Source organism: Podarcis bocagei (assembly GCF_964188305.1).
Source record: "Podarcis bocagei genome assembly, chromosome: 14".
Classification (NCBI taxonomy): domain Eukaryota; kingdom Metazoa; phylum Chordata; class Lepidosauria; order Squamata; family Lacertidae; genus Podarcis; species Podarcis bocagei.
The window spans coordinates 38,010,541-38,081,402 of record NC_138139.1 but is presented as its reverse complement, the minus strand read 5'-3'; the positions used below and the strand labels follow the sequence as shown (position 1 = coordinate 38,081,402).

The 70,862-nt window shown below is 46.0% G+C and overlaps 3 protein-coding genes across 5 annotated transcripts; all 3 read right to left on the bottom strand.

Annotated features, from left to right (window-relative positions):
• Nucleotides 1-10,678: 10,678 nt before the first annotated feature.
• On the bottom strand, nt 10,679-45,766 carry PIGQ (phosphatidylinositol glycan anchor biosynthesis class Q). 2 transcript variants are annotated; one of them, XM_081169881.1, is made up of 11 exons: nt 45,667-45,766; nt 38,495-39,195; nt 33,434-33,565; nt 30,561-30,681; nt 25,267-25,393; nt 24,119-24,272; nt 20,140-20,251; nt 17,317-17,397; nt 16,517-16,631; nt 15,023-15,084; nt 10,679-14,327 (listed from the first exon to the last, which is right to left on the bottom strand). In XM_081169881.1, the coding sequence occupies exons 2-11, from the start codon at nt 39,166-39,168 to the stop codon at nt 14,175-14,177; spliced, it is 1,731 nt and encodes a 576-aa protein (XP_081026007.1). In that variant the 5' UTR covers nt 39,169-39,195; nt 45,667-45,766; the 3' UTR covers nt 10,679-14,174. The 2 variants fall into 2 exon arrangements, with proteins under 2 accessions (XP_081026007.1, XP_081026006.1); XM_081169880.1 differs by lacking the exon at nt 45,667-45,766 and adding an exon at nt 45,016-45,110.
• Nucleotides 45,767-46,704: 938 nt separating this feature from the next.
• NHLRC4 (NHL repeat containing 4) lies at nt 46,705-51,595 on the bottom strand. Of its 2 annotated transcripts, none has more exons than XM_081169921.1 (2): nt 49,948-51,595; nt 46,705-48,783 (listed from the first exon to the last, which is right to left on the bottom strand). In XM_081169921.1, the coding sequence occupies exon 2, from the start codon at nt 48,772-48,774 to the stop codon at nt 47,674-47,676; it is 1,101 nt and encodes a 366-aa protein (XP_081026047.1). In that variant the 5' UTR covers nt 48,775-48,783; nt 49,948-51,595; the 3' UTR covers nt 46,705-47,673. The 2 variants fall into 2 exon arrangements, with proteins under 2 accessions (XP_081026047.1, XP_081026046.1); XM_081169920.1 differs by having other exon boundaries at nt 49,952-51,593.
• A 12,046-nt stretch (nt 51,596-63,641) lies between these two features.
• PRR35 (proline rich 35) lies at nt 63,642-69,915 on the bottom strand. The gene is made up of 2 exons (XM_081169862.1): nt 67,997-69,915; nt 63,642-66,056 (listed from the first exon to the last, which is right to left on the bottom strand). Exons 1-2 carry the CDS (start codon nt 69,631-69,633, stop codon nt 65,123-65,125), a joined length of 2,571 nt encoding a protein of 856 aa, XP_081025988.1. The 5' UTR covers nt 69,634-69,915; the 3' UTR covers nt 63,642-65,122.
• Between the last annotated feature and the right edge of the window lie 947 nt (nt 69,916-70,862).

Sequence of the window (70,862 nt, the reverse complement as noted above, 5' to 3'; positions counted from 1 at the left end):
CAAGTGAGGTCACACCACAGATTTGTATGATTATCAAGTTGTCATAGTGGCATCATGGGACTTTTGGGTTTAGAGAAAAGGTAAGAGTTGACATGCTAGAAGTTTATAAAATTAGGCATGGCATGGAGAAAATGTATAAAGAATTTTTTTTATCATAACACTAGAACTTGTGGACATCCATGTATGCAACAACAGCAGCAAGAATACTCATCGCAAGGTACTGGAAGACCCAAGATTTACCCACACTGGCAGAATGGCACACGTAACTGATAGACTATATGGAGTTGGCTGAAATGACTGGCAGAATTCGGGACCAGGGACAAGAGACGGTGGAAGAGGACTGGAAAAGATTCAAGGACTATTTACAAAAACATTATAAACTGTATGAATGCTAAGAGAGTGCACTATTGAAAGTAATAAGGCAGCAGTAAATCACGTTGTAAGATATGTGTGACTATGTGATGTTTAAGGAAATGATGAAATTCGAAGTAATATTATATTATGTTCAAGTGGAGTAGTCCAATTTATGAATAAGGTATTCTAAAAAAAAACACACAAAACTTTGAGACATAATACATGAGACCTATAAATTAAGATTTAAAACAGGGTAATAATTTGTTGTTTGTAATAGTGACCGAGAACGCAGGGAAGGGTGATGTGAGGAAGTCCAAAGTTTATGAAAATATGATTTACGAACAATGGATTTTATTTTATTTGTATTTATGTTTGTTTCTTTCTTTTTTCCTTAATCTTGTCTTTTTTATTATTTTCTTTCTGTATGTGGTTTGGTGATGGTATATTATATGTTTGGTATTTTGTTTGTTGTTTAAAAAATGCAATAAATATCTTTATAAAAAAAAAAAGAACTTGTGGACATCCAAAAGGAATGACTTTTTAATGCAATGCATAGTTAAAACTATGGAACTCACTCCCACAGGCCACAGTGATGGCCACCAACCTGGATGGCTTTAAAAGAGGATCAGACAAATTCATGGGTGTGCGGGCTATTGAGGGCTACTAGCCATGATGACTATGCTCTGTGCCCACAGTTGGAGGTGACCATGCTTTTGAATACCAGTTGCTGGAAACCGCCAGAGTAGAGAGTGCTCTTGTGCTGGAATCCTGCTTCCCACAGGATGCTGGACTAGGTGGGCCATTGGCCTGATCCAGCAGGCTCTTCTGATGTTCTCAGGTTCTTGTGATATCGGTGTTTTTATTTTCAACCCATTCCATAACCATTTCTAACACAGAATTCACCATTTTTACAGCTTCCACTCTCTTCATTTTGGAAGACAACCTTGGTTTCTCTCTCACACAGGAATGGGGAACCTGTGGTCCCCCAGATGTTGTTGGACTCCCATCTCCCATGAGTCCCAGCCAGCATGGCCAAGGGCCAAGAATGATGGGAGCTATAGTCGAGCAACATCTGGAGGGTCACTGCTTCCTCACCCCTGCTCTAATGGTCCTGAGAGAGGTCTCAACTACATGTGATCAGAGGGAGACAGAGAAACTGCAGAAACTGACTTTTTGGATGCTGCCTTCACTCATTTTTTTTGCAGTGCCTTGGAGGAGGAGGAGGAGGATGGCAGCAGAGCAAAGGTCAGGAGAGGTCCTTTCTCTATTAACCAAAGGACATAAGTTTTCCCCACTTCCCAGCCTCTAAGAGGAGCTGTTGGCACGTGCACTCTCTCCCACGGCCTTTTCTATTCTGAGAAGTGTTTTCCCCACCCCTCTCTCAGAACAAACAAAATATCCCCTAGAGAAACAGCGCCTACCATTTCTAGATGTGAAAAGGCCCAAGATGTTGTATAACTGGAAAGGACCAGTGTTGACTTCAAACTCACTTCTTTGTTGAGATGCATCCTTGTGCTCTCCTAGAGATCCAGGGCAGATTAATAAGTACCAGCACCAGGACCGCTTCACATAGGATGTGGGTGGGGAACGGCCATAGCTCAGTGGCAGAGCATCTGCCTTGCATACAGAAGGTCCCAGGTTCAATCCCTGGCATCTCCAGGTAAACCTGGGAAAATCCACCTACTTGAAAGCTTGGAGAGCAGCTGTTGGTCAGTACTGCAGACAGTACTGAGCTAAATTAACCACCGACCAGTTTGGGGCATCTTATTCCATCCTGCAGTATTGCTCTGGGCAGAAGGGTCTGTTCCACTGTTCTCCCTGACCATTTTATTTTCCTGTCTTTTCATGTACTTGGTAGGTAACACTGGATAGCCAGTGCGGTGTAAGTGTTGGGCCATGACCAGGGTTTGAATCCCCACTCAGCCATGAAGCTCCCTGGGTAACCTTGTGCACTGTATCACTGTATCTCAGCCTAACCTACCTCACAGGGTTGTTTTGTAAGGGCAGGTGAAGGAGTTATTTGGAGGAAAGGTGGGATATAAACTAATATATAAAATAAATAAGTCTGTAGCCACATCATTGTCCTACACAGACTTGTATTGGGATGCTAGTTCTTAGCCCAACTAATGCTTCTCTGGATAAGGTCCAAAATATCTTATTTAAAACAGCATCGGCTCATCACAGTATTGACAAAAGAAAAACGAAGCAGCAGCAGCTGCCTAGTTGGGATCCTCTGGCGCTTCTGCTGCTCCCTCTCTTTCACATTACCCCTCCTGCCAATTGCCTTCTCAAGGGATTGGAGGGATTGTAGATTAAAAGACCACAACAGATAATACTCTCTCTGATATTAGAGGGGTGCAGGGAAAGCAAGATAGAGAAAGGAAATTACAGGCACCGGGGGGGGGGGCAGTCTGGGAAATAAGAGTGGGGGGGGGGAGGCCAGGGGGGAAAAAAAGAGAGAATGTGTAGCTTTAATCCACCCAGCTTTGATAAAGCTGGTGAGCTTTCCAGGGATTTCTTTACATGCACTTGCTTATAGTAATCCCCTCTCTTTAGGGAAAGCAAAGCATTCTAGGTGAAAACCACCATTCACTGAAGCTATCAGGGTATTTGGACAGGATGCTTCCATCCTGGATGACCAATGGCTGAATCCGAGAAACTTCCTATGCCACCAGCCCATTTACCCTGATCTTCACGGTCTCCAGAAGAGACAAGTGTCTTGCCTTAGCAACCGAGATCCTTTAGGGATGGAAATTAGGGATGGATGGATCTTGCCAATTTGGTTTCTTGTGGTAGAATTGCTCTGGCAGACTCTGATCACATGGTCTCACAGCCAAACTAAATGGCATATGAAACATGCAATTGTAAGAAATAGTAGGCAATGCAATCAGGATTGGGATGTGCAAAGATCTTTTCCAGGTTGCACTTTTTTCTCTTGAAGGCGATGTTGATCTTAACCCTCTTTAGCCTTGTTTATGCAATGAGAGTTTTGCAGAGCGTCCAGCTAGGAACGGACAGGCATGGTCCACCCCCCACCCCCCGCAGCTGCTGTTATGATAACATGTTAGGACAATGAACCCTAGCCTGTTCTGCCTGCTAGGCTGGAGCTGTTCAGCAAACTGTTTAAAAGCCGGGCAGATTTTTTAAAGCGACGCCAGGCCAGGAAGGAAGTCTCGGCTACAAGTAGAGAAAGAGTGGTGCTTTAAAACAAACACTCAATTTGTTCGCATGTGAAACTTTCCCCTATACTTGGCAGCTCAGCATCCAGCAAGGCAATCAGATGTAAAATTGACTGACACTTAAAAAACAACCACCCTGCCCTATTGGAGAGATCCTTTGATACATCATAGCACTCTAGAACAGTGTTTCCCAAACTTTTTTGGGCAACGGCACACCTGTTTACTGAAAAAAAATCTCGCGGCACACCACCATTAAAGCCCCGCCCCGTGACGTCAGCGCGCAGCGTCACGCCGGGAGGGACGCACGAAAGTGAAAGTTTTTTCCCTCCCCCCTCAGTCCCTCGCTCGGAATTCAGCTCGTTTGGGGCATCGCTCCGGCTGCTCCCTCTCCCGCCGCGCAGGAGCGATGCCTCTCTCTGGCTCTCCCTCCGCACAGGCTGAGGGAGGGAGGGAGGTGCGCGTGTGACCCGTCTCTGCTGGGAGACCAAACCCAGCGAGGCAGAGTCGCGCGGAGGCGCCCAGGCAGCGCTGCCGGCTGCGAGGAGGAGCGCCAGGCAGCAGCAGGAGGCGCGGCCTCTCCTCGCCGCCGCCACCCCGCCTCTCGCCGCCCGACTCGCCCGCCTCCCTCCAGGCATCTCGCGGCACACCAGCCGATGTCTCACGGCACACTCGTGTGCCGCGGAACACCGGTTGGGAAACACTGCTCTAGAAGAACATAACGTAAGAGCATAAGAAGAGAATTCAGTTATCAGGCCAATGGCTCATCTAGTCCAGTATGCTGCTCTCACTGTGGCAGATGCTTCTGGGACACCTTCAAGCAGGACCAAACACAAGAACACTCTGCCCTCTCCCTCATCATTTCCCAACAACTGGCAGTCAGATGCCTCTGCCACGGCTAGTAGCTGCTGACAGCCTTCTCCTCCATGAATTTGTCCATCACTGTCTCCTGTGGAAGGAAGCTCCATAGTTTAACTATGTGCTGCATGAAGAAGTGCTTTCTTTCATCTGTCCTGAATTTCCCAACTTTCATTGGATATTCATGAGTTCTAGCATTATGAGAGAGAGTGACTGGCCAAAGCTCACCCAATGAGTTTCATGGCTGAGTGGGGAATTGAACCATGGTCTCCCAAGTCCTAGTGCAACACTCTAACCACTACACAAGCTTTCAAAAGGGAGAATAATCAAATATAGGAACATAGGAAGCTGCCTTATACTAAGTCAGACCACTGGTCTGTTTACCTCACTGTTTGGAAGCCGATCTCCTGGATTTCAGGCAAGGGACATAGCTCAGTCAGTAGAGCATGAGACTCTTAATCTCAAGGTTGTGGGTTCCTGCATTGCAGGGGGTTGTACTAGATGATCTTTGTGGTCCCTTCCAACTCTACAACTTTACGATTCTATGATTCCCAGCCCTACTTGGAGATGCTGGGGATTGAACAAGGGACCTTTGCACGCAAGGCAGATTAGGTGCTCTACCACTGAGCTACATTCATTCCCCTTCGCAGGAAGCAATTCATTCCTAAATGAAATAAAATCATCACCACCTTGGAAGCTGTCTGCCAAGCAACCACCTGGATGGGAAGCCCCCTGGGAAACCTCTGCATACTGCCCTGAGTTCCATGATGGAAGAAAGTTGGGATACAGCTGATCAATAGAAGAAACAAACGTCTACCACTGTCCCCTTCATTATGGGGGCTGACCTCTCACTTGGGGACACTGACCCTTGAGGCAGGGATGGTGTTATGATGCAACCCTGACATCCAAGTAGGGCTCAGGCTGCACTATAGGAAAACAAAACTGTAATGCTGCTTCAGCATCAGATAGCCTTTGGCTGAGCCTTATATAGGAGCAGAAGAACTATCTCAACGGTAATCTCCACCTTTCCTGAAAGGTGACTAATAAGGAACAGTCCACTCTGGCATATATATTTTTTTACTCCAGTTGAGCAGAATTGTCCTAGGGCTTCTGTGAAGGAGGCTTCTGAGTCAGGGAATGGCAATTTCACATTTTTAGGTAGGAGGGGAACAGGAACTACAAGCTCTTCTTGTGTACTTGCTTGTATGGCTAGACTGGGATGCTGTTTGCCTTTAGATCCAGTCCTTTAGTTCAGGGGTGGCCAACTTCCAAGAGACTGCAATCTACTCATGGAGTTAAAGACTGGCAGTGATCTACCCCCTTTTGGGGGCTGCTTTGGGGGAAACCAATGATCTACCACAAATGTCCAGTGATCTACCGATAGATCACGATCTACCTGTTGGACATGCCTGCTCTAGTTAATTGCCCAAAGAAGGGGAATCTGATCCCAGGATCAAGACTGATAGGAAGCCTGTGCCCTGCCAGCTGTTGCTGAAATTACAGTGGTGCCTCGCAAGACGAAATTAATTCGTTCCGCAAGTTTTTTCTTCTTGCGAGTTTTTCGTCTTGCGAAGCACGGTTTCCCATAGGAATGCATTGAAAATCAATTAATGCGTTCCTATGGAAACCGCTTGCCAGGCTGGCGGTGCGGAGAAGGGCTTTTCTCCCCACCGCAAGCCTTCAGGACAGGTACTGGAACAGAGGGGAAGGGGTGCAGCGCTTCTCCTCTGTTCCCGGGGCTTGCGGTGGGAGGAGGGTTTTTCCTCCCCACCGCCAATATTCAGAACAGCATTCTGAATGTTGGCGGTGGGAAGGAAAACCCTTCTCCCACCGCAAGTCTTCAGGACAGCCATCCGAAGGCTGGCGTGAGGAGAAGGGCTTTCCGCCCCACCACCAGCCTTCGGAGCAGCCTTCCGAAGGCTGGCGCGGGGAGAAGGGCTTTTCTCCCCACCGCCAGCCTTCAGAGGAGCCTTCCGAAGGCTGGCGCGGGGAGAAGGGCTTTCCGCCCCACCGCCAGCCTTCGGAGGAGCCTTCCGAAGGCTGGTGCGGGGAGAAGGGCTTTCCACCCCACTGCCAGCCTTCGGAGGAGCCTTCCGAAGGCTGGCGCGGGGAGAAGGGCTTTCCGCCCCACCGCCAGCCTTCGGAGGAGGTCCGAGGACAGTGGGGAAGAAGCGCTGCGCTTCCCCGCTGTCCCGGAGATTTCCCTATGGGCTTTCGTCTTGTGAAGGAAGCCCATAGGGAAATTCGTTTTGCGAAGCGCCTCCAAAACGGAAAACCCTTTCGTCTAGTGGGTTTTCCGTCTTGCGAGGCGTTCGTCTTGCGGGGCACCACTGTACAACTCTTGTTATCCCCAGCTATTGGAAATGCTGGCTTGGGCTGAGGGAATACAACAGCATCTGGAGCGCCATAGCTTCCCCACTCCCCACTCCCAGGAGAACCACTGTAATAGTCCATAACAGTATGTGCCAATTCATCCATGCATTTTTAGTAAGTAGAAGTCTATCTCCCAATTGAGGACTTAACCCTGATGAACTTAAAATCCCTTCCTGGCAAATCAAGGCAAGCATATCAAAATCAAGGCGACTATGTTTGGAGTGGAAGCCAGAAAAATCGGAGGGGATTTTGTGAATCAGAATACAGCTGGTTGGTATGGAGACTCTTTGATCTAATATTCTACATAGGGTGGCCCTCCCCATCCTGGTGCCCTCCACTCCCTTTATGGCTAGGGCTGATGGGAGTTGGAATCCAAAGCATCCGGTTGCCACATGCTGTGACAAATCTGCATGGTTGGTTGGCTTTTCAGTTGTGTACTTTGAAGTTGCATTGGCCATCTATGTTTAGTCTTGTTCACTGAGTATCGCTTTATGACCTCAGCTTTAAAACAAATAAAGACTCAAATGCCTTTCTAGCCCTTTGTATATATGAATCACAATGAGAGTTTCCATTCAGGCCAATAGACTAGAGAAGTACTTTTGTAGAGTAATCCAACATTTGTAACCATAATCACCAGTTAAACATTTCTTTGGTTACTGGCATGGACATCTGCAACACTTCATAGTTTATTACTGAAAATGTGGAGCACTAGGGTTAGTTAGCTAGGGAACAGGTCACCTAAGATCTTCAGAATGTTCTCCATACATTCGAGAGGAACTCCATTGGCTCCTGAGCATCCACACTGAGTCTCAAGGCATCCTCAGAAACACCAACATGGCAGCAAATGTTTCAGATGTTGTGATCAGAACCTGGAATCCCCTTTTTGAAATTTATGACCAGATATGCCCACCTCCCTCTCTCTTTGTTTTCTCCTGTCATCACACTTCCTCCTCCATTCTACTTCTCTCTCTCCTGCCTCTCATTCGTATATATAAAAAATGAAAGGAAAATGGTGATGATGCTATTAGTGTCACCCATTTGTCCAGGCAATACCAACTTGTTGGCCTGATCCACCCAGTTGAAGACTATTGCTCAACATAAGGCTAAGGCCTCTTCTGCATGACTCATTTTTAAGTAGAAGCTCCTGCATTTCAGGCAGTTTTCCCCAGCCCTGCCTGGAGATGTTGGGGACCTCTTGCATGTGAAGCCCTGGCACTGAGCTATTGCCCTCCTGTAGTATTATATGGCAAGAGCAGTTATCTTGAGGATGGCCTGGGTGACATGTTACATTCTCCTTTGTAAATGGATCAGGGTGTTTTCTGCTAAGAAGGTTTTCCATGTCAGACTCAGTTTGGTAAAGGCCTACAAAAGCTGCTCTTGAGACCCAGCAGAAATAAATGTTGGAAATCTTCATCTACACTCCCCCCAATGCACATGCCAGCTGGCACACATACGCAAGACAAACAGAAAGCTCATGAGATCAGATGGTTCACAACCCTGACTCACCAGATGGTTTAAGCGGTTTGAATCCAATCCAGACTGAAAGCAGCAGAAGCAGCATGGGGAAGGGGAGGAATGAGAGGCAGGTATAAATTCAGAGTCCTTTCTCATTCAGTGGACCGTACTGCATGATCTAATCCCTCTGTATTTCCAGTGACGAGGAAGATTAAATCATTTTGATGCTGCAGTGGATTTTCAAGATAAACAAAGCATGACACTGGCCCAGCACCAATAGAAAGCAGTTTGCTATCAGAACGAGGAATTTCAAACTACTGCAGACCACTAAACTTGCTTAATAATAATAATTTTATCATTTTCAGAAAAAAGTCTCAAAGAAACAATGTAAAGCCAAATATAAAAACAAGGATAGATGCTCATAGCAAGCTGCCTTATACTGAGTCAGACCCTTGGTCCATTTAGCTCAGAGTTTACACCAGAGGTTTTCAACCTTTTTGAGTCCATGGCTCTCTTGACCAACAACATTCTTTCTGCAGCATCCCTGTGGGGCTCAGGAGCCCAGTTATGTCACCCGTTGCCTGCAGAGCTGCCAGCCTCTCACCCTTTTTCAAACTTCCTCCCTTGTGGAGTGGTCCCTCAGTCTCCTCTCCCCTCTCCTTGGAAGTCCTCTGGACAGCTGCAGCCGATGCCCCTGGTCTCTGAGCTTCCCCCCTGCCCCCCAAAGAGGTGCCTCCTCACACTGCCCCACAGGGGCCTGGGAAGCTCCCCCTGGCCAGCCCCAGAGCTGCTGCAACAAACAGTCGCACAAGCCTTTGGGAGGCAGAGATGCAAGAGGGCATCAGAGGCGGGAGGGATGGAAAGAGGGACAGAGGCCAGTGTTACCTGTGGTACCCCTGACAATCATTCATGGCACACTGGTTGAAAACCACTGAATTATACTAACTGGCAGCAGAGATGCACAGGATTGAGGCTGGAGCCTTCTGCATACAAAACAGATGCTCTACCACTTTACCTTTACCTTTTTACCACTATCACTTTGGAACTACAGTCTTAGAGAACAAGGCCATCCGTTGGGAATCCAGAGCGGCACCAATTGGGGCAGCAAAGGATGGTGGTCGGGGGCCCCTGTTTATGCTAGCAGTCTTGTGCCAGAATAGAAGTGAGCACACATGGGTGACACTATATCAAGGCTCATGCCTTTGGTTGGAGGACTGAGTCAAACAGTTGGACTGCATTAGAAGGCAAACCCCAGAAACCACAAGCAGAGTCTTTCTATGTAACTTAAGGAGGGAGATATTTCCTGCTGACAACATCACATGGCGCTTGAGAAAGAGTAGTAGTAGTGGTGTATTTCTACTTACGGTAGGGATTCTAGACCATAATCATTGCTTAAGATGCAGTTTTCATAGAATCATAGAGTTGGAAGAGACCACAAGGGCCATCGAGTCCAACCCCCTGCCAAGCAGGAAACACCATCAGAGCACTCCTGACATATGGTTGTCAAGCCTCTGCTTAAAGACCTCCAAAGTAGGAGACTCCACCACACTCCTTGGCAGCAAATTCCACTGTCGAACAGCTCTTACTGTCAGGAAGTTCTTCCTAATGTTTAGGTGGAATCTTCTTTCTTGTAGTTTGGATCCATTGCTCCGTGTCCGCTTCTCTGGAGCAGCAGAAAACAACCTTTCTCCCTCCTCTATGTGACATCCTTTTATATATTTGAACATGGCTATCATATCACCCCTTAACCTCCTCTTCTCCAGGCTAAACATGCCCAGCTCCCTTAGCCGTTCCTCATAAGGCATCGTTTCCAGGCCTTTGACCATTTTGGTTGCCCTCCTCTGGACACGTTCCAGTTTGTCAGTGTCCTTCTTGAATTGTGGTGCCCAGAACTGGACACAGTACTCCAGGTGTGGTCTGACCAGAGCAGAATACAGTGGCACTATTACTTCCCTTGATCTAGATGCTATACTCCTATTGATGCAGCCCAGAATTGCATTGGCTTTTTTAGCTGCCGCGTCACACTGTTGGCTCATGTCAAGTTTGTGGTCAACCAAGACTCCTAGATCCTTTTCACATGTACTGCTCTCAAGCCAGGTGTCACCCATCTTGTATTTGTGCCTCTCATTTTTTTTGCCCAAGTGCAATACTTTACATTTCTCCCTGTTAAAATTCATTTTGTTTGTTTTTGCCCAGTTCTCTAATCTGTCAAGGTCGTTTTGAAGTGTGATCCTGTCCTCTGGGGTGTTAGCCACCCCTCCCAGTTTGGTGTCATCTGCAAATTTGATCAGGATGCCCTTGAGTCCATCATCCAAGTTGTTGATAAAGATGTTAAATAAGACCGGTCCCAAGACAGAACCCTGTGGCACCCCACTAGTCACTCTTCTCCAGGATGAAGAGGAACCATTGATTTTTTTTTGTTGCTTTTAAGTGAAGCACTAACATAGTTTTGCAAGAAAGGCTCAGATAAATCATTTTTATTGGCAGCAGTAGCCTAACAGAGAAGTAAAGTCCTGTTTTGGCAATGCCAGGGCAGGGCAAGAGTTCCCAGGCGTTCTCCAATGCTTGGCAGAAGACAACACAGGCACTGACACTGTGCAGACAGAGAAGATCAGGCTGCACGTCTTCTCCCCTTAAGAGTTCTAGAGTGCTGGCATCAGCAAGCTGAGTGCAGCAAGCTGAGTGCTTGCTCCATTCTGCCTGTGACCGGAGTGGGATTGGCAAGCTGCCCCCCTCAGGCCAACAACAATGCTCACACCAGAGCAAGACCCAGGGAAAAGCAGACAGAAGAAAGAGGACATTCATGCAAACTCTCAGCAAATTAAGTAAAAGTGAGAGAGAAATTAGAACGATTTATGATCTCCATCCTGCAATGAGCATGGTGAGACGCACATACGAAGAGATTTCATTTCCATCGGGATGGTTCTTCTGTGCAGTATTGGAGTCTTGTTCAGAAACATGGAGTGTGTGACTTTACGAGTGTGTTTCCAAGGCCCACTGTGCATACACAAGACCACATGCATACAGAACAGGGCTCTATGACTAGGCACAAGTGTCACGGCTAAAGGTTGTCTCTGTTATGGCTTAAGAATATACACAGTGGCTATGTGGCAACATCAAATTCAATGCACGTCTGTCAACGTAAAGCAGGGAAATACAAATAATGGCCTCTCTCCGATGGGAGTCCATATGGTGAAAGAGAGACATGGAGGTGCTGCAAGGTGCACCCATGCTACTAAATGGGCCTCAATCATGTCACATCAAATCGCAAGGAAGGGCAACACTGTGTATTTGGCTGTTGCTACACGAGGCTGGCAGCACACCAAATGAGTCCAGATCCACAGCTAAGCAAGGGCCAGCCAGCTCCATGTTTGAAGGGGTCCCCTAGTGCCCCATCCTTGGCAGTGTCTCGAGGCCAGGGCCTGCTTGCCAAAACCACCTTGATTCCCCACTCCAGGGCATGGCTGTTTGCCTGAGGATGAAGTATGGAAGCACTGGCATAAATCGTGCCCGGGGTATGTCATCACTGTCTGTCCTGAGTAGAGAGTAATGTTAATGCTAAAGTGTGTGTGTGTGTGTGTCACACAGCTGAAGGCTAGTGGTTGTGCTATTAAGATTGGCAGGTACCACCTGCTATGAGGCATGGCGGAAACAGAAACACCAATGGGTAGGAGGAAGACATGTTGGAAATCAAGGACTGGTGGTGAAATGAACATTAAAGCTTTGACTTAAAAAAGGTTAAAAAAACCAGGAATGTTCTTGGCCATCATAGAGCCTTGAGAGGTACACCGATTATTGCTTTGTACTGTGGCACTTAGTAATGGCTCTTCAGTTGAAACTTAATGGCAAGGCAGTGAGTACTTTGGGCCTTCATCTTACATAAACACACTGACCTAAAACTATTCAGAAAGAATCTGCCCCAAGGACTTTCAATGGAGCTGACTTGAAAAGCGAAGTATGCTTCCAGTTTCTTGTCTAGGAATCATTTCTCTCACGTCAAGTTGCCTGAAATACAATAAAGTCCTGCTCCCAAATTAAGCAACAGATAAGACGCTATCCTGCCTGCACTTCCACCAGCTTCTATTAGGGTGCTCAAAGCAGATTTGCCTCCAATACAGAATTCAACATCCAATAAATTGGCTTAAAACATTTTTAAAAATCACCAGGTACATGGATCCATCATCTGCTTACTACTTGTTCTAGGCCTCACTAGGGCCAAATTATGTAATAGGGAGCTCAGAATGATCAAATACTAGATAATAAAGATCTTCTGTGGTTTCTGGTCTATGTTGTAAAAAAGAACGGCAAGTGTGTATTCTCTACTAAATATTTATATATCAAAGTTTTGGGGCAGTCTACATTTGTCCTAGAATTGTCCTACAGGCGGTGTAATACACGCGGTGACCATTTTAGACATGTCCAACTGATGCACGATCGGCTATGCACAGGTCCTTGGACCCAGAAGAAGGCAGAACGGGGCAGGGTGGAACAGGGTGGGACGGGCATTCTGCCGACATGCGCGGGGGCAGGGAACGTAATCCTTGCACAAAATGGTCACTGCCTGTAATGATTCCCCGCTCCACTTTTTAATGGACATATCACAATACCTTGTAGAAGTGCTGTGACAAGCTGAGTGGGGCTACTTTTGAAAACAACAACCATGTCATATAATCTATAAAAGAAAGCAAAAGTCTGGGATGAGTAAAACTAAATGTCGTGACCTGGGAGCATATTTACATAATTTCCAATGCATTTTTTCCCCAATTTTGCATAATCTGCTATGGGTTTCTAGTCACTTGCCAGGAGAAGGGGAGGCAAGGAACTCTGTAATTAACTATGGACCAGACTAGTCACAATGTTTGTCAAGTAGCATGACATTGTATAGCTGATTCCTTTTCAACAAAGAGCTGGTGTGGGTGGGAAATGGATCAGGAGTATGCCAGGGAGAGCATGTAACCCCTTGCTCACAGAATTCCCTCCACCTGCTATCTTCAATGGGAATAAAGTCCTATTAGCACCCATGAGAACTTTCTTCCTGTTGCAAATAGCAGATGTACATGGGCTCCATTCTAATCAGGATGGCAGAGGGTTAAAGATGCCATGGTCCTGATTCAGCTTGTCCATCTCTCACATCCCACCATGGCAGGTACTTGTCAAAGAGAAATCAATCACATAAGCTACATGATACATTTCAGAGCTAGCTTGCCCATTAATTCATAATACCTTAAGAACAAAGTCCTCCTGGATGAGGACATGGTTCCAACCAGACCAGCATCCTCCTGTCTCTGACAGTGGCTGGCCAAATACTTTTGGGAACCCTGCAAGCAGGGTATAAAAACATTGGCTCTCCCCAGGTGCTTGTCTCCCAACAGGAATTGATTGGAGCTGGGCAGACTCTTCAGACCACTGGATCTTATTGGCCAACCCTTTGGCTCCCAAGCTTGTGACAGGTGTTGCCCATACATCTTTACCTACATCATCACAATCACCTGGGCTAGACACTTGTATGTCAGGAGTGGGGGGAAGTGAAGCTGAAATTATCAAGAAGTGGAATTGTGTGTCAGATACCACACACTGGGCTCCTGCAGAAATGGCAGCTTACCCTAAGAAAACAAACAAACGAAAACAGATTTCCTCTCGGCTGTCGCGCTAATTTGGCCACCTGATACTTCCAGGCTGGTAATTTCTAACTCAGGATTAGATAATGTTTCGTTGAGTGGTGGTGGGGAGAAGGAATTCCCTCAATCTAGTGGAAAAGGGGATCCCATTCCTGAAATCAATCCCTCCCTCCCTCCTTGGAAACTGACCACCCAACACATTCCTGGCAAAATGAAGCATCCATCGGGTACCACTTGGCAGCTGCTGTTTCCAAGGTGTCTTTCGCCAGGAGTAACAGTACTGCCTCTCCAATGTTCCTTTCAGGCTCAAGCATTTGCAGTCCACCTCAGTTGCTGTGAATCAGTCCTGCTTCTCTCCTTTATGCTTCCAAGGGTAGATCAGCTCCCCAACAAGCAGCTTCTTGCACAAAGAGACCCAGGAGTCCTTGGGGTAGCAGCTGTATGTTGGGAGCTTGTACAGCTGCACCACGCGGCCGTAGGTCAGAGGGTTTATCTGCCGGGAGAGAAGGAGCGAGAGGGACAGTTGCAGTGGCTGTACCTGGACAAGGCTGAGTCATGCGCACAGGGTGAGCGGTGTGCCTGTGTGGATGTGTGCGTGCAACTCCTTTCCTGCATAAAGAGTTGCTCCTCTCAAATTAAAGCTTCACGCCTGACCGTTTGGTGATCTATTTCACACTCTTGGAAACAGGAGCGCAGAAGCTCAGCATAATGTGAGATCACAACTGACATGAGAATACCAAAGAAATGGCACTCTAAGTGTTTTTTCTGACATGGCTGTTGTTGGAAGACAGAATTAGGAGTGTGGAGTTCTTAACAATCTCTAAGCCACCGGAAATGGCTAGAGGATTCATAATTTGAGTTGACAGCACAAGGCTATTCTATATTCACTGCAAGTCTCACACTACATGTTATAGTAAGGGCTCTGGCCCTGATCCAGGAAGCCACTTAAACACAAGCTTAGCTCAGCATTTTAGGGGACTGAAGCCTATTCAGATTGGACAGGATCCAGAGTGCTACAACCGACACCTTCCTTGCTGGGCTAAATGTTTTACAGAAAACTGAAGAGGAGTCCTGTGCACTCTCACAGAAGGGAAATTTGGGGAGCAGATCAATATGGAAGAGCAAAATGTTGTTCTAAAAAGCAGGAAAAGTCCTAAGCACAGGCCATCAAACAATGAAATGATTTACCTGCATTAGAAGTCGAAGAGGTTTCCCAGCTTCCTGCTCCAGGACTCTGAACTTCACACCAGCTGAAAATACACAAGATACAGTGGAAAGATACAGTCTGTATTGGCCGATTGGTTTAGTAGTCAACATGGTGCCCTCCTGATCTTGTTGGGACTTCAGTGCCCATCACCCCCGACTATAGGCCAAGTTGGTGGGGCTGATGGGAATTGGAGTCTAAGAACATCAAGAGGGCATTATTTATTTATGGCTTGCATTTATACTCCACCTTTTCTCTAAGGAGCTCCAGGTGGCGCACAGGGTTCTCCTCCTCATTTAATCCCCACAATTACCCTGTAAAGTAGGCTAAGCTGAGAGGTAGTGACTGGCCCAAGGTCACCAACTGAACTTTATGGATAAGTGGGGATTTGAACCCTGGTCTCTGAGGTCTCCATTCACTTTGTTCAGGGTTCAAACAAGCTGGTGTTTGTTTAAATGCCCTTAGCATTTCTGAACTTCTTGCATGTACAGCATGATGGCACCATAGCTCAATGGCAGAGCGCCAACTTTGCATATGGAAGGTCCCTAGTTCAATCCACTCTTGGCATCCCCAGCTAACAGCATCAGGAAGCAGGTGATGTGAAAGGCGCCCCTCTCCATCTGAGACTCTGGAAAGCTGCTGCTAGTCTAAGCAGACAATGCTGAGTTAGATGGGCAAAGAGTCTGACCTGGTAGAAGGCAGATTCCCAAGAAACAGTCCACGGGGTTTTGGTGATCTCCCTTCTGACCTGTTTGTCAGTGTGACCCTACTGATGTATGTGGCAGGATCACCAGAAAACCACTGAATGCCCATAAGGTTTCTTAGCTGTTGGAGGTGATAGCATCTTGTTCATGAAGCATAATGACAGGTGATAATTTGCCTGAACTCCCCACCAGCAACCAATTAAACACATAGCCTTCCCAGTACCATGCAGGTAAAGGGGACCCCTGACCATTAGGTCCAGTCGTGACCGACTCTGGGGTTGCGGTGCTCATCTCACTTTATTGGCCAAGGGAGCCGGCATACAGCTTCCGGGTCATGTGGCCAGCATGACTAAGCCGCTTCTGCTGAACCAGAACAGCGCACGGAAACACCGTTTACCTTCCCGCTGGAGCAGTACCTATTTATCTACCTGCACTTTGACGTGCTTTTGAACTGCTAGGTTGGCAGGAGCAGGGACCGAGCAACAGGAGCTCACCCCGTCATGTGGATTCGAACTGCCAACCTTCTGAACGGCAAGTCCTAGGGTCTGTGGTTTAACCCACAGTGCCACCCGTGTCCCAGTACCATGCAAGCCTTATGCAAACCATTGTTATTGCAGAAGTGGTGAGTGTTTCTATGAAATTGAACCCTGCTTTAAAGTACACATGGCCAGTCTTCAGATGCCTGTCACTTGCTTCTAAGCAAAAATTTCCAACCTCTGTCCCCGCTAATATGCAACTTCTGAAGTCTTGCCTTGACTACAGTATGGAGCTTACATGCAAGTCTGTAGGATCGGCAGAGCCGGAGAATGACTGAATAAAAGGGCAGCGAGTTGATGAGGTCCACTAGCAGATGGATCAAGCCTTGTACAATCACCACCAGTAGACGGAGCTAGGAGGAAAAATGATTTTTTTTTAGTTCAATCTACAGCAGTACCACCACTGGACAAATTTGCCAAACATAGGTTTGGCAAATACTCTAATTGTTCTTTCTGAAAGAAGAAGCTGCAAGCAGAGGCCATTTGTACTCATTGGGACTTCTGGGGCAGAAGGCAGGGAGACAAACAGCAGGCGGAGCCAAAGCCAAGGACAATTAATGGTATATTTGTCCCCCTCCTGCTCCTCCCTGCAAAGTTCTCACAAGGGCAACACTGAGACTAAGGAGGACAAGGAGGAACTGCTAGTTCCTAGACTGGCAGCAAGCAGACATCTAAGAAGGCAGGCAGGTGGAAGCTGGCTGAAGACAGCAACCACCGATTGCAACAATTGACACAACTGTTTTAATCGAGTGCTACTCAGACACATTTTGAGGCGGACCAGCATATCAACTGACCAATCATCCCAGACTCTTTTCTGGTTCCCAGGAGAAGGGGAAGGAAAGTCCTCTTTCCCCTCCCAGTCTTGCATCCTGTCATCCAGCCAAGTGCTGTTTGGGCCATAGAAACCCAACTCCATTCCACTTCGGCCAGGAACTGTTCAGCCGCCCTTCATAACTTTTGTATATCCCTTTGAGTGCATTCCTATAGAAAAGCAACCAATGCATTTATAAGTAGCAACGAAATCAGCAGCAAACTTACCAAGGTAAAGACCAAATAGTACAGTGCAGTTGTGGGCAGAAGAAACAGCAAGATGGTAAACAGCAAAGTGCCGATGAATAGCTGGAGGAGGAAAAGGACACAAATCAATCCTATAGTAGCTGAAGCCAGCTATAAAAAGAAATCTAAGTTATGAGTCAGTAGCAATACAAGGCTAAAATACTCTGAGAGCAAAGAAGTCTTATCCTTCCTGTTTTCAGATACATTTCATTCTGGGCAACCTTCTGGGGCCACATGCCAGTGGAGGGCAGGGCCATAGGCAAAAGCAGGCAGAGTGGGGAAAGTAAATTATACCTTTGTACTGCAAGCTATCTTCTATACACATTCATACACCATCCAGGGAAGTGAGAGGCATTATCAAAACTCAAAGACACATTTCAGCCAGTGAAAATGTTTACAGGTTTGGCGTATGATGTCAGCAATATCTGCAGGTGAGGCAGTAGATGTGCTGGACTGTTGTCTTACCTTGGTAATGGACTGGATGAAAGCCAATAAACTGAAGCTCAATCCAGATAAGTCTGAGGCACTGTTAGTGGGTGGTTCCCTAGACCAGATGGCTAGGAGGTTGCCTGCTCTTGACAGGGTTACACTTCTTCTGAAGGTATGCAGTTTGGGAATACTTCTAGATTCTTTGCTGTTGCTTGAGGCTCAGGTGGCCTTGGTGGCATGGAGTGCCTTCCATCAGTTTTGGCTGGTGGCTCACCTGTGCCCCTATCTGGGCAGGCATAACCTAACAACAGTGGTACCTCGGGTTAAGAACTTAATTCGTTCTGGAGGTCCGTTCTTAACCTGAAACTGTTCTTAACCTGAGGTACCACTTTAACTAATGGGGCCCCCTGCTGCTGCCACAATGCCACCACATGATTTCTGTTCTCATCCTGAAGCAAAGTTCTTAACCCGAGGTACTATTTCTGGGTTAGCGGTGTCTGTAACCTGAAGCATCTGTAACCCAAGGTACCACTGTACTGTTGCCCATGCTTTAGTAACCTCTAGGTTAGATTACTGCAATGCATTATATGTAGGGCTGCCTCTGAAGATGCTTCAGAAACTTCAGCTAGTGCAGAATTTGGCAGCCAGGTTGCTCACTGGGGCAAGATGGTTACATGAATCCTGGCCCAAATGCACTGGCTGTCAATTAGTTTCCAGGCCCAATTCAAACTGCTGGTTTTAACCTTTAAAGCCTTAAATACCTCAGGACTGCAATACATCCATATGAACCTATCTGGAGCCTGCAATCATAATCTGAAGCACTTCTTCATGTGCCTCCTCTACAAGAGGTTCGAAGGGTGGCAGCATGGGCATGGGTCTTTTCTGCAGTGGCTCCCCATTTGTGTTATGCTCTCCCCAGGGAGGTTCAGCTGGCACCTTCATTATACACCTTTAGTTGCCAGGCAAAAACATTCCTCTTCAACCAGGCCTTGGGCTGATTGACATCCAATGCCCTTTTAAATGTGTTGTGGGAGGGGGAAATAGTGGTTTGTTTTTGGTCTTACTTTTATTATATATTTTGTGTTTTTTATATTGTAATCTTATGTTGTGAACCGTCCTGAGATCTTTGGATGAAGGGTGGTAGACAAATTTAATAAATAATGATAATGTTAATGATAACGATAACAAACACTTGGAGGGTGTGAAGCAGGGCCAGTAGGGCCTGGGGCTGGGCAGGGAATGTGTGATCCTGGGGCCAGACAGAGAGGCTTGGAAGGGCACATTCAGCCCCTGAACCTGAGGTTCCTGAACTCTGATATAAAAGATCGTCAGTTGACGAGAACAAGAAACAACTTGGTTTAAAGCACTTCTCTTGCCACCCTCCCACCCCCCAGGAAGGACTGAACAGCAGTGGCCTCCTTGGCCAACTCTAGACTGAGAAGAACCTGACAGCCCTCAGACAAAATTCAGCAGCACGCTCTGCTTAAGCAGATCTCCAAAGCTCAGAGAGACAGCAGCAGAAGCTGGAAGGAATATTTGCATCTTGCAACCCCCACCCCCAGCAATCTCTTGTCTCCTGGCAGACAAAGGAGTAAAACAGTGGTAAGGAAGTTCAGCCCTAGCTTCCTCACTTTCCCTGCTTTGTTTGAAAGCAGGGTTGGGGATTGCGGGGACCCAGCCTCCACACTGGTCATGCTGTTACCTTGACATTTTGTAAAAGGTAAGAAGCAGATAGAGCCACCCCCCACCCCACTTCAAAACATTATCCACATCCTGATGGGAATGTGTGGGCCCAACTCCATCTGATGTGAATTAAATGGAGCCTTTTAATAGAAACACAAAGCAGCAGGTAACTATGGCAACACTGTGGGGTATGGTTGTAATTATTTGGTGTCTTTTACTCAAATTGCTTCCCCCCCTCCCCACCCGCCCTTATCACTCCAGCGCTCTGACTTGTATGGCACCAGGCATCTGCCAAAGGAGTCTCTCAGGGATTAGGCCCCCTTCGGCTATAATTGCCTGAGAGCCAGGCAGAAAATTGGCCAGCGGAGAACAGTGAGATTCAGGGTTGAGTGATACACAGGGAGGCCGTGCCTGGCCATTGTATGGGCAAAGAGGAAGGTTGGGACTGAATGTTCCTGATATGCACCAGCATCCACGGTGTTCAGAAACAGGCACAAAAGGTTGAATTGCAGCTCTTTCTGCCAATACACCTACAGATGCACAGCCGGTGACAATCAGCAAACCATTGGAAATAATGCCAAATTAAGCCCTTTGCATATGCACCACGGGGAAGGGGAGGGGGTGAGTGTGCACATGCAAATCCACATGGAAACACAGAACTATCTCCCTCCCAGACACCCTGAAAACCCTCACCTGGTCCAAGTCGTAGGAGCAGGAGTCCACGCGTTGCCTCAAGACGTTCCACTTCTTCCCACGGAACAAGCGCCACAGTGACGACAAGCCATAGATTTTGAGGCAGTAGAGCCTGGGTCCAGAGAGGGGGAAAGCACAAAATCGTGACTGAGAGAAAATACCTCTGTCCACCCCCAAAAGTACCTTTAGGGGCTCTTGCTTCAATAGGGATCTCCTCAGCCAGCTGTCTAACCATGAGGTTCATTCCTTCTTGTGAACCACCCTGAGGTCTTTGGATGAAGGGCAGTATATAAATTAAATAAATAAATAAATAAATAAATACATAAAATTCCAATGGCAGCTTTCTTTGTTCCTGGCTGGGCACTCCACTGCACATCTGGCAAGGCAGGAGGTTTACTGTAGAAAGCCAGGTCTCTTTCTCCACCAGCTCATGTAAGGTGACAGTGAGGCCCAAAGGCAGAGAGGTTGAGGCAGGGGAACAAATGCAGCCTTTCAGGCCTCGCTATCCAGCCCTCACCAACCATGTTCTATGCCTTCCTTGAATGCTTCTACCTGGCTGGAATGAGTGTGAAAATGCTTTTTGCTCGCCCAGAGGGAGAGCTGAGCATGTGTGCAAATCCCTGACTTTGGTGTGGCTGGAAACACTGCCCACTGCATGAAATGCCCTGTTCACCTTATGACATGCAGCCCCTGGAAGGTTGCCTACAAGTGAATTCTGGAAAAGGATCTTGGCTCTTGCGGTAAACAAGTATTCTGCGTCTACCAAACTTGTACCCTAGAACCTATCTTGGAATGCTCAGGAGTTGAGGGGGTGTTTCAATAGGCCAGTAGTCCCTGTGGAAAAGGTTTTCTAAAGACTGAAGTTTGAAAACTTAGTAGGCTTCAGAACAGGAACACGGAAAGCTGCTTCACACTGCGTCAAAGTACTGATCCATCCAGGTCACTGTCTATAATGACTGCCAGCATCTCCCGGGGTTTTCAAAACAGAAGCTTTTCCCAGCCCTGCGGGAAAGTGCTGCCAGGGACAGAACCTGGAACTTTCTTGCAGGCGAAGTACCGTAAATTTCGCTCCAAAACACGCACTTTTTTGCTCCGAGAAAGTAAGGGAAAATGCCTATGCGTGTTAAGGAGCGAATGCACGGATCAGAGCCATGGCTGCTGTTAGTCAGGCAAAGCGGGAGCCACTTACACGCTCTACGAGGCTCTCACTTTGCTTTCTTTAAAGCGACCTGGAGCCAGGAAGGAGGGAGGGAAGGAGAGCCATAGCAGCAAAGCCGGCAGCAGCCGCTTACACGGGAGGAGGGAGAGACACTAGCAAAGGTCTGCGCGCTCTCTAAACAGAGCAATGAGGCTGCAGAGAGACGGCAGGAAAGATAAAATTTAAGCAACCAACAGCAAAATAAAACCAACCTCGAGCTCTGAGCCAGCGCAGTGAAAACCAGGAAGTAAAAAAAAGGCTGGGGAGGGCATGAGGGAGAGGGGAAAACTTCGCAAATCCCCCGCGTCTCAGCTGATCGGCTGGGATGGAGCAGCTTGTTTTCAGGCAGGATAGATTTGAGCATTGTCTGGGTCCTAGTGCCCCTACCGCTTTTTTGTGCTCCATTCTATTGCTGCTGGTGGCTGCTTATCATTCAGGCTGCAAGGAGGAGCAGTTTTACACAGCTAATGGCGAATCCCCTGCAATCCAAGTCCTCCTCACTTGCTCAAATCTATTCCGCCTCAAAACAAGGAGCGGAAGGAAAAGGCTGCAAACTGTTAAATGGAAAAAAAACCCAGGCACAGGGCAAATACCTTAAGTATACCTTTAAAGCAACAGTGCTCTTTCCCTCCCTCCTCCCCGCGGAAAAGCTCCTTGTCCCTTGAGTTATTTTCCTTCCCTCCCCACTTAAAACGTGGTTACAAAGCACGGATCCACATGGATCCTCAGGATTTTTGCATTGGGCTACCCCAAACTCACTGTCAGATCACATGTCTGTGGCCACAGCACGAACCATAAAAATCATACATCCACTGTTTCATTTAGAATATTTTTTCCTCGTTTTCCTCCTCTAAAAACCACGTGCGTGTTATGGTCAGATGCGTGTTATAGAGCGAAAAATACGGTAGATGCTCTACCACTGATTTATAGTCCTACCCCCTTTCAGAACCAAAATCACTTTCTGAAATTAATGAACAGATATATCCATCTTTCTCATTTTTCCTTTTCTTTCCTCATCTTTCTTTGTCCTACAATTTACTTCTCTCTCTCCTGCCTCTGATTTTCTAATAAAGAAGAAAAGAAGAAAAGAAGGAAGAAAGGAAGGAAGGAAGGAAGGAAGGAAGGAAGGAAGGAAAGAAAGATGGTGATGATGCTACTGGTACCACCCATTTTAAGCCAGGACATGAGCAACTTATAGGCCCAGCTCACCCAATTGAAGACTTTTGCTGTATACCAGGCCCAGGCCTCCTGTGCATAACTGTTTTTAAAGCAGCCACTTCCCACTCCTTATAACCCTAACCCTTATAAGTCATCAGGATGGATCTCTGGCATCCAAGTTCACCTGGAGAGTTGCTAATTGGGTTCTGGGAATGAACCACCTAAAAGCTTCCTCCTTGGTGGAATCAGTTTTGCAAGTAAAACTTCTGGCCACCCAGCCCAATGCTCCTCCTGCACCAAATGCTCTCTGCAGCTCTGACAACCTTATACTCCCAGTCTCCCGCAGCCCAAGAAAACGCTGCCCTTTTATTCCCCAGCATGGTATCCTTATGAGAACTTGCTTTGTTTCCCTGGGCTTCTTTTCTCCAATTGTCCTCCTTGTCTTTGGATACAAAAGATGCAGCAGAGAACATTTTGTTTGGAAAGGCTATGGTGAAAGTAACCCTGACGTATTGGGTATGAAATGTGATATGCGCTGTGCATACACATTCTCCCCGTTTTTTCCTGTTTGCGACAGTAAAGAGTGCAGCACCCTCTGGTGGGCCAGACAAGTGCAGAAGGCTAGGAAAAAAATATATTTTACCTGGGACCCTGGAAAGATGCTATCAGTCAGAGGAGACACTGCTTGCCTAGATGGACTCTGAAAAAGTTCGCTTCGTATGTTCTCTTCCAGCCCCCCACTGTGAAAGGTGACACAGCATGCTGACTATCCCACAGATATTCTTTGGTGCATAGTTCTTAACCAGTGGGTTACCAGTGCTCCCCCCCGCAGATGCTGTTAGACTCCAGCTCCCATCAGCCCCAGCCAGGATGATGGAAACTAGTTCAACAACCTCTGGAGAAGCACAGAGTCCCCCAACCCTGCTTTATAATAACTAAATTACTTGGGTATCATTGAGACTTCATAGCTCACACTCTTCAGAGTTCACATTACACCAACACCTGATATATTGTACAAGGTGTTTTACAATCTTTGGCCTAGTTCAGAGACACAACAATCCTGATTGAATGAGCCATGATTTGTGGGACTAGGAACAAGCCTTGTGCCCACACACTCTCTTGCGTGCCTTCATCCAACATTACTCAGTTTTCTAAAAACACACTTTTCTGTGACCTTTGTATTAGGAAACTGTGGCTTGAGTGATCCTTACAAACTAGGATACCAAACTATGGTCTGATAATCTGGTTTTCAGGAACCTCATTTTCCTGGCTTGCATGTACATGTAAACTGTGATTTAACAACCCAGCAAGTACTGAATTAAGATTAGCAATAGAAGGGAGGAAATGCATGGGCACATGCTCATTCCTGATCTGACAAACCATGTTTTGTTGGATGGGGCCATTATGTCTGAATCAGGTCAATATCTGGCTCATATTTTTCACAGTTCAGAGTGATCAGTCTCCACATTGTAAAGTTGGAGAAGATACCTGCCCAAAGGCCTCTCAGTGATCTCTTGAATGGTGAGATATAATCTCAGGCCTTACATGCTGGTGAGTAATGAGTTCACAGTGGTTCTTAGCACATGGGCATATGCCTAGCTGCAGCAGATAAACCACACCCACCTGGCTCCATAGACATAAAAACAGTAGATGTGAAAGGTCATGAGTGCAATGATATCAGAGACGATGGAAAGGGCCACTGTCAGGCCTAGACAGGCTGATAAGCCAACATGCCAGAGGATCATCTCAATGAAAGGAGACATCAGATGGATATAACCTGAAAGAAAGAAAAAGAAAGACCAACACTGAAAAGAATATCACTTCTGTTCATTGAGAGGCTTCTGAAACACAGAAGGAAACCAATGTAGCATCAAAATATCCACCCCCCACCATCTTCCTCAAAAGGCTAAGGACAAAACCCAAACGTCTCATGTACTCTCTTCTCCAAGGGGTGACCCCCTAAGGCAATCTTCCCCAACCAGGTGCTCTCCAGATGTTTGTGGGCTACAACTCCTGTCAATCTTGATCAATAGCCATGATGGCTGGGCTATTGGTCCAAAACATCTGGAGGACACTGGGTTGTGAAAGATTGCCATATAGGTTTGCATGGCTCTTAATATGTTCATTCAGAGCACAAATCCCAGTAAGCACACATTACCCTTTTGCCTGACTCGCATGGCAGGTGCATTTCAGCCTGTCAACATAAAGGAAGTAGAGTGGTGCATAGTTGATGAACAGCATCCCTGCAACTGATTTAGTTAAGCACAGGACAAGGATGGAACAGATTTGGCTTAATTCTTGAGTGGCTCACTTCCAAATTCACTCTGTCCACGGAGTATAAGCACATTTGGCCACAAAAGCTGGCCTCCTCGTGGATGGACAGGCTCTATATTAGTCTTTGCCATTCCAGTGCCCTCCTGAAACACTGGACTACAACTTCTGCATGATTTGCCTTGTATCTTGGGTCCTTTCAAATGCTACCAGAACGTGGCAATTTTGCTGGCTTCGCTAGTTAATTTGGGGAAATCTACTTCTCCAAAAGATCCGTCTTTCTGCAATAAGGAAAGTGATGAGGAAATGCAATGAAAACGGCCTGACAGCACTTGCTCTGATGCAAAGTCATTTGCAAACAAATCAGGAAGAATGCTAAAAAAGCAGGTCACCTGGATATGACCTTACTTTAAAAGTGAAAGTAAAATCCTTTGCATTTGGAAAAGTTCACAAAATTCTTTCTCTCGTTTTAAATCACAGGTAAACGCAGGTGCACTTACTAATCCAAAGGTGAATGTGATAAAGGAAGAACCGCCCCAACACTTGGTCCAGAGCTCTGTTCATTTTCAAACCAGCTGGCACACCCATCAGCCACTGCAGAAGGTCCTGGAGCTGCTGGGCCACATGCTACCATAAAGGATAAAACAGCTGGGGTTAGCAGAAAGCTGTTCTGTTGTGTGTGCAACGTGCTCCCCGCAAAAAGATGAGATCATCTGAAAGATTCTGTTACTCTTTCCTTTGTGGAAGGAAAAATAATGTTTTCATGGTTGTACTGGAAACATTCAGCTTGTTTGGAGTACACAGTGAGATTGGTTGGTGGGAATGGATTTAATTTTTCCATGTTGTGGAGGGGAAAAGTTGTTTGATAGTATAAAATGAAGACCACATTTCCAGAAACTGGATCACCAGTTGGCGAGTCAGCAAAACATTCAGCAGCAGAGGACAGCATCTGGTCTTCAGAAAAAGAACATTGCACAGTAAAGAACATCTTAGAAAGAGCTATGTGTGCAAATTAAGGCAAACAGAATGGATACTTGGGTAAAGTCCATCAACATCAGTGGGCTTAAGAACACACCATTCAGTAGACTTGCAAAAGACAGGGAAACAGGAAAGTTACCGCCATGGGAATGAACGCCAGAGGGGACAGGAAAGGGGCATTAGAAATAATTTATCAGGGCCTGACACGTTTCAAATGGTAGGAGTCTTACAAGAGAACACAAGAAGAGGAGCCCTGCTACATTAGACCAAAGGCCAACCTAGGCCAACATTCTGTTCTCACAGTGAAACCATATGCCTATGGGAAGCCCATAAGCAGGACACACATCCAATAGATCTCTCCTGCTTGTGATCCTAAGCAACTGGCATTCAGAAGCATATGGCCTCCCATAATGGAGTTAATATAGCCATAATGACTAGGAGTCATTGAGAGCCTTCTCTTTAGTGAATTTGTTGAATCCTCTTTTAAAGCTTTCCATGTTGGTGGCCATCACTACATCCTCACATAGCAAATTTCATAATTTAACTATGCATGGGGTGAAGAAGTATTTCTTTTTGTTTTAGCTGACTTCTGAATGAAATTCAAGAAGAGAACAGACAATCCTGCATGCTATCTGACCTTTGAGGTATCATATTTCTTTCATCCTCAGTCTTGCAAATAGCCACATGCCTGGTTGCTTATGGTTGGTTAAAATGACCTCCAAACCGGGCAGGATTCCCCCCCCCCCCCAAGTATTTGGTTTTCTATTTTCTTTCCCATAATGACTAACACGAGGAAGTGTAGTAACATGTATGGGGAATAAATACTTATTGTGCACTTATTTCCAAGGCTGATAAATAAAATAATATATTGAACATGTCATATATATATATATATAAAATAGTTGCCTTTTCTCAAGTGTACCTGATAATTCAGAGTCTCTTAAGATTCTTTGAAAATGCATGGAAGACTCTACTGGGAATCCCAGAGACCAACCTTTAGAAATCTGCTACCCTTCAGAGACAAGCACATTGTTTTACTTACAGCAAGTGTTCTATTTACAGTAAAGTACAGCTCATGCCTAAAGACATACTCCCAAGATAAGTAGTTCTGCTCTACTTATCAGCTGACCTAGAGACATTTATGAAGGGTATTCTGCAATTAATCTGGAGCCTCAATAGTGGCAGATAAGGATTCTTTCCTTCGTTAAATATTTCATTGTCTTTAAACCTTCATCTGAAGCATCAGTGATGGATACAGCTAAGCTGGATTTTTGTTTAAGTAGCAAGAACAATTATCCTGGGATGGGCTTAGCAGCCAACTTTTATGTCTACACTGAAGGCCACTTGCTACATTACCCTTTGTGTTTCCAGAAGTGGCTATCATGTCGTTGCCATCAGCCCTTCGACTGCTCAGCACCTCTGGGTTTTGATGCTGCTTGAGTGGAGCTAGCTGGCAATACTTTATCGGAGTGGACCATCACATCTGAGGTGCCTGGGATGGAGTTGGGTGTACAGCACCCATGTCTTCTTTACAACTTATGACCTTCACACAGCACAAAGTTAAATTGTGGCATTCACTATTACAAGAAGTAGTGATGGCCAGTTGCTAGGAATTTCAGGTGGAGAGAGTGCCTCTTGTGAGCTTCCCATAGTGGATTTCTGGTTGGCCACCATGAGAACAGGATGCTAAACTAGATGGCTGCTGGCCTGATCCAGCCTCATAATGCTTCCTGGGGAAAGAAAATCACATCTGTGCCTCCTGCTAGCCCCACATTGCACTACCACGTTGAAGTGACAATGGATCTGCTATGCAGATTCTACACCCCACTCCTCAAACATGCAGCCTTGGTAGCACACTATCCTTCCAAACACCGTCTACAATATTCTAGTGCCACCCTGCTATTACCTACTGTAAAATTCAACAAGGGAAGAATCTGTGTGCTTCTGGCCACGAGACGGAAATGGCAGGAAGAGAATTGCAAAATGGCATGGAAAACTCATGTATACTGAAAGAAAAGAAGAGACAAGCACAGGAAATCCTTTCAAGGTATGTAGTACTCAGGAGCACTCCTGTGCTGATGCTGTCAAGTGGCACAGCTGTTGTGAAGGCAGCAGAAGGCTGATGGCGCTGGTGGAGGAGAGCCTGGTATAGGGTCTAGTGACAGGAGAGACTGAATGCTGCCAGTGGGAATGACTGAAGGCCAAGGAGCCTGGGAGGGCTGGATTTCGCGTTCTGATTCAAAATAAATGAACCGAGCATTTGGCTTCAGATCTCTAGTTTCTATGATTTATGAACTTGAGGTTATCTCCATGTTTGCCACACAGCATTTGGCATTCAAGATTCAGCCACGGGCTAGAGCAGTTTTCATTAATAACCAAACTGACTGTGCCATCTCCCTTGGTTTCGCTCCCATCTGAGGCCTGGCTGGCTAGGATCCAGGGCTGATCTGTGCCACCGCTGACTTCCACTGACTTGCTGTTCCAAAGGGAAGCGCAAGACACTTTAGAAACAGATCTCATATAATATTTAGAGCATCCACCGGAATTAAAGATTTAAACATCCAAGATAGAGGAAAGCTATTTTGTGGCATGGCACGTGTTTGAATCTCTTGGTGCCTGCAGCTTTGCATGTCTGTCCACAGGATTGAAGATCCATAAAACTGTGGTTTTCAACTTAGCCTAGTATGAAACCCACAGTGCTTAACCATTTTGGAAAGGATCAGAGGTGGGGAACCCACAGCCTGAAATAGACTATGTCTTTAGCTGCAGTCATTCATATTAAGCATGCCTGACAATGAAAGGATTCAGGGCTGGTCTGAAAAATGCTGGGGCCTGGGTTGGAATATCTCAAAAGTATCTTCTTACCCAGTGGCTAACAAGGGGCACAACTCCCACCAGACCCAGCAAGTATGGTCAATGGTGAGGAATGATGGGGATTGTAGTTCAGCAACATCTGACGGGCCAAAGGTCCCACATACCTGCACTAGAAGGTCTGTCTGCACAAGCACCATTGAGTGTACATGGGGGCTGTACTTCTTTTGGAAGCAGGTAATGCAAATCATATTCAGTCAACCCAAAGTCTAATCTGATGGAGACTTGCCTTTGCAATTTGCCAGCTTTTAGACAGCTCTTCAGAAAAGAGATGTAGGAGAAGCCTCGTTAAATGTCTGACCCTCAGCCCCCATGTGGTCCTTGGCCTACTTTCATGCTGGTATTGAGAAAAACATTGGCTGGGGGGGGGGGAGAGAGAGGCAGAGAAAGAAGTGGAGGGATGGGACCTGCTCATCTTCAGTTCTGGCACAACCCGTTTTGGGCTCTGCTCCTGCCCATTTTACACTCCGGCTCCACCCACCTCTAGTAGGCAGCCTTGAGAAATCACCACCAAGAGACTGCATCTCTCAATGACCAAAAAGAAAAAGAAGATTTCCCACCCTTGCTTTTGCCGCACAAAAACGGGCCATTGCCTAGTACAGTGGTGCCTCGCAAGACGAAAAGAATCCGTTCTGTGATTCTCTTCGTCTAGCGGTTTTTTCGTCTTGCGAAGCAAGCCCATTGACGGATTAGCGGATTAGCGCTATTAGCGGCTTTTAGCGGCTTAGAAAAAGGGGGGAGGGAAAAAAACCAGCAGGAAGTCGCAAGACATTGTCGTCTTGCGAAGCAAGCCCATAGGAAATTTGTTTTGCGAAGCACCTCCAAAACGGAAAACTCTTTCGTCTAGCGAGTTTTCTGTCTTGCGAGGCATTCGTCTTGCGGGGCACCACTGTAATTTCTTTGTAAAGCAGCTATACTGCCAGATTCTGTAGGACTCTATTCCAGTCTGGGCTGAACGGTTCATTAAGAGAAAATGAGGGAAGACAGAAAAGCAAGAGAGCGCTAGTCATTTCTTTCACTGAATTTCAGGAAAAGGAACACTTAAATTAGGTCCTTGTTGTCACATGAACCTTATTTCCTAGGCAACTTTGCTCCATTCAGTGGCTGAAAGCAAACTTGCACCATAAAGAGAGAGTGAGAGAGCAGGAGTTCCCAATGCGCCACCAAATGCTCAGGACTCATTCCAGAACTGCTTCTGCTGGAGGAAACTGATGCCAGGAAAAGCACATCTTGATTTTCAGATGCCAGGTTGAACCTGCAGTGCAGGCAGTTGATTGCCTCCATGTGTGGCATCATTGGAAAAGGAGGAGAGAGGCAGAAGGGTCTCTCAGCAAGGTGATTAATATGTAGGGTTGCTATAAAATAGACACGGACAACTGTCTTCTCTAGAAACTGTAGAAGGTAGAATAAATATTTATTTATTTAAACCAGGGGTGGGGAACCTGAGGCCCAAGTGCCAAATGCGGCCCTCCAAACCTCTGTATCTGGGCCCTGGAACTCTCCCCAAACTGCACCGCTGTGATTCTTGCATTGCAGAGAACAGGACTAAATGACTCTTTGGGTTCCTTCGAGCTCTACAGTTCTATGATTCTGCACATCCTCACTGCACTGCTAGTGTTTATGATTTATGGATTTATTACCCAGTCTTCACCCTAAGGTCAGGTCAATACAATTTAAAATACAACACTAAAAACAGTTAAAAACAAATTACAACCACAGGAAGAGTGGGGGTTGGGGTAGGGTGTCCTAAAAATACAGGTCCCAGATGTCAAAGACCAGGGTAAAGAGATGAAGAGGTGTGTCTTCAGTATACAATGAAAACCGTATAATGAAAGTGCCAGACACACCTTGGCAAGTGACCCATCACCATATTGGAGCTGATGTCATTTTTAGTTAATCCTTACAGTGCTGGCCTCAGGGGTATGAGGCTCAGCCAAAAACTTACATCAGCCATTGGAACAAGGGCATTGGCAAGATGACCAATTCGATTCTTCTGGTACAGCCAGGACATCAGTAGTATCCCAAGAGTCATGTCAATCAGAAGAGAAAGAAATATGTTGGCTTTTCTGAAACCAGGGTAGAAATAAATATATTCAGGTTCAAGGCAAGAGAGGAATGGCTAGATTTTTGGCAATCCATATTTCTTCTCTTAATATTGTTATTGTACTTAATGCTGTTATTGTAAACCATATTGTAATTACAGTGGTGCCCCGCAAGACGAACGCCTCGCGAGACGAAAAACTCGCAAGACAAAAGGTTTTTTCGTTTTCGAGTTGCTTCGCAAGACGAATTTCCCTATGGGCTTGCTTCGCAAAACGAAGCTTGCCCCCGCACCCTGGACCTCTTTTGAAGCAAGGGGTGGCGGGGAGAAGATTGCTTCTCCCCGTTGCCAGCCCCGCAATCTCCGGGGACAGAGGGGAAGGCGCGCGCGCCTTCCCCTCTGTCCCCGGACCCCTTTTGAACCAAGGGGCGGCAACGGGGAGAAGCGATCTTCTCCCCTCCGCCCCTTGCTTCAAAAGAGGGGACAGAGGGGAAAGCGCGCGCACGCCTTCCCCTCTCTCCCCGGACCCCTTTTGAACCAAGGGGTGGCAACGGGGAGAAGCGATCTTCTCCCCTCCGCCCCTTGCTTCAAAAGAGGGGACAGAGGGGAAAGCGCGCGCACACCTTCCCCTCTCTCCCCGGACCCCTTTTGAACCAAGGGGCGGCAATGGGGAGAAGCGATTCTCCCCGCTGTCCCTTCCCTTGCTTTAAAACAGGTCCGGGGACAGAGGGGAAGGCCCGCGGCGCTTCCCCTCTGTCCCCGGACGGTCTCCATAGGAACGCATTGATTGATTTTCAATGCATTCCTATGGGAAACCGTGGTTCGCAAGAAGAAAAAACTTGCGGAACGAATTAATTTCGTCTTGCGAGGCACCACTGTAGTTCTTACTGAAAGGCTGTATATAAATGCTTTTAATTAATTAATTGCCTATAGAAAACAAACTATAGTTTAAAATTTCCAAACAGGCAGGTAAAACCATGGCTTAGAGTTGCTTCTTTACTTACACCTCCAGGAGCTTCTGGAGGTTAAACAACAAAAGCAACGATGCTTGTCAATTCAGACATTACACCAAGCCACAGCACTAACCATGGTTTGAAGTGGGTTTGCAAACCATGCTTTCTGGTTCTTGGGACTGTCAGCTGATCCAAATGATGGTTTCCCAGTTCAGACTTTACACTAACTCAGCCTCCACCAACCTGGCGATTTCATGATGTTTTGGAGTACAATGCCCATCAGCTTCCTATGGCTGTGCCGGCTGGGGCTGATGGGAACCGTAGTCTAAAATGTATAGAGGGCACCAGGTTGGCAAAGGCTGTATTGACTCAAGCTCTGACAGCCCAGCATCACTCAGCACTGAGGCAGGCACAGGGGTCAATTCTGATAAACCTATTTGCACACCACCATTATGAGGAAAGACTGCAGCTCACTGGTAGAGTATTCACCTTGCATGCGGAAGGACCCTGGAGAGCTGCTGTCAGTCAGTGTACATAATACTAAGCTACATGGACATAATGGGTTTGACTCAATACAAGGTATCAGATGTTCCAACAGCTGCATTATGCCAGCAGATCCTGTATGCATCTGGTAGAGTGGTCCACGGGACTGGATCGGTTCATTCAGTAAAGGTAAAAATATACTTTTTGGATTGGTTTTTCGGAGCTAAGAAGATTCAAAACTCAAAAAACCCAAAGTGATTCAACCAACAACAACAACAGTCAAATAAAAATATAAGGCATACAATGTAGTCGTTGGGTCATGAAATGCTGGATGTTCTCAAGGGGGTATCTGAGGTCACTGCAGCTGGGGAAGGAGCAGAAGGTAGGCGCTGGTACAAATATTCCCAACAGCTGCGTCAGTGCTTGCCAGGCTTGTTTCCTGGGCAACCTCTTTTTTTGCTAGACAGAAATGGAAGTTGTGTGGGTGGGAATATGGGGACACACATAAAAATATGTTCTAATCTAAAACTCTCAGGTACAGCTGTATGGACAATAAGTATCATGGAACAGAAAGGCATTTCCGGAAAAAGAGCAAAGCAAACAGACAGCAATTATATTTTGGGCAACGGGATAGTAGTCTTCCACCTCACTCATAACCCCCCCCCCACAAAGTCAGCCCTAAGCATTTCTGTGCTATAGTTAATCAACATATCTAAGTTGAGCAAGGCCATGAAAAAGAGTGGTGGCTGGTCCATCAGGGTACATGGTACACACTCACTCTGTCTTTAGCCAGCCTCTACCTGCCTGCCTTTACTTTGAACAGGCCCAGAGGGTGGCACTGCCTCTTCCTTCTTAACCTCAGCACTGCCATTGTAGAACTCTGCAGGGGGGAGGATGGGGACAAAACTAGAATTAGCTGGTTTTGTCTGCCATTGGCTCTGCCTCTGCCTCCTGTTGGCCACCCAACCTTCCATCCTACCAGTCCCAATGGCCACCAGATGACACAGTGCTCCTGGCTTTTAAGATTTCAGTAGTTATTGCTTACAAATGTCCACATCTTTCTTGAATGCTGTAAGGGCTGGAAACAGGCTGGGTTTGTGAAGTTGGGTTTGCCTACCAGCTTGTCACAGATCAGCATATACAAGAAGGAAAGAGAGAAAGAATATCCCGCTGGGCTGTGCCAGGGTGCTTGGGCATGTTTGGAGTAGTTATTTGGTTCCTGGGCAATACTACTAATAGGAACTGTGAGAGGTTTTTTTATGAATCGCATAGATTGTTTTGATGTATTTGGACACAGACCTGTTCACATCTACCAGGAGAATTCCCACCTCCAGGCCTTACCTCATTAGCTGAGTCTGATTTGGAGCCTTCCGCCTGCTACTGATAATTTGGAGGTGCTGCAGCCGGTGCCCCAGCTGCTCACAAGTTGACAGCTTGCTCCAGATGAAAGACAAGGGCCAAAACGTCAACACTCTAGATTTGAAAACAAAAAAAGGCAAAAATGTCAGTCAATGAAAATGATTGTGCAAGATTCCTAGGACTACCCATGCTTCTTCAGATGAAAACACCTGAAAATTTTGAAATGCTGCAGTGATCACATTATAATGCTTTTACATCCAGAACCCGTGTCTTCTCCACACCCGTCAACCAGCCATTTGGGCCTCCATGGAAGGAGATCTCTCATGAATGAACAAGTTCACATGCCACCAGATTGGATTTGCACTGTTACACATTCCCATTGTTACCTGGTTGGTTGTCACACAAGTGTATCGGCTCAAAGGCATCAGGAATAACCATTAAGCTGGTAAAAGCCCAGCAGAATTCATGGTGGGCAGCCCTTGAGGCCTTTTCAGCTACCCTTCACAAAAGGTTTGTCAGGTTCAAAGCCTCAGAGCTCATCTCTGTCTGCCCCACCCTGGACAGTTGAGGAGCATTCCCAGTAAATGCAGCGCAGTGCAATTCCCCACTCACACTCCCCGAATTATTCTCCACTTTGCTGCAGCCCACCACCTTGGAGCGAAATGAACGCACATCCGTTCAATTGGCCTGCCTGGTAACAACATCTGAAGTGACAGAGGAAAGAAAGTGTCGCTTGTTGATTGCTCTAAAAGACCCAATGGGTGGCGGCAGCCTAGGGCTAACTGCTCTTCTTGGCGACATAAATAGGGAGACACATAAAGTCATGTAGGAAAACATAATTTCCTTTTAATATTTCCTTTTATTTCAAAATCACAGTCTGCAGGACCTTATTTTACCACAAGGGAATTCCAAAGCACAAAATAGAAACAGAAGTATGGAAAATGTTGTGCGTGGGGTTTTTTTGTTTGTATTGTTTTACATTTTTAAATCTAATATCTAGGGTTGCAACCTTCAATCAGTTTAATTAACTATATAGGAAACTGTTAAACTTAATGATGAATAATCTGGAATTAGCAACCATTTGAATATGACACCAGATTATTCAGGATGGTATAATCCTAAACAGACTACGAGGAGCTCTAAAGTGCTTTTCAGATAATGGTTTTGCTAGTGGCATGCTGCACTGTAGAAAAAACGTAAGTGTCTCTTTTTTTTGGGGGGGGGAGAAACTAACCCATTTCCACCTGAGAACACAACTAGGCCTTCTGAATTATTTAATCCAGGATTAAGATTTCTGTTCAATATTTTAAATGCAGAGCAGAAAGACCAGCAGGATTTACCTAGAAACTCTTCAACCCATGTTGCTTTTCATGGAGAATGTGATTACATTTGTAAAAAACGTATCTCCTTATTAAACAGCTTCCCATTTAAGGCTTGTGATATTATATATCTTCTGTTTTATTCCTTATCGGCATTAGTTTCTGCAACATTTATATAAAACTATTTCACATCCTGCAACACATTAAATAAATATGATAGCTCATGGAATTCTCCTTTATGTTTCAGTGACCAAAAAAGGCTTATTTGGCCTGGATATTATTCCAGAAAATTCATACAATTTTCTGGTAATACAAAAAGTAAAAAAAAAAAAAAAGGAGTTAATTCTGTGTAACAGCAATAGTGGTACCTCGGGTTACAGACTCTGCTAACCTAGAAATATTACCTCGGGTTAAGAACTTTTCTTCAGGATAAGAACAGAAATCATGCTCCGGTGGCCCGGTGGCAGCAGGAGGCCCCGTTAGCTAAAGTGGTGCTTCAGGTTAAGAACAGTTTCAGGTTAAGAACAGACCTCCAGAACGAATTAAGTTCTTAACCCGAGGTACCACTGTATGTTTATTTAGCCAGCCAACGTATCACAAAATAGTGTGCAAGCATTTCAGTTCTCCCGAACTCTTATCTATCTATCTTCATTATAACTAGCCTGAAGGAGGGTTCTGGAATTTTTTTTTTTTTAAGTATACTATTTTGTTATATTTTATTGACTTAATAAAGGTATTGCCCCAACATAGATTTTGCAATTTGGTGGGAAATTGATAGAGAACCACATTTGCAGTTTAGGGGTGGAAGGCTACTCCCTCGTCCTTCTCTCTGACACTATAAAATAATGAATGCCCATCAATCTGTTCTTTGAATTTTATCCAATGTCAGTCATACCCAGAGTATGCCACAAGGTGGTGCTAAAGAGCAGGATATAGTTCAATGTAGTATGGGGGGGGGGGCTCCTGTGAGATAGATTTCTATACTTATATTGGCATCCATTTATAGTGTGGTTTCATTTAATTTTCCAAGCAAAAGCTGAAATCTTCTGCTTCAATTGAAAAGCTGCATTACAAGCATCATATAGGAATGGTGTCTATACTATTTATGGGACACCCTGTTTCAGTGTCTATACTGTCTTAAACGGTTTTTAATTTTTAATTGTTGTGATCCACCCTGGGACATGCTAATGAAGGGCAGGTCATGAAATAAATAAATAATAGGCCAGCAAAGTTGTGTGTGCAGTCCAATATCCTCTCGTGTGACTTGCAGCCTGCTCTCCAACTTCTTGCATAGGGAAGGGTCTTCCCATTCACCCAAATAAGGTAGACAGGAGGGCCCCCAGAGAGTAAGCAGGGATCCAAGGGGTCCCAGCCAGTGGCGTAGCATGGGTTGTCAGCACCCGGGGCAAGGCAAGTAATTTGCGCCCCCTAACCTGTGGATTTTAGCTGCGAGTGCGAGCGCGCCCCCCCAGATGTTGCGGCCGGCCCCCCCTGCACCCCCCACGCTACGCCACTGGTCCCAGCCAATTACAGACCACTTGATTCCCTGCAGCTCCATGATCTGACCTTCAACTAATGCTCCACTGAGCTGCTAGAAACTGGTCACATCCAGAACTGCTGTAACTGCTTTAGCTCTACCCAGTGCTTTTTTTCTTTTTTTAAAAAAAATGTTTAGGTGTACTCTCATTTTGACTCAAGAAAATCACCATTTTATTGTTCAAATCGGGGGAAATAAATACAGTAAATGGACAAAAGTAAAAAGATTCACAAAATGTTTAGGGGTATGCATATTCCTGCGTAGCCCCAGAAAAAAAGCACTGGCTCTACCTATTACCTCTGGTAGCAGAGATTCATCTGCATGCACAAGAGTTTGACACAAAACCTCCATTCCTGCCCCAGTGTTCCCCCCAGGCATTTGAAGACATGCTGAAAGCTACAAGTTTTACACATCAGGCAGAAAGTATGAAAAAGCTGGCTGTAATATTTCATGACAGTATTAGTCGGTTGGAAACCTGTTGAGGAGTTCTACTCTCTGTAGCCCGAGGCAACACTTGCTGCAATGGTTTGCTCATGAATGCTTTAGGTAACTAGTATCCAAATGGAATTAATCAAAGCTGCCCTTTGCCAGCTTGGAAACAATACTTCAATCCCCCGGTTTTGGCAGCACAACCTGATCTCACTTGAAGGCCTGCTGAGCTTTACAGGGGAGAGCTTTTAAACTTCACATCCATTCAGAATTACACTTGGCCATCCTCCAGAGGCCTTCCCATTGAAAACAGGGGAAGAATCCAACATCAATGGCATTTCAACAGGGCTGGGGATTGGGGCAGCCATCTTCTGGCCATCTTCCCCCTCTTTAGCCTCTGTGTTGCCCCTTGTTGAACTCAGCAAGAGACAAATGTAGAACTAGTTAGCTCTGCCTATCACTGACTGTGGCTTCATCTCCTGTTGGCCTCCCTGCCTTCCGATCTTCCAGTTCTAACAGGCACCAGCTGCCACCGGAGTCTACATTTTACACAACAACCACTTTCACAGCAGGGACATCTACAGAAAACATGTCAAATGTGATCCATGTTCAGAAGCCAGGGAGCTCCAGCCCAATCAAGACTATCTGGGGCATGTACACTGGTGTTAAGGACACACTTCTTTCATTGACAGCTCTGACATGTGGCATGAAACGCAGGTGTTGTTGCCAGCGAATCAGTTAACACGAAACAGTGTTTCACAGCAGTTTCACAGTGCTACTGGATCCAGCTCTGTCATTGCAGGCTCAGGTAGCCTCAGTGGCTAGAAATGCCATTTACCAGCCGCGACTGGTTTGACAGCTATGGCCATCCCTGGACCAGGGGAGCCTGGCCACAGTTGTTCATGTACTAGTTACTTCAAGATTACTGCAATGTGCTCCATGTGTGGTTTCCCTTGCACTTGATCCAGAATGCTGCAGCACGATTGCTGATGGGAGTGAGGCCTTGTCAGCATATGACACCTGTGCTCAGAGGTCTGCTCTGCTTGGTGATCTGCTACCGGGACGAGTTCAAGGTGTTACTATTAGTATATATAGCCCTTAACAACTTGGCACCAGTTTACCTACGAGATTGCCTTACCCCATATGTGCCCACTTGACTGCTTCAAGTGGCAGAATTGGCACTTTGCGCTGAAATAAATGTATTGTTGAAATAAATAACTAAACGTTGTAGATTAGTTTTGGTTTTTAACCCATTGTAAAGCAATTTCACCACTATACATTCCTAAACCCTAAACAACTTTACTGCTATACATTTGTAATTCCTAAACAACTTGGGCCCAAAGTACCTTAAGGATAGCCTGTTTCCCTATGCTCCACCTTGATCACTGAGGCCTTCCGATGGGACACTTTTTGTGGTCCCACATGTCCCTGGGCTTTGGATGGTACTTACCAGGGGCAGAGCCTTTAGTGTGAGTGGCATGTATTGATCTGTACATGTAAATTAAGATGGATGAATTGATGTTTATTGTATTGTTAATGTATTGTTAATGTGAATTGATGCCCCCCATTTTTTTCCTTAATAAATTTGTGCGCATATGACTTTTCTGACAATATTAAGTCTGCACTAGGAAACTGACCAGAAAAACATAATTTTGCATATCAAAATATTACACAGACATTTTTAAAAACCCAACATTCTGATTTAAGCTATGCATAAACTGTGTTTGATTTTGTTCCTATTCATCCCACATGACATACCTGCTTTTGCAGACTCCACACACAAGTGAAAGTAGGAAAGTTATCAGCATACATGCAGGAACAGAGGCCTGTTTCAGCAGCTCCACAATAATACTGGCTTCTACTCCTTCTGACTGCCAGTGGGTGAGCTTGACAGGCCCCTCGTCATACCTGTCCTTCATGAATAGTAACTTGCTCTTTGCAACCGTGTCAAACACGGCAACTAATTTGGAAGCTTCCACTGTCTTCTGATCAGAAGAAACAACCTGGTCCTGTGCGGGGTGAAGCTGCGACAGCATCACTTTACGCTGGTCATAATAAACCAAGATATTTTCATCTTCCTCATTGCCATTAGAGTCTTTCCAAGAGGCGGAACAGCTCCAAAACTTGCTTCCTTTCTCCTTGCTGAGTTGGATCCAGGGGTCATGTGAAAAAATGGTGCCAAGGTCTTCAAGGAACCTGTCCAAATTCTCTTCCTTTGCTTGCTTGGTTTTAGTCCATGAGCCCAGAACAGACAGCTTGACTTGCGTTGCATGTTGCATTTCGGAGAGATACTGCTTTACCTGACCAGGAATGAAAGGGAAGTGGATCACAGCCAGGATAACAGCGGAGTTCTGTTCTGGGATCCATCTTCCAACCAGAAGGCCACTTTCAGCTGCCGAGCAGCAAATGGGGAAGAATATCTTAAGCACCATGATCTGGAAGCTTGGAAATCAGAAAGCCTGGAAATAAAAGCACACATGCAAATAATGCTTAATACTTATGGATCGAAGCACAAGGGGCAAACCAAGAGAGTGGTAATGTTAACTAAAGTTAAGAAACAGTGCTAGTGTCATTTGAAGATGGCAGAAGAATGGCAGGTATCTGGCCAGGTTTTGTAAAAACCAAAAGGTTTAAAAACAACTCTAAAAATGTAGTCAAAGCAACCAAATGAAACTCTATAGCCAGCATAGGAATTTTCCCCCAGACATTTATGCTAACCATCCTAAGAACTGCCACAGTGTATCAGATTAATCATCCAAATTTGAAATCCAGTTGTGAGTTATACTTCAAAATAAGAAGTGTGTTTTACATATAGGAAAACATTTCATTTGATATGTACAGTGGTACCTCGGGTTACAAACACCTCGGGTTACAAACACTTCGGGTTACAGACTCCGCTAACCCTGAAGTAGTCCCTCGGGTTAAGAACTTTGCCCCAGGATAAGAAAAGAAATCGTGCGGCAGCAGCGGGAGGCCCCATTAGCTATAGTGGTACCTCAAGTTAAGAACAGTTTCAGGTTAAGAACGGACCTCCGGAACAAAGTTTGTAACCAGAGGTACCACTGTATTTATATTCTCATGTACCGGTACATCCTCAGATTGAGAACAATGAGGATCTACTCTAAGCCCCATTCCTGATGCACTGTGCTCATCATAACACAGTGCTAGAGCATCTACCTTGCACGCAGAAGGTCCCAGATTCAATCCTTGGTGTCTCCAAGTAGGGCTGGGAACGCCCATGCTGTAACTCCAGAGAGCTGCTGCTGGTCAGAGTAAACAACACTCAGCTTGGTCGCCCAATGATCTGGCTTGGTGTAAGGCACTTTCCTATGCATCAATGCTCATGTCATTAAACTTTATTAGGTCAGTACTGGCAAACCTATTGACAACTTGTGGCTAAGGTTGTCAGCATTTTCTTGGGCAGGGTTGCTATGCCTTTAGCAGCTGCGCAACACAAAAACTTAGCCAGTAAAGCTGTTTTCACCGCTTACATCCATGCCAGGAAAATGTTTCACCTGCTAACTTTCTGCATTATAAGGCACAGCTATTAATTGTGCCTTGTATATAGGTTTTGCCACTCACCCTTCGCCTGTGCTTTGAACAGCAGCTTGATGCATACGCATTTAAAATGTGAAGGTTTTCCAACCACTTAGTTTCATGCTGCTAATTGGTTCAATTCGACCTTAAAGGCACAAGAACCAGGCCAGCAACAAAGGGAATGAGTCCACATATATCCTGTGTGAGACTCTATATAAAGTAGTGCAGACTCCTCAGATGAAAGCCACTAAGGCAGGAATATATTGCATTATTTAGTTTTTTTAAATCACTCTGAAATCTAAGGTGACATCAACGTCTCAGTTTTTATACACAGAAATGAAAAAATGACCCTGGAACTAACTGACACTGTCGCTTTAAATAACTCAGCAGTATCAAACAGAAACACCATTAGCAGCAAAGGCGGGGGCAAGCCCAGAGTTAACAACATCCGGAAAACATTGTCCTTCTCTGTCCTTCAGCAAAGCAAAAAACTCCAACCACCCCTCGGGCAGTATGCTCTGTGATGGGTCCAGTGATTGGAAAGGAAACCTTATTGTCTGTTTATGGAATATATACTGAAAGGGAGAGATACAGAAAATAGATGTCCCTGCTAAAACTTTCCAATTGATCTACGGTAATATCTGTGATTCTGACATTTTGCTCTGGAAAAGAAATGCAATTTGTTTGCATTCCGAATGCTTCTATTCACCCTGGCTGATCTACTCAGAGGCACCACCACCGCTACCAGCCTGTCAAGTGATGATGCAGGAGGCAATGTCTGTTCATGGATGAATTCCCAACCCCTTGAGGCAGAAAAGGGATGTCTGCTTGGTACATGTCCCGTTACTTGTAATGTGGAGAGGACCACTGTTACTGGTACTAAGGGCCAATTCCTCTCCAGTCCTTTCACTTATATAAGGGTTGAGGAACCACTAAAGGATGTGTGCAGCCAGGAAGATCTTAGGTGCACAGCTGCAGGCAGAGAGTGCACCTTGTAACAAGAATAAACAACAAAATGCATAGTGTTGCAATTCCCCTCCAGTGGACTGTAAAAGAAGCATTCAATGGCCTCTGAAATACTTGTGTGCGCGTGTTCACGCACATACTTTGGCTGGAGGGACAAGCTGGAGCTTCCAAGAAAGCAGGATCTTTGCGGGGGGGGTGGTGGTTACACATAATATTGGCAAACAAAAGTTTGGTAGATCACAGGGGCAGAGACGGTATTTGTAGAAAATAAAAGGCAGGCAGAAAGGCAGGCTTAATCTTTTCCATACCACTAGGTCTTCACTATAAAAGCCCTTTCTCTGCCCATATTTTTCCATCAGAAAAGGATCCAGAAATTGGGGGGAGGGGGCTTAGGCTTAAAAGCTGTTGGTCTTGGAGAATTTGTGTGTGGGGAGGAGGAAATCAGTGGGTGAGGGAATGGTAAGGATTTGTCACCTGTCCTACAAATGTTCCAACTTGGGACACTTCAAAACTCTTCCTTCTCAGGCAGCCTGGCCTTCAACAGTGAATATGTGGATAGAGCTAGCTGTCAACTGGCCCAATCCATACTTTGAAAGCTCTCCACAAGCAGGAGAGGTGCTTTTTACATGTGTGTTGACCCTGATTGTCCCCCTCGCCGCCATTGATCAGTGCCCCACAATACAAAAAAGAACCCCATGAGTAAAAGGGCAAGTTTTGTTGGGCCTTTATCAGGACAGGTAAAGGTCTGCCCCTGACCATTAGGTCCAGTCGTGACCGACTCTGGGGTTGCGGCGCTCATCTCGCTTTATTGGCCAAGGGAGCCGGCGTACAGCTTCTGGGTCATGTGGCCAGCATGACTAATCCGCTTCTGGTGAACCAGAGCAGCGCACAGAAACGCCGTTTACCTTCCTGCCAGAGTGGTACCTATTTATCTACTTGCACTTTGACGTGCTTTTGAACTGCTAGGTTGGCAGGAGCAGGGACTGAGCAACGGGAGCTCTCCCCGTCGCGGGGATTCAAACTGCCGACCTTCTGATCAGCAAGTCCTAGGCTCTGTGGTTTAACCCACAGTGCCACCCGTGCTCATCAGGATAGAATTTCATAATTCTGAGGAAGCCCAGCCAGATGGGCAGGGTATAAATAAATCATCATCATCATCATCATCATCATCATCATCATCATCATCACCCTACAGGCAAAGTGATTCTAATCATTAGGGGAAGGGCTCAGGGGTAGAACACTTGCTTTACAGGCAGAAGATCCTGGTTCAACCCTTGGCAGGTAGGGTTGAGAATATCCCCGAGAGAGCAAAATGGTCCACTGGAACTAACTGACACTGTCACTTTAAATAACTCAGCAGTATCAAACAGAAACAGAGGCCATCCAAATGCAGCATTACCCCATCATGAACACTTTAGAGTGTTCAAGGCACTTCATATACATTATCTTGTAATTATTACAGCAACCCTGTAATGTAAGTCAATATCCCTATATCCTTTTGCCAATGGGTTGCTTGGACTGAAAGAGAGAATGGTTCACATAAGGCTTTTTGGTGAGTTTGTGGCAGAGATTTGTAGCTCACATAAGCACTGATACAAAATTCAAATAAGAGAGGGTTACAGTTCACAAGTTTTGCAAAGGTACGCAGCTGTCTGAGATGATGTGGAGGACTGTCACATTTCACTGTACAGTGGTACCTCAGGTTAAGTACTTAATTTGTTCCAGAGGTCTGTACTTAACCTGAAACTGTTCTTAACCTGAAGCACCACTTAAGCTAATGGGGCCTCCTGCTGCTGCCGTGCTGCCAGAGCACAATTTCTGTTCTCATCCTGAAGCAAAGTACTTAACCTGAGGTAATATTTCTGGGTTAGCGGAGTCTGTAACCTGTAGCGTATGTAACCTGAAGCGTATGTAAACTGAGGTACCACTGTAATATGACATTGGGCCCAAGTGCTTTTCTGTCACATGAAACCCAGACTACATAAAAAACTCCCTGACATTGATATACACTGACTTAAAGGCAGAAAACAGGTATCTTCCTTTCTCTTACTCTAGCAGTCTAAACATAGCAGGGTCAGGTAATGCCACAATCACGTTGGTAAAATCAGAATCTGGCACTCATAGGTTCAAGCTGCTGGAGTATAAGGGAAGATAAAATCAGAAGCATGATGCAGAGCAGGAAAAACCCCTGTTGTGTTTCTCTAGAAAAGAACACCAGATCTTAATGAACTGCCAGTACCTAGAAAGAAGGAAGGGATCCCAAAGTTGCAAAAAGGTTTAAGGGAGGTAAATGTGTTTCCAAGGCTCTGTTTTACATTTGAGTTTTGTTCAGTGTTATTTGGTTGTATGTGTACTTGTTTCAGAAAACAATAAAAGAGCCTGATGGATCAGGCCAAAAGCCCATCTAGCCCAGCATCCTGTTCTCACAGTGGCCAACCAGATGCTTATACGAAGCCCAAAAGCAGGACGTGAAGGCAACAGCACTCTTCCCATTTGTGATTGCCAGAAACTGGCTTTCATGGGCATATTGCTTCTGACAGAGGAGGTATAACATTATCAGCAAGGCTAGTTGCCATTGATATAGCCCTCTCCTCCATGAATTTGTCTAACCTTCTTTTAAAGCATCTCAAGTTGGTGGTCATAACTAATTATTGTCAGAGCAAATTCTGTAGTTTATGCACTGTGATGTGAAGTTCTTTCTTTTTTCTGTCCTGAATGTTATGAGAGAGAGCACAATATTCATTCCATCAATTTTCTCTACACCATGCAGAATTTTATACATCTCTATCATGTCTCCCCTTACTTACCTTTTCTCTACACTAAAAAACCCAAAATATAATTTTAGAAATAAAAAAGGCTGAAGTAGTCCCAATATAGATGATAGCATATGCACCTTGATTCGCAATTAAGTAGGAATTTTCAGCATACAGAGTTTGCATGGTGTAATCTTGCCTTTCTCCCAAGAGATAACCTAAGGTGGCATGTACAGGGTTTTCAGGCAGTATCCCGCTCAGACACCAATCAATACCAGCATTACATAGCCTCAGAAAGGCTAAGCATTTTATGCCTCAAACCAGATGCTAGAGCCATTATGGATGGGATATAGGGAACTATGAGTATTATTAAACAGAGAGACTCAGGTTCCAATACTCTCTCAGCCACAAAGCTCACTGGGTGACCTTGAGCCAGTCACTCACTCTCTCCACCTGGCCTGCCTCACAAGACTGTCATGAGGATAAGGGGAAGAAAGGGAATGATACCACTCTCAACCTTGTGGGAGAAGCACACAATAAACGTGTAATTAATTAATAAATAAGCCTATGTGCCTTTCTCCAGCCTGGAGGATTACCGCCCACCTTCCACTACTACTCCACTATACAGAAGCCCCAATTCTCAGTCACCTCGGGTTTGGGAAACGCAGCAATATGCACAAGTATAACTCAGCTAGCCTCGCACAATCCACACAAGACTTAGTAGCCCAATTACGGTGACCAACTAGCCAGGAGGGGGAAACCTGCCTGCCCCGGCTCTTATGCCTTTAACAGCGGCTTATTCTGCAGGAATGAGCAGGTGAAATTTTGAGGGAGGCATGGCGATAACATACTAGCACCCGCTAATGGCCGCAGAGCAACCCAGTCACTGGGTCAGTTCAACAGCTGGCAACCGTGGTCCCAATTCCATCCCACCATGCCGCGCCGCGGTTCCCCCTCCCCCTTTTTGCATCCTTTTCTCTCCCAAGCCGTCAGAACTCCCCGCCGCTCGCCGACGACACTTACTTCCTCCCGCCACTCCTTCTAGCAGGCATAAAATAAAAGAAAGAGCCCGCTCCTCTTGACATTCAAGCCACTTCCGGGTGCTACAGGCCGGTTGCTAGGAAACGCAGTCCGTTCCTAAGAGCGCTCCGTAAAGTCCTTGCCTAATTGCATTCCGGACGGACCCCCCGGTCTCCTGAAGTGGCGTTCTGTTTGATTGAGTTCATTGTTTTTAAAAGGGCAGCAGATTCCTGAGGTTTCCGGTACGAAATTCTACCAACTCATTTTAAAACAATTTCTTTCGTCCCATTTAGCGGCCTGGGTTTTTTTTTGCCAACTCTTTTTTTTTTTCTACGAACATTTTCAGTATCCCCAGCTGTTGAGGAGGGAAATATTTTCTAAGGCTCTCTAAGACTGACAGTTTTTTAAAAGAAATACGAGATGTACCTTTGATTTATTTATATTTACTAATTAATCTGAAGAATTTACAAGCCACACGCTTTCAGAGCTGCTTACAATAAAATAGCAGAACAATTAAAGAAATCTACTTAAAAGATATCAGGTGATGCCAAAATGCAAGCAGATTCTGTACTAAGGCAGTACACCTCAAGCTAGCAGAGCAAAAACAAGGTATTTTATATCTGACATGTATTTGGCCTGTGATGTCATACTGACCTGATCAAGCCTAAAGAATCCCAGAAGGTAGAACAGGTTTCTAAACAGCAGAATACTCTTTGCCGCTCCCAAGAGGAGTAGTTGTTGTTTAGTCGTTTAGTCGTGTCCGACTCTTCGTGACCCCATGGACCAGAGCATGCCAGGCTCCCAAGAGTAACTATCAGTAATTTCCTCTACAAAACTGGGGGAGGCATGCAAAATTCAGCCGTTGTATACCACACCCCTGGGTGGAACCCATTCTTTCCCTCCAATTCAATGTCTGCATCTCCCTTCTTTTTGATAAGCTTCGTCTCTTCTATTAATTCTGAGAACTGTAGCTTGTGCCTTCACACTTCTGTTGGAAGCTGATAGCACTAGAAATTTGTTCTGTGCCTTCCTGTATGTCTTATTTGCAACCATCCATAATAAGCAACTTCACCCATGTGAGTGAGGGATGTGGGTGTTTATCACATTCATTGTATTGTTTTTGTTACCTGTTTTTGAAAACAAATTCCAACCAGGTCATTAGTCCAAAGGCTGAGCCTTTCCTGTCCAGTGGCCAACCATATGCCTGTGGAAAGCTCATAAGCAGGACTCAAGGGCCATGTAGCTCTTCTGCTGGGTTCTCCCAGCAACTGGCAGTCAGCAACTGGATACACTAAATTAAGGAGAAAAGTCTGGATTTTAGGTTAGTGCATTAGGAATAATAGGGTGGTCATGTGTGCAACTTTAGAGCCCTCTATTTGCAGGCATTCTCTATTGAAATAAAGGAAGATGTTAATAAGCAAAATGCTGACAAAGCAACACATGCATGGATCATTTAAATATTTTCTGCCCTTATATCCCTATTGCTTCATTGTAATTGCATTTATCAACGTGTCCCTTTACAATCCTCGCAAATGAAGTTAGTCACAATTTAAAATATGAAATGTAGACAGCATATATATTTGCTCTGAAAGTAAACCCCAAATTGCCTCCCAGTTAATATGGTGCAATATGTGGCATCCATTTCTAAACGTTATGAATAAAAACAAAATAAATAAGACAAGAAACAGTGGGGAGTCTTTGACCTCTTTTATTACTTTGACCTTCTAAATATCCTGCTATGGTCTGTGATCAGATAATTTTATTATAATTTACTCTAGTTTTTAACATTACCAGTGACAAATATAATTCAGGTAATCTTACTTTTCATGAAAACATATATTAGAGAAAACTTTCTCTTTAATAATAATGGCATGTCTGTGGCTCCTAAAAGGCTCTGGCTCTTTAGAAGAACCAGGTTTCTTCCTCAAGGGCTATCCTGGGCCAGCCCTACCATTGGGCAGGGTGTGACAGTCACTGTTAAATGCCAGGGGCAATGGCTGGTGTTGGAGGACAGAACTATATGGGCTTCATGGCCTTCTCTGTAGCCCCTAAGCTAGCTTCAGATGTGGTAGTACAGCCTTCACCAACCAAGTGCCCTCCCTCTGCTTTGGACTACAACTCCCATGCCAGTTAGGGCTAGCCACAAAGGTTATGTTCTACCTCTGCTGTCAGTGGCAGTATGCCTCTGAATACCACTTGTTGGGAATCACAGGTGGGTGATTTAAAATCATTTTAAAACAAATTGCAGTCAAGAGAATAGCACGGGCACTGAAACTATATATATCACGTGTCAAAGGCCAGGAAGAAGGCCAGTATGCCTTTGGCATACTGAAAGTGCCAGTCGCATCTCTGTGGGGAAGAAATTCCACAATGTAGGGGCTGCTACAGAGAATGCCCTCTCCAGGCCACCTTGAACTTCTGAGGGTACTGGAACTACCAAAAGGGCCCCCTCTGTCAGTCATAACATCCAAGATATGGATATGGGTCAGATATTGGGATCTAAGCTGTTTAGCTCGAGTCCACCATGTGACAAAGGTGTAGTTTGCTGCAGCAAGTCCTTTTGAGTGCTAGAAAAACTTGGATAACTGACTGTACTGTCAGATGAGGTAGTGTGGCAGAGGTCAAAGCAGAAGATGTCTGGAGGTGAATGATGGAATAATCCTACTCTGCTCTCCCTCTAGGAGTTAGGTTTGGACTGTCACTGGATATACAAAGATTGTCAGAGCTGTAATGGGGTCTCACACGGTACTTGAAGACTTTGACATAGTTATCTCCACTATCAGCAACTAACAGCAACCCCTGGGTGGAACAAGCTATTCCCATTGGTCTCTGCAGACCTTTAGAAACCAGGCAGATGGGAGACCCACTCCTAGGAAACAAGTGGACTTTCTGGTGCTGTTCATCAGCCACAATGATGTTGCCTTCTCTATCAGCGCAGACCCCAGAGGGATTGCCAAAGCAGTGGCCATATTTGCTGGTGATGGAAGAGACCAGTTTGTGGTTGCTACTGAAGAGCTTGACATCACCACATTCTTCACTCACCACAAACCCTCCTTCTGGGGCCAAGCACACGTAGCGTGGCCCACACAGGTTGGAGACAGAGTGGGTGCTTTGCACCTTGAAAGCACGGTCAAGGGCAAAGCTATGAACTTTTCCTTCCGTGTAGTCTGCCACCAGAATCTTTCCAGATGTATCCACTCCAATTCCCCTTGGGGAACAAAACTTCCCAATTCTTAGCCATTCTCCCTTGGAGAACTTGGAGTGGTTGTTGAAGATGCGGACAGTCCCATTGACCAGGTCTGTAATTGCCACCATCCCTGCCCTGGTCACGGTCACATCCTCTGGCAAAAAAGTCTCATTCTTCTTCCATTCCACACATGGTATAGACTGAAATGTTTGGCCTGAGCGGTTGAGGAAGTGGACCCTTGGTGCATTTTCACTAGTCATGTAGATAAGCCCATCAAGCGAGCAGTGAATTCCACACACACCTCCATAATGGTTGCCGTTGGGGTTTGGGATCTGCTGCACCAGTTCATCTTGCCGGTAGTAAAGGGAGTTTTTGATATTGTCCAGGTCATGGCAGATGACCTTGGCTTTCTCGGCCAGCTGGTGCACTTGGTGTTCTGTCACCATGCCTGTACCAGGGTGGCTGTTCAGGAGAGGGCTGGCTTTCTGAAATGTGGCATCTGATTTAACTTGGAGGGCATAAACAGTCCTCAGAAGCTTCTCCTTCCGTTGTGTGTCTTCCAAAGTATAATCCATCCTTTCCCCCTTTCAAAAAGACAAACCACAAGCAGTTTTCAAAAATATAATGCAGTTTTGTATGTTGCTATTATGAATATATGCATTTTTATGCACACAGTACCCTAGTGCTTGGCTGGGGAGCAGTATTGCAAAATTTGAAGAAGTGCAAATCTCAAAGGATGGTGCCGTTTCAGTCTGTGTATTGTTTCAGTGTGGTTTAAGCAGCCTCACCTTTAAATGTGAACTGAATCATATTTCTCCCCCATGCCCCTACCCTTTGCATACTTTTAACCCTGCCACTCCCCCAAACTGCAAAAAAGTCCAGGATTCTTTTTATTTTTGTATACACTATATGCTTAAATCACCTTTGAAGCTCATTATTTCCCTCAAATAATTCTGGACACAGTAGTTGGTTAAGGGTTTGCTGGGAATTGCAACTCTGCAAGGGGCAAACTACAGTGCCCAAAATTATTTGAGGGAAAGAATGGGCTTTGAATGGATTTTAAAGGCATAGTGTACACAACCCTAAATTTCCAGTATGTGATTAAATCCCTCCCACAGAATAATGATAGACTGGAGGTAACATAAGAAACCCTTTTGGATCTACTGCAAATCACCATCCATCTTCCAGTGGATCCAACTCTATCTAATACCACCTTTTGAGCTAAGATCAAGCTTTTGGGTGGCGCTGTGGGTTAAACCACAGAGCCTAGGGCTTGCCAATCAGAAGGTTGGCGGTTCAAATCCCCACGCTGGGGTGAGCTCTCGTTGTTTGGTCCCTGTTCCTGCCAACCTAGCAGTTTGAAAGCACGAAGTGCAAGTAAATAAATAGGTACTGCTCCAGCGGGAAGGTAAACGGTCCTTCCGTGCGCTGCTCTGGTTCGCCAGAAGCAGCTTAATCATGCTGGCCACAAGACCCAGAAGCTGTACACTGGCTCTCTCGGCCAATAAAACGAGATGAGTGCCACAACCCCAGAGTCGTCCATGACTGGACCTAATGGTCAGGGGTCCCTTTACCTTAACCTTACTATGGGGAAAACAGTTTTGAGCAATCCTGGGGTGATGGACTTGCTGAGCAGTGCAGGGTATTATCTGTCACCCAGGTGCCTAGACCATTAGCCCAAACTGCCGGACTACAGACTCAAATAGTAAATAGTCTTAGCTGAAGTAGGGAAGAAAGTTTAGGACTACTTACCTGTGATCAAAGTTGCCCAGGCTGTTCTCTTTCCCCCCCTGGTTTGCAAACTGCTCTATAGAGAGACCTAGAGTATTCTCCTGTTACCCTTCAAATATACCACTGAGATAAGTTTCCCAGGGCTCTGTTGTTAGTGACAGGAATTTGCTGCCCAATGCTTGTGTCAATAGGATTGTTTTGCCAGGGTAAACACAAAGGCGCTCAAGTTAAAATAGACAAGAGCCCAGGGGCGGCCCATCCTGTTTTGCCACCTAAGGCAAAACGGGAAGGTGCTGCCCCTGCCCTGCAACCAAAGCCTTACTTATCACGGTTGTGGGGCTGTGGCTTCTGACTTCTGGTAAGATATTGCAAGAGGTCCAGGAACCCAGAAGCCACCCACTGTGACCCAACGTGTATTTTGCACAAGCAAGAGTTGCAAATGCATCTCCTTCCCTCTCAGTTCAGCATCCCCCAAGTTGCTGGGTCTTCACGTTTTGAGTTGGGCCTATTTCTTTAACAGTGGTGAAATGAATTAAATAACTGAAGTTGACAAGTAAATAGGCCTGTCTCAGCTGGACAGTGGGAAGGCTGTGGGAGGCTTAAAAAAAAAAAAGCATCTCCCACGGCAACGGACTCTGACCTTTTGTTGTTGCTTTAAACACTGAGATAAACAAACATACCAACTAGGCCTCTGGCGCCCATTCACCTTTCTGAGGCTGAAGGCCTGTCAAGGCATGTTTGAAAGCCACCCCCAAGCCTCTAGCGACACCTCGGCCATGGGTTTGTTCGTGCTTAGGCTCTCCTTGCCTCCAGTGGAAAGCACAAAATGGTCCCCTGTCACCTCCATTTCTTATCTACCGCCTGTAAGGCAGGGTGTGTGCGAATCCATTTATTAATTATATTTTTGTGCCAGCTTCACACTCACAACAACAGCCTTGCGAGGTTGCTTAGGCTGAGAGAGAAATAATGATTGCCATCCGATCAACCAGTGAGCTTTGTTGTTGCTGTGTCGGAGCTTTGAACCCTAGTCTATATTGCGTTTGAGAGCATAAGGAGACACAGCCATTGGGGCTAGTAGCCACTGATAGCCTTATTCTCTATGAATTTTCCTAATCTGCATTTAAAGCCATCCAAGATGGGAGCCCTCACTACACTACCAATAAGGCTGTTGAAATAATTGCTGAGATAACATACAAGGAAGCACTTGAAATTATGTAAAGCAGGAGTGGCTAACCTTTGGCCTCCCAGATGTTGCTGGGCTACAACTCCTATTGGCCCTGACCACTGGCCAAAAACATCTGGAGGGCCACAGTTTGCACACTTCTGCTGTACCTGCTACATTACATTGGCTTTCTCTGATAAAGCTGATCTGTACATGGTCCCCATGAGCAGAAGTAGTGTCTTGGGCATAGCTGTCAATGTTTTTCTTTTTTTAAGGGAAATTCCCTTATTCTGAATAGGATTCCTTGCAAGAAAAGGGAAAAGTTGACAGCTATGGTCTTGGGGTATAGGCTGAGGACTGTGAACAGGTAGAGAAGCTGAGGCATGGAGAATGAAGGAGGTGTATGGAAAAGCTCCTGTGGTGCCTTCAGGGCAGGGCAGTACAGGGCTGAAATTCAGGGTCCCTTTCAGGCAAGTGAGCAAGAGGGCACCCAGATGCTTGCCACATTTTAAAGCAATACTCATTTGCATTTAAATGTGGAATATGAATTATCCCAGTAGGTATTGGATTTTAATTGATTGCACTGTTGATGTTTTAAACTGTTTATATAAATGTGTTTTAAAAATAAACACAATTGTTTTAACTGTTTTTATATATGCCATTTATAGATGTTTTTATTATATTGCAAATCATTTTGGGATGCCTCTGGGCAAAGCATAAAACAACAACAACAACGCCCTCCTCCACATGACCATACATAATTAAAATGAACTGAATTAAATCCAGAATCTAAAATTACCGAATTGCTCCACTGTGCAGTTCATTGGTAGCAGAGCACCCGCTTGGCTTGTAAGAAGTCCGCAGCATCCCCCAGTAGGTCTGGGAAAAGTGTCTGAGATCCTGGAGAGGGTGACTGGTCAGTCCATACATGGTTCAATTAGCCAAAGGCCTGGGAGAAGAGGAATGTTTTCGCCTGGTGTGTAATGAAGGTGGCAGGTAAGCCTTCCTGGGGAGAGCAAGATGAACTAATAGTCTGACTCTGTCTACGGTAGCTTCCTTTGCTCCTAGTAGACAAGAACCTGAAGAGAGGGTTGCATGCTTGTGTTATAGGAAAATCCTTGGGCTCACTTGGATTACCAGACACCAGCCAGGAGGCCTGGTCTTTATTCAAACGACTGTTGCAGCAGGACTTCCACCCATTGCATGGGCGAAGCAGGAAGACGCCCAGAACAAAGGATGGCTCCCACTTTTATCAGTTTTACAAAGATACCCACAACACCCCTAAAATTACATCATGTAAAGGTAAAGGTACCCCTGCCCGTACGGGCCAGTCGTGACCGACTCTGGGGTTGCGTGCTCACCTCGCTTAAGAGGCTGGGAGCCAGCGCTGTCCGGAGACACTTTCGGGTCACGTGGCCTGCGTGACGAAGCTGCTCTGGTGAGCCAGCACCAGAGCAGCGCACGGAAACGCCGTTGCCTTCCCGCTATAAAGCGGTACCTATTTATCTACTTGCACTTAGGGGTGCTTTCTAACTGCTAGGTGGGGAGGAGCTGGGACCGAACGACGGGAGCTCACCCCGCCGCGGGGATTCGAACCGCCGACCATACGATCGGCAAGTCCTAGGCACTGAGGTTTTACCCACAGCGCCACCCACGTCCCTAAGAAAATTACATCATGCATACATCACAAATTGGGAGGGCCTGGTGACAGAAACCTGAGCATCAGGTTTGCCCCCATCCTTCCCTTGACCTCCACCTCACACCCATTAAGTAAGACAAAAGAAATATTTACAAGTTCCTGGTTTCCCATCAAGTTATCATACTTTTTTGTCCTGACCAAGAACCTAATCCATTCCTGGATGGTTCGCTATTGTCCACGGGATGACTATCTGTCTGGCACCCATTTACCAGGATGCCAGTGATTATCTCCTATGCAAAAGGCTGCTGTGTACCTGATCCCAGGTTTCAGGGATTATGGCTGTCTTTTACCAGTTTCCGAAGTTTCGGTAGCCATCTTTTCCCTGAGCAGAACGACGTTGGAAATTGTGTGGTGTCGTGAGTTATGTGGTGCTTTGAGGAGACATTGTATGTGAACAAAGGGAGGGGTACACACTGCATGCTAGAGGGGCAACCCCCCCCAATCATTCTAAAAAAATCCTGTAACACTTGATTTAACAGGAACAGACTTGAGAGGGAGAAAAGAAAAACGAAAAAGTAGAGGATGCAGTAGCAGGGGGAACTTGTTGCCCTCAAAATGTTGGATGCCCAGTTCTAATGAGTCCCACCCAGTATGGCTAATGGTCAGGGATGGTGGATATTGAAGTTGAGTGGTATGGAGGTGCCACCAGTTCCCCTCCCGTGGGCTAATGAGACGGAGGACGCTGAAGAAACCCCATAATGCTTAAAATTTTCATTCTTACCATAGGGTGCTTCCAGAAGAGGGCTTCATACTGTAAATGGGTCATTCGTGCATCACAGAAGGGTGGTGAGTGGCGACAGTGTTGTTGTTTTTAATTAAGAAAATCAAATTTATTTTCATGAAGTTGGTAAATCTGGATTAAATGGGGTAGGGAGAATAAAAGCTGACACTTTTATGTCACTAAGATCATGTGGATGCAGAAAGGAAAGGAGAAGAGAAGAGAAGATGTGTTTGAGAAACATCATTCCATTATAAACACAGGCCTGGAAGCACCTCCTAATTTCTAAATCCAAAGGTTTTGTTGCAGTTTCAATGATGACCACTAGAAGGATCCATCAGTCCAACTAATAAATGAGAGAACGTAAAAACTATTGAGAGTATTGAGTGCTGGATGGGGGTGTTGGTAGGGGAACTTGCACACCTTCGTTGCAATGCATATTTTAAAATGAGAAATCCAGCACAAAGCAAAATGGGGATATATGAAGAGTAGACATAAATTAAGTTATGCATTAATGCATTTAATTTGGAGATAAGGAGGAAGCCTATCACTATCTGAGGAATTGTATTTGGAATAGTCATCGCAGGGTAATCCATGGAGCAAGAAATGGATTATTTTTTAAAAGTGGAATAAATTTATGAGTGATTTTCTCAAATCATTTTTAATTTGATTTTTCAGGTACCCCTCCTTTGAGCATCATAGGGCTTTGTGGTGGTTTAAAAATTAAAATTAAAATCCTGACATTTCAGGAACAGGATTGTTTCCACACTAGAGTCAGTTAGCACCGCTGAGGCATGACTTTTCCACAACCAGCCGGGAGCAGAATTAAGATGGATGTTTTGCACTGCACGTAATATAGTGCAATATTATCCACCTTTGTCCCACCCCTGTGGCCATGAGTCTTCAGTAATGTTTACTCAGGGCTGGGGACCCCTGTCCAGCAAATGGCCCACCATCTCTTTGAGGCAAAGAATGTGCTTCAAACTTGCTTTAAAGGTATACAGCACTTTGTATACAGCCTAGAGAACATCTTTCATCCCAACAGCCAGGGTGGTTCATATCACCATGCAGCCATCAAGCTTCTTAGGTGACTTTGGCCAGTACCTCTCTCACAGACTAAACCTACCTGATGAGGTGGTTGTGAAGATAAAATGGGTGGTGGTGGTGAGAACCATGTATGGCGCTTTAAGCTCCTTGGAAGAAGTGTAGGAGAGAAGTGTAAAAAAATGAGTTCTGTACTGCAGGGGGAGAGAGGTTAATCCAGCCTTGGTCTTTTCTCCCTCCTGCACCTGCTCTGGGGTGCCTCCAGATAATCAGTTTTTTGTGAGAGGGATTCAGTCCAGTGGCGTAGCGTGGGTTGTCAGCACCCGGGGCAAGGCAAGTAATTTGCGCCCCCTAACCCGTGGATTTTAGCACTCGAGTGCGAGCGCGCCCTCGGATTTTTCCGGTAACACTTGACTTTATAGAATCATAGAATCGTAGAGTCGGAAGGGACCAGATGGTCATCTAGTCCAACCCCCTGTGGTGATGATGATGATGATGATGCATTTTATTTATACCCCGCCCTCCCCAGCCAGAGCCGGGCTCAGGGCGGTTAACACCGGTAAAATTACAATAGAAACATAATGGGGGGAGGGACCAATTTAAAATACAGGTTAAAATGCAATTTGAAAAGCAGCCTCATTTTAAAAGTAGTCCACAAATCAAAACTGTAAGGGGAGGGAAGACATAAGGGTCCCACTGAGTCCAAACCAAAGGCCAGGTGGAACAGCTCTGTCTTGCAGGCCCTGAGGAAAGACGCAGGACCACGCAGCTGTCCCGTGCGGGGATCAAACCTGCAACCTTGACATCCCTATTTCCATAGGGTTCGGGTTTCCGAGTGGCTAGGGAAACCAAGCTGGATGGGGAGGGGAAGCCACAAACATGAGTCTGACCAAACTGCGGGGAAGCAGTGGAAGACAGGAGTGCCTCGCGTGCTCTGGTCCAGGGGGTCACGAAGAGTCAGACACGACTAAATGACTAAACAACAACAACAACAACAACAACAACAACAACAACAACAACAATGTATGAAGTTACATTGAAAGACCTACACTGGCTCCCTGTACGTTTCTGAGCACAATTCAAAGTGTTGGTGTTGACCTTTAAAGCCCTAAACGGCCTCGGTCCAGTATACCTGGAGGAGCGTCTCTACCCCCATCATTCTGCCCGGACACTGAGGTCCAGCGCCGAGGGCCTTCTGGCGGTTCCCTCCCTGCAAGAAGTGAGGTTACAGGGAAGCAGGCAGAGGGCCTTGTCAGTAGTGGCACCTGCCCTGTGGAACGCCCTCCCACCAGATGTCAAAGAGAAGAACAACTACCAGACTTTTAGAAGACATCCGAAGGCAGCCCTGTTTAGGGAAGCTTTTAATGTTTGATGTATTAATATTTTTTGGGAAGCCGCCCAGAGTGGCTGGGGAAGCCCAGCCAGATGGGCAGGGTATAAATAATTTATTTTTATTTTTATTAGACACCCCCCAAGCCAAGGAGATAAGTAACTCTACAACTTCAGAAGTCATCTGAAGGGAAGTTTTTTTAAATGTTTCATGTTTTATTATATTTTTATCCAAGGTGACTGGGGCAGCCCAGTCAGATGGGAAGGGTATAAATAATAAAATTATTACTATTATTATTATTATGGAATAGGGCGTCTCAATTTTCTTTGATGAAATGTTGCAAGGTATTCCGATTAATGCTTTTTATAGGATATTGGACACGGTGCGAGTTTATGGCTGCCAAGTATTGGCCTGAAAGGAAGCGCAGCCGGCATCAGGGAACTGCTGGAGGATGGAGCTTGCAAGTGTTAGAATGCAAAACGCGGACAGGTTCAGGCACCGAAGAAGGTGGGGGAAAGGGGAGCCCGGATGGCTCAGTTTAAGAGCACGGCGCTGATAAGGCCAAGGTTGCAGGTTCGATCCCTTGTAGGGGGGCAGCGGCGTATTACTGCATTGCAGCGGGTGGGACTAGATGACCCTCGGCTCCCTTTCAGCTCGACAGATTCTATGAAAGCGCATGGAGCGCGGAAGTTGCATTGCAAGTAGTACGCGGGGGGGGCAAGGGTTGCAGAGAGAGAGAGAGAGAGAGGGAGGGAGCGGGGAACTGGCCCTCCGCTGGACAACTGACCCGGCCGGGCTCTGTTTCCCAGGGAAGCAGGAAGTTGCAAGCCAAAGTTGCAGAAGCGCCCTGCTCCTTCTTCCGCGGAGGGAAACGCTCCTGCGGAGGCGAGAGGCAGCGAGGAGGCGACGAGGTGAGGCTTTTGTGAGGTAGGGAGAGGAAAGACGGGGGAGGGAACCCAAGGAGGATTTGCACGAGAGGGAATGAAGGGGAAACGCGCCTCCCACGCGGAGCACTTTTCCCCGGGAAATGCACGGGGTGGGGTCGTGGCTGATCCGTGCTGCGCGCTCGCGTCGTGCGGCCCAAAGTGCTGCAGGATCGTCAATGCAAGACCCCCTTTTAAAACCTCCCCCTCCCCCAGCTCTGGAAAAAAAGGGGGAAGGGGATGGCGTCAGGGTGCGGAGGCTGCCCGTGCCCGGCCAGGCGTCGGTGGCGGCGTCAGCGCTGCTGCAGCGGCTGCTCCTCCTGCGAGCAGTGAGTGGAGCGCAGCCGCAGCGGCAGCGGGGCGCGCGCGCGCGCTAGGGCGCAAGGCTGGCGGTGGCGGCGGCGGCGGGGAGCCCGGCCGAGGAAGGAACTTGTCCCTTCCCTCTGGACTCGCACCCCCCGCAGATGTTGCGCCCGGTGCGGCTGGCACCCCTGGCACCCCCCACGCTACGCCACTGATTCAGTCACATACTGTAAATTTAGGTTTGTGCAATTAAAGTGGATTAAAGCACTCTCTTGCAACAAATCCACTTTTTAAAGGTTGTTTTGTGGTTTGGAAAGTGCTGAAGAAAGTGTGGAACAACAAGTAAATTGATGGAAAGATGTATAACCTCTACACAAATTCAGGATGTGCACTCCTTGTCTTGCAATCATACCCCACCCCCAATGGATAAGAACAAATGCTGAATAAAGAACAGACAAGGTTTTCTTCTACTTTTGCCCTTCTCATTTGACCCATTTGTCCACCCCAGAGACCCAAATGCAAACATGAGACAGGTGCTCTTGTTGGTATGGGAGACTGGGACAAGGCAAGCTTCCTTCTTCGTTCACCTGAGACCAACTCAGATGTCTATCAGCTGGGCTGTACCATAAAGGAGAAGTAATGGCTGACTATCAGATTTCCTTAGGTTGACCAAATAACCATGTAATGTGGCTGGCACTGGAGCAAGCTGGGTGTCCTCAGGGCGTGATCTGAACCACGATAAGTCTTGCAAGTCGCTCAACTCCTATCCAATTATCTAAACACAAAGGTAAACACTTTGCTTTTTGAACTTGAAATCTGATTGCCTCGCTCCACGCTCTCTCCTCCAGTTCATAAGCAGGAAAGGTTCTTCCTCCTCCATTGTTTCATTTGCCCAGCAGCTATGTTGTTGCTGTTCTCAGAAAACGTTTTTTTTTTAGTATTCATATCAGTATTACTATTGCTACTAGTTAAGAGCAAGGAGTCCAGGCATGGAGGTGCTTTGCTGTTCCACATCTTCTTACTGACTTACCGGGTGACCTTGGTAAAGTTGTCTTGTGTTGGAGCCTGTGGGCCTCTCCTCCAGACTCCAGTGTGTGTATTCTGCAAACGCCATTGTGTGATCAAATCCACCATGTGTTGATGGCCACCTTATAGAGCGATTATTATTCTTTAAAGCCAAGGGAGGTATCTGCCCTGCCATGAATTGTGTGGAGACAATAGAGCAGGGGAACTGCCATCGGATCTAATTTTAATTTTAATTTATGTGGCAGGAGGATACTTTTTTCGCCAAGATTGTGGCCAAGGGGGGAAAGCTGAACCATGCCCCCCCCCACTCTGCTATTTTGTTCAGTAGGAAGAGGCATCAACAGGGTTCAAGGACACCTTCTGGGCACTCAAAGCAGGAACAGTGAGAGTCCTGAGGACCAGACAGAGAGACCTGGAGGGTCCCAGCTGCTCCCAAACCTGAGGTTCTCCACCCCACATGTAACATGTGCTTATGCCCTTCAAGAACAGCAAAAGAATGAGATCCGACAAATGCAGCATGTGTAGCCTTACTGGTCACATGCAGTCAGGACAAGGTAGATCTTCTGGCCCGATTATCAGCTTTAAGCACCATGTGATCTTAAGACAATGATCAGTGGATCAGTCAGGTGCTGCTGCTATTTGGACTTGGAGTGAATCCAGGCTCTTTGCAGTAAACCAACAAAGGCCAATGATTCAGAGAAAAGAGGCGATTGCCATCACCAGTTTAGGAAATACAGTAGTACCTCGGGTTACAGACTCTTCAGGTTACAGACACTTCAGGTTACAGACTCCACTAACCCAGAAATAGCACCTCAGGTTAAGAAGTTTGCTTCAGGATAAGAACAGAAATTGTGCAGCAGCCGCACGACGGCAGCGGGAGGTCCCATTAGCTAAAGTGGTACCTCAGGTTAAGAACAGTTTCAGGTTAAGAACGGACCTACAGAACAAATTAAGTTCTTAACCCGAGGTACCACTGTAGGTAGGTAGCCGTGTTGGTCTGCTGTAGTCGAAACAAAATAAAAAAATTCCTTCCAGTAGCACCTTAGAGACCAACTAAATTTGTTATTGGTATGAGCTCATGGAAGCTCATACCAATAACAAACTTAGTTGGTCTCTAAGGTGCTACTGGAAGGAAAAAAAAAATATTTTGTTTTGGTTTAGGAAAGACAGTGAAATTAATCTTAGCCAGTGTTCTGCAGGGCGTAGGGTGAGAATGTGTTTCTAATAATGAGGCTTAGCCAAATATTAGACAAGTCTATTACCAAAGCTTTAACAGCTAAATGGCTACCATAGTGAAGGAACGTCCAAACATTTCAACGTGTTGGGAGTCCAAGCGGGAGCTATTGGAGGGTGCTCTCGCTCAGGGTTCCACCCAGCCAATTCTCTTTCGGGAGATTCCATTCCATTCCCCAGTTGTCCATTCTCCCTGAACAGTCAGTTAGCAATTTTGTGCCCACTAATCACACCTGGTCTTCATTCAACCGTTTTCAGGCTTCCCCCTTAAGCAACAGAGACCAGCTCCATCAGTTACACTTGAACTTCTTGTTACAAGGACTACTATTGAACTTTTAAGAACTGGCGCCCAGGTTTGCTCCCCCCCCGCCCCCGCCCCGTTTGTGTCATGCTATTCAGGTGGTAAATCTGCAGACAGTGCTTGCCCATCTTGTTTTAATTGACTGGTTGTAAGCTGTTCAGATACAAGCTGGGTACAAACGGTCTAAATAAATTATATATATGGCCTGCTAATACCTCTCTCTTGGGTGATGCTGTTTAGGCAAGACATAAACATCAGAAGGAGAGGGAATGATTCATATTACTTCAATTGCAGAGGCTGCCTCTGCAACAATAGCAATAATAACCCTAGCAAAGAGATCAGGCTATTCACTTCCACTCATTTTTTAAAATTTAATTTATTTATCTTTTACATTCTTTAGACCTGTGGACAATAAATAACACATAATACTCTTTATCCCACCCCCACCCCAGTGACATCCCTCCCCACAGCACCATACACTATAAATAAATAAATATAGCATGTATCATTTATTCACCAGTGTTTTGCCATTGACTGATGCACGAAGTGCAGTGGGGTGTTGCCCCAGCATTGGTGTTTGAGTGACTGTTGCATTTCATGGGTGATTGTGGTGGTGGTGGATGCTGTGATAGGAAGTGTGGGCAAACAAGACAATGTTGTGGCAAACTCTGGACGTGCCTCCTCTCACCCCAGCATTTGGATGTTCACAGCTTAGCTTTTCAAATCGCGGAAATGTCCTCCTACATTAACATCGCTAGTAGAGCACTTTGCTGATAGACAGCGTGGCCTCCTCTGCACCACACGTTTAAAAACAGTAATTGTATGACTTAAAACAGCCAGGACTCCAAAGAATCATGAGAACTGTAGTCTGTGAAGTGTGCTGAGAGTTGTTAGGCGATTCCTTGTTCCCTTCAAAGAGCTCCAATTCTCAGAGTGGTTTAACAATCAATCCCTCTTCCCAGTAAACACTGGGAATTGTAGCTCTTTGAGGGGATATGGAATCGCCTAACAACTCTCAGCACCTTTAACAGACTACAGTTTCCTGGATTATTAGAGGGAAGTGATCCTGCTTTAAATGTAAAGTTCAGATGGGGCCTATGTCAACCACTGTCGGCTTCCAGATTTTGTGGAGGGCAACGGGGTGATGGACCTCCAGCCTATGAGCATCATCAGGCCTCCCCATGTAGCCTGCAAGGCTGTTTTGGCCAAGCCACGTTCAGCTGCCCTGCACCTGATGTCACATATTATGTCAGGTGTGAAGCAGGTAAAGGTGCAGCTTAGATGAACAAGTGCCTGCAAAGCACCTTGCAAGCGTTTCTGAAGCACCAGCTATCATCTGATTGGGGAGTGCTTTTTTTTGCAAAGCACACCATCAAAAATAGGTTACCAGGTGTCATTTTGACACCAGGTGATTGGCAGGTGGGCAACCCTACCTGCCTGTCAAATTTAGCCTAGCCCACAGGCTGAATGTAGCTTCTCATTCCTGGGATGCTGAAAGCTGGCCACAGGTTCCCCAACCCTGGCCCATGTGATACCATTTAGCACACATTAAATTACTTTGGGGCTCTTAGCTTGACATCCTTTCCTGCAGCTGTGATCCCTTATTCCTGTGCATTAGGTAAGAGAATATGGCAGGTCCTGCCTTTGGAAAGGCATTCCCAACAAATGGTTGGACACACACACGCACACACACACACACACGAGAAGAGCCCTGCTGTATTGGAAGAATGGTTCCTATTGTCCAGCATCCATGTCTTACAGTGGACAACCAAATGCCTCTGGAAAACCTAAAAGTAGGACTTAATAGTTATTGCTCCCTCACAGTGGGCATCCAGTGGTATACTACCACCGACTCCAGAGTCCAGAGGTTCTGTGTAGCCACCATGGAGCCAGGAGCTGAAAGTTGTTTGAGAAAGTTGCCCATGGTGCACATGTTTTTATCGCTCTCCAAAACCTGCAAACCTCCTTTTTCGTGCCCAGAAGTGGAGGCCACAGCCCTGTAGTAAAGCGTCTGCTTGGCATATGGAAGACAGCAGGTTCAGTCCCTGGAAGCCACAGGTAGTAAGTAGCCTTTTCCCATGGTTAATTTGATGATGAGGCTTTTGAGTTTTATATGTGAGTTTTCCCCGATCTTCCTGCTTTTATGGTGCAGCAAAAGCATTTTTATTTTTAGTGCCTGCCTTTACCATACTGTATTTATGGTTCTGATGAATGTTAAGCTGGCTTGGGGAATCTTTGAATGGTGAAGGCAGCAAAACATAAATCCATTAAATTCATTAATTTGACACGTCTCGAAAAGACAATGGACTGAGATCTTGGAGAGCTGCTGTCAATCAAACCAGATAGTGCTTGGTCAGATGGGATAATGGTCCAGCTTGATGTAAGGCCACTTTTTGTGTATTTGTGTATCCCTGATATGATGTGCAAATGCCACCTCCCTCATGCTGCTTCCAGCTCTCTAGAAACAAAAGAACAAAAAACCCAACCCTGTTGCCTACCTTGGATGCAGTTGCCAGCATCCAGACTGTTGCTATTTTAGGGTGGGATTCAATCACATGCCAGCATATTCAGGATGTGCCATGATAGCTGATTGGGAGCTCATGCACAACAAACCTGCTTCCTCAAAGAATCAGGCTTATGTGTGATAAGGAAAGTGACCAGAAAGTATGAAATGATACTTGCTTTTGTTGCAATGTCATCTAGCCTCCCTGTAAACAAATCAGGATGAATATTCAATAAACAGGTCATCTGGAAATACCCACTGTGGGTACAGCCTTGAATACAGTTCTGTTCCATAATAGTCTCTGCTGACAATTGAACCACATCGTTAGCCTGTGTTGTGTAAGTATGGTGTTTTTGTTTGTTTTGTTTTAAAGAAACGAAACGAAACGAAACGAAAGCAAAACTAGCAAACAGCTTCTGGCATTCTAGTGATGTAAACAACACTTCCGGAAAACTTACACATTATGGTAAACTCATATTCTTCTGTATTCAGGTGGGTAGCCGTGTTGGTCTGATGCAGTTGAAATAAATAAAAAAATTGTCCAGTAGCACCTTAGAGTCCAACTAAGTTTGTTCTGGGTATAAGCTTTTGTGTGCATGCACACTTCTTCAGAGAAGTATCTGAAGATAATACTGGACAATTTTTTAATTCATATTCTTCTGTGTGTAGAATAACTGCAATGTGTGCAGAATCCCTTATGGAATAAGACACCATGCTGATGCCTTCACTGTCTTCACATGGTATTCACTGCCTTCTCAGAACCATGGGCTAGGCCAAGAAAACTCCCTTCCCTCCTGAAATCTCAAAATGCTGCCATCTCCCAGGGCACTGAATCATAGAATCATAGAATCATAGAATCATAGAATCATAGAGTTGGAAGAGACCACAAGGGCCATCGAGTCCAACCCCCTGCCAAGCAGGAAACACCATCAGAGCACTCCTGACATATGGTTGTCAAGCCTCTGCTTAAAGACCTCCAAAGTAGGAGACTCCACCACACTCCTTGGCAGCAAATTCCACTGTCGAACAGCTCTTACTGTCAGGAAGTTCTTCCTAATGTTTAGGTGGAATCTTCTTTCTTGTAGTTTGGATCCATTGCTCCGTGTCCGCTTCTCTGGAGCAGCAGAAAACAACCTTTCTCCCTCCTCTATGTGACATCCTTTTATATATTTGAACATGGCTATCATATCACCCCTTAACCACCTCTTCTCCAGGCTAAACATGCCCAGCTCCCTTAGCCGTTCCTCATAAGGCATCGTTTCCAGGCCTTTGACCATTTTGGTTGCCCTCCTCTGGACACGTTCCAGTTTGTCAGTGTCCTTCTTGAACTGTGGTGCCCAGAACTGGACACAGTACTCCAGGTGAGGTCTGACCAGAGCAGAATACAGTGGCACTATTACTTCCCTTGATCTAGATGCTATACTCCTATTGATGAGGCCCAGAATTGCAGAGGTTTTTGATCTCTGTGCAGAGATCAAAAACCTGTGACCTTCCAGATGTTGCTGGACCCCCAACAATCAGAGTCCTGGACTCCTTCGGGAGGTTGTGCATTCTCCTTCATTGGAGGTTTTTAAGCAGAGGTTGGATGGCCATCTGTCACGGATGCATTGCAGGGGGTTGTACTCGATAACCCTTGGAAGTCCCTTCCAACTCTTATCATTCTAATAACAATGGAAGGCCACAAGTCCCCATCCACCATCCCTGTCATAGGACTGCATAAAGACAAGCGGTAATTTTGAACACTGTCACTTCTTTCAGCAGATGGGAGGGCTGGGGAATTGCTATGGGATCCTTTGCTTCCTTGCACCCTGTCTAAACTACAAGCTTGTGTCAGTTCTATACCAGTTTCAGTGGCTTGGTTTCCAGCAAAGAATCCTTGGAAAGTGTTGCTTGCTGTGAATTCTATTGGAGCTAAAATTCAGGGATGCTGAATCTATAACCCTCCAGATATTTTTGGGCTACCGTTCCCATCATCCCTACCCATCGGCCATGCTGGCTGGGGTTGATGAGAGCTGGTGTCCAACAACATTGGAGGAACTCAAATTCGCCATTCCTGTGTAACTCCTTTCATAAAACTATAGGGACAGGACAGGGAATGATGCTTAAACCAGTCTAACAATTGAAGCTGTGATGTAGAAAGATAACCACTTATCTGAATATTGTCAGGAAAGGGAAGCTTTTAAAATTCACATGAAGAAAAGAATTGTGCTTTTTAGTTGTGCCAACAATGCTGGTGACAAGCTTCCCCAACATTTTCCAGTACTAAACCAGTAAGTAAGTACACACAAAACAGTGCCATACCACATTAAACAGTCACAGCTTCCCCCAAAGATTCCTGGAAACTTTAGATTGTTAAGGGTGCTGAGAATTGCTTAGAGATCCCTATTCCCTTCATAGGGTTATATTTCCCAGAGTGGTTTAAGTCAATCCCTCTTCCCAAGGAACTATGGGAGTTGTAGCTCTGTGAGGGGGATAGGGATCTCCTAAGTGAGCTCCCTACAAACTCTGTGGAACCCAATCCATATGACAGGTTAATAAACAGGTAATCTGGAAGCAAGCCTTATCTGAAATGTATCTTGCTTAGCTGATAAGGGAGGAAATGGGGCAGATCCCCTTCTTACACATGTCCTTGCAAAAGGCGTTGATCTCATTTGCTCCCCAACCATCTCCAGGTCTGCAGATTGGGGACACAATGAGAGGAGGACTTATAGGTGTGGATGGGACTTTCCAAATACAGCTCAATTTCATAAATATCTGAAAAGGGGATGCTCTATGATCCACCTGGATTTCATGGCAGAAAGTTCAAGAGGCCATTGTGATGGGTAGGGCACCTTCCAGACCTCAAAGCCTTTTTCAACTGTTTGTTGGAGTTGGCGGGAAGAGTGTGGAAAGGGAGTTTTGTGGGCAGGGGACATGTCGAAGCGCTCTGGGCAAGTGCAGACAGAGAGGATCACGGGTCTGTGTTTATAGGACTGTGGATGCACACCCTGTCTGTCTCGTTTGGCAGACCACACGACAGGGAGCGTGGGATGGCTCGACACCCCATTGTCGGGATGTCTTCGGTCACAGGAAGTGGTGGGCCTTGGTTGGGGTTGGGTCTCCCATCTGTGCACAGCAGGACACTGGAGTCTGCCTCACACTTGGTGGTACGGCTATAATAGGGCTCCATCACGTGCCTGAGTTCTAGTGGGACAGTAAGTGGGAGCACCTCGGCTTTGATGACGGCTCCCAGGTGGGTGTCTGAAGAGGAGCTTCTCCGGAGAGCCTCTGAACGACTCATTTTGATCAACAGGTCAATGGTTTTGTTCTCTGTCTCAACAAGACGATCAGATGCCTCATCCTCTTCGCTAGCTTCACCCACCACCAAGCATCTATTGATGGAACCTGGATCTTTGTCATAGACTTTCCCAACACCAAGGGCATCCTTGGGTTCCTTCTTGTCCTGGTATCCTTTCTCCAAACCTTTTGAGGACCTTTTCACCGAGAGATCCAAAGGGCCCTCACTGGGCTTGGCTGCCTTCTCCAGCGCTTGATGGATATGAAACAGTTCCTGCCGGATTTTGATTAGCTGGTCCCTTAGCTGCTTCTGTGCTGGGCTGTCCTCTTTGGCCAGGTCTGAGAGCTTCTTCTCCACATCCTGATACTCCTCTAAAGTTTTGGACAAGTCACCAATGAGCACTGTTGTTGCCTCTGGGTCTCTCGGGTCAACAGTTACAGCTTCTGCTTTGCTTGGCTTGAGAAGTAGGTGGTCTGAAGGTGTAATTATGGGGGATAAAATGTCAGAGCCGCCAATCTTTTCCTGGTCTTCAGGTGGGCAGGCATGGAGTTCTACGTGCCAATGGTCCAGAGACTTTGAGGGTTGCATAGGGGCAGCTCTCAAACTGCTAAAGGTAGAGGGACAAAAAACAGACAGGGTGGAAGAGAACTGTTAATGAAGCAGGGCAAAAAACCAGAACAACATCTAAGGTAAAATAAGACCTCTCTGGTTTGGTTGAATGAGTTTGCAAGGGGCACTTTCAGATTGTAACTATTCTTGGGTGGGAATCAGTCACATCAACAAATTCACGTTGCAAAATTTAAATTGATTTGGCATTACCCTTTGTTTTGTGTTTTTCTCTGAAAGAGCACATTTTTTTGTACCATTGCCACTTTTTTTGTACAATATTTACATTCTGAAGTGTCTTCCAATTCTGAGCTACAATTGCTCAACAGCTCTTTATGATTAATGTCTAAATTTATATCCAGAAACACAGTGTTGGAGATGGATGTTGGTCCAGTGTTGACCAGCATTGTTCAATGTATCCATTGACCGGGAATCACATTGGTATCCTGGCATATCACCTTCCCAAACTCTTGCACCTGGGGCAATCCTACCACATGTGGAGGTATGTACTGACCAAACTTCACCCTCTCCAACATATAGGAGAAGCATTAGGGTTTAGCAAGGATAACTTCCTTGGTGCCAAATACCACTTTGGTAATATTTTCAATGACAGCTCCCTAGTAGCAGATGTTGTTTTGTATAGTGGCTTAACCACAGGGCATTGCAGCCTTTCATTTCCATGTATTCTTCAACAACCCTACCACCACCATTGCAATGAACTTTTCTGATAAGGGCAGCAAGAGGAACCTCATATAAGATTACATGATGTTGGCTATTCAACGAGCAATCTTTCTGATTTGTGTGCAGGGATACGTTGATACGTTGCATCAAAGTAAGTGTCACCCCACACCTACCAGTGCAGCTTCCCAGCCACTTTCCTTATTGTAATCTTTGGGGAAGTGGGTTTGTTCTGCAAGAGCTCCCAAGCAACTCCCAATCAGCATCACCTTAATTTGCCAGTATGTGATTGATTCCTAGCCAAATACCACAGCAGCCTGAAGACATGCCCACAGACTTTTTGTGATAAGGAAAATGACAGAAAAATGTACCGGACAGCAGGGAGATAAAAATGGCTCAACTTCATCTAACATCCTCAGAAATGAATTGAGATGAAAGCTCAGTAAATAGCTGATGCCATCTAACCTCCCATCAGACCCTGTGCAAATAAATCGAGATGAATGCTCAAGGAACAGACTGTCTGGAAGTAACCAATGTGCCTGGTGGGCAGAAAGATACATGGTTGCCCGCTGCAAAACAGAGTAGGCAGTAACAGCCTGAATGGCCAAAGTGGCCTGACTGCATCATGTGTTCCAAACAACTCTAAGCTTTGCTTTAACAAGTCTCTGGTCTGTGTGCCCATCACTCAGCATCAGGCCTGGCCTCTGCAGCAGCCTGTTAAAATAGAGGCCCCTAGCTTGATAACCCCGGATGTAACCCTAATCTCATTCCCCACTTTATATTTGTATGTATACATATTGAGGATAATTCATTTTAAAAAAGAAAAGAAAAATTGCTTGCGAAGCTACAGAGTAGGAGTGGGAATCTAATTCAGCTCAGGGGCCACATTCACTTCCAAGCAACTTTCCAGAGGCCACATGCCCATTTGCGGCCAGAGGCAAAAGTGGGTGGAGCAATGGAAGTGAATGTTATCTTTGTACGTGGGGCTACTTTTACATATACACACCCCTGCCTCTCCTCCAGCCGTGCAATCAGAGTTCAAGGAAACATCCCTGCCAGGCAAAAAGGCTCAAGGATGGTATGAAGTAGGGCTGCTGAGGGGTGTGGCCTGGAGAGAGGGGGTGTGACGGGAGAATCCCAAGAGCCAGACAGACAGGCTTGGTGGGCTGCATTTGGCCCCTGAGTCTGAGATTCCCCATTCCTGCCACACAGGATATCTTACGAAGCATGTATTAGGGATGGAGGCTATGTAGCGCATCATACCTGGCCTGGTATGTGACTTTTGCAGGAGTCAGTACATCAGAGCCTACAAAATCAAGGCCGTTCCCTGCAAATTTCCTCTTCAGGTTGCTGTGGTTGGTCCCTCCACTATCCAAGCAAGTGGCCATGGGTAGTTCTGCCTTCCTGACACTATTGGGGAGAAGCGCGACCCCCTCTTTTAAACCCGTGATGCTCCGGTAGGCATCAGGGGCTGGCTTTCTGCACAGGCTGTTGACACTCAGGAAAGAACCGCTTTCCTTCTCGTGGAGCAGCCATTTCTCCTCTTCAGCTTGGAGCAGCAACGCTTTGTGGCTTGTTTCTGGAGGAGGCGGCTCTTCCCGGAACCCTTTCACCCAAGGATGGCCAGTCTTCAGCACTGGCACCTTCAGTAGGCCAGCTTTGGGGGGCTCTGTGGGGGTTTTGGCCTGGGGAGGAGCGGGCATGGCGGCTGCGGGTTGTTGCTGGGCCTCAGGCTTGGCGGCGGCCATCTTGTTTTCCGCTGAACCGAAAGAATGCTCGAAGAGGAGCGGGTAGTAGAAGCGGGGCAGGAAGGCCGACCTCTCGGGGTTCTGCAGGGGCTGGAAATGAGCAGAATGGGGGTGCATCAGCTGGGCAGTGGAGGCCAGGAAAGGCAGCTGGGTCAGGTGGGAGTGTGGTGTGGTGCTGCTGGTCACAGAAGGGCTGAGATAAGAGAAGAGGTTGGGGTTCAATGGATAGTTGATCCCTAGCAAAGAGAGGTTGAGGCTCTGGGGTTCATGGTATTCACCGTATGCCGGAGGAGGATAACAGGGGATGATGTTGCCATCGGGAGACAGCGTTGGGACCTCGCTGGCACCTCTCCTTTGCCCGTTGGCTACTAGCTTCCATTGTTCCATCAGGACCCCGCCTGTCCCGGGACACTTTTTGGGCACTTTGCAATGCTTTGGTTTGGCTTCTAACTCCAGAGAGGAAGGCGGCTCTTTCCCCTTCACTACATGCTTCTTCAAGGAGAAGACATCCGTGATGATGAAGTCTGGTGTGGGTTCTTTGCAAGGCTTATCCCTCTTATTTTTAAACCGGAAGAGCAAGGTGTTCATGTCAGGCTCTGCCGAGTCCTCCCCAGCAGGGCTGGCCTCTTTCGCCTTCTCCTTCTTCTCCCCGGAGTCCATGTCCTGCAGCAGCCCAGACAGCTCCTCCTCTTCCTCCTCCTCTTCCTCTTGGAACTGGTTGGTTTCATCACTCATCCTTTCCGAGGCCAGGTCTTCAGTCCCTGTAAGTTTGTCTCCACTGCTCTCTCTGTCCACTGCCTGCTTGTGGTTTGTGGTTCCAGTGGCCCCCGAGGCGCGCATCTCGGGCTCATCGGACCTCCCGCGAGTCCGTGAAGCCTCTGTGGCATGCAGGAGCCGGAGATCCGGGTGGAGGAGGTTACCCTTCTTATAGGGCCAGTCCGACTCGATGAGCAGCGAGAGGGAGTTTTTGCACAGGCTGTACTTCATGTGGTTGTAAAGGTGGGATTTCTCCATGCAAGTGAAAGGGCACTGGAAGCACTTGTAGTTATAGGGCTTCCCCCATGGCCTGGGGATGTAGTGGGGCTTCTTGGGCTTGCGTTCTTTGTGCTTGTAGACCGAGGCCAGCTTACAGCCCGCTTCTTCCTTCGACATGGCTGCCCCCAACAACCCAGATCTCAAGTTATGGGGTGTGGGGCTCAAGGCATCCACGCCCGACGGCTCACCTTGCTGGAACCACAGCACAATCTGGAAAGAAAGAGAGCACAAAGATGCATTAATAGACAATGGGCAAAAATGTATAAATCTAAATCAAATAAGTGTTGGGAATGTAAAGAGAAAGAAGGTTATTTTTATTATATGTCTTGTAGTAAGGTTAAAGCTTACTGGGAAATGATATATAATGAAATGAAAAGGATGTTTAAAATAACCTTTGTTAAAAAATCTGAGAAGTTTTTCTTTGGTAATTATAGGGACAGAACTACCTAAAGTGCATGGAAACTTATTAATGTATGCAACTACAGCAGCAAGAATGTTACTCGCCCAAACATGGAAAGAAGCAGAAGTCCCAGCAAAGGAAGAATGGATACAAAAACTTACAGAATACGCAGAAATGGTGAAACTTACCAGAAGAATAAGAAATCAAGATAACAAACTTTTTATAAAAGAATGGAAATGGTTTATTGAATATTTACAGATAAATTGTAAACGGATAAGATCATTGGCAGGATTATTGTAATAACCTGCAGTTTTATAAGAGTATATATTTGAAGTAGATGAATAAATGAGCAAATTAAGTTAATTTGGATATGCAGAGGATATTAAAAATAAATTCATTGGAAAATATGGGCTTTAGCTCAGCAGAAGAACATTTGTACTGCGCACAGAAGGTCCAGGTTCAATCCCCAGCATCTCCCAGTAGGGCTGGGAATGTTCGTTCCCAGTATGAAACCCCGGAGAGCTACTGCCAGTCAATGTAGACAAAACTGACCTAGATGGACCAATGGTCTGACTCTGTATAAGACACCTTCCTGTGTTCCTGTCATCTCACACACACGTTTCACATTAAAAGGTGCATGATGCGACAGCTGTATGTACGGAGTACAGTAGCATCGCCTCACTTTTCTTACTTATTTCATTCATATATATATATATATATATATATATATATATATATATATATATATATGGTCATATCCAACTCATTCCTATTTCCTGTTCCTCAGAGATTGATTCATGCACAGCCTGAAATCGTAGCTGGGAAACTGGACTCCTCTCTCCTCTGCAAACACAGTTTGCAGGTCAGATGCTCAGAAACATTTGCTCTTCATGTGCCTGAGGCAGCCTCAGAAATATTCACAGGCAGACCAGGACTGGTTATTCAG

Bases quoted from the DNA above. Each gene is read 5' to 3' on its own strand.
- PIGQ (XM_081169881.1), bottom strand. From the start codon at position 39,168: ATGGTGCTTAAGATATTCTTCCCCATTTGCTGCTCGGCAGCTGAAAGT. The intron at 24,273-25,266 runs GTAAGTGCACCT...TCTTTCTTTCAG, and splicing joins TCACATTCACCTTTGGATTA to GTTATATCCATCTGATGTCT. The intron at 20,252-24,118 runs GTGGGTGTGGTT...CTCTGGACCCAG, and splicing joins TTTTATGTCTATGGAGCCAG to GCTCTACTGCCTCAAAATCT.
- NHLRC4 (XM_081169921.1), bottom strand. From the start codon at position 48,774: ATGGATTATACTTTGGAAGACACACAACGGAAGGAGAAGCTTCTGAGG.
- PRR35 (XM_081169862.1), bottom strand. From the start codon at position 69,633: ATGTCGAAGGAAGAAGCGGGCTGTAAGCTGGCCTCGGTCTACAAGCAC. The intron at 66,057-67,996 runs GTATGATGCGCT...CTCTACCTTTAG, and splicing joins AAAGTCACATACCAGGCCAG to CAGTTTGAGAGCTGCCCCTA.